The sequence below is a fragment of the Pimephales promelas genome, chromosome 20 (genome assembly GCF_988280905.1).
Source record: "Pimephales promelas chromosome 20, fPimPro1.hap1.1, whole genome shotgun sequence".
NCBI lineage: Eukaryota > Metazoa > Chordata > Actinopteri > Cypriniformes > Leuciscidae > Pimephales > Pimephales promelas.
This window is the reverse complement of record NC_142788.1, coordinates 3,977,099-4,049,187: the sequence shown is the minus strand read 5'-3', so window position 1 is coordinate 4,049,187 and position 72,089 is coordinate 3,977,099. Positions and strand designations below refer to the sequence as shown.

Genomic DNA, 72,089 nt, shown 5'->3' with positions numbered 1-72,089 from the left:
TTGGGAACCAAACGGTTCAAGGTCCAAAAGACAGTTTCAGTGCAAACTGTTCAAAGGGCTTTAAATGACACCAGACGATGAATAAGGGTCTTATCAAGTAAAACGATCGCTCATTTAATAAATAAATAACAAAGTTTATAAGCTAAAGTGGTCGCCTAAAACGGTCGCCGTGATGCGCGTTCGTGACTCTCCTGTTCGAACTCATTCATCAAAATGAACAAATCTTTTTTTGTGTCATTTGGTTCATTCAATGAACGAAATGAACGAGTTGACTCTGGAAAAGATTTGTTCATTTTGATGAATGAGTTTCAACAGGAGAGTCACGAATAGGGTTGGGTATCGAGAATCGAGTATCGATTGGAATCGGGACTTTTTGTTTTTCCCGGAATCGTTCAAAAGTTAAAATTTCGATTCCTAGTTTCGATATTCACAGTCCGCCGAGCGGAAGAAGAAACCGCTGAACAACACCAACGAAGAAACGTCTTCCGGAAGTGTTGGCATAACCCCGCGATTCGAACATGAGTAGCTTATGTCGGCGATCCAAAGGTGTGGCTTCACTTTTTTAAAAATAACAAAATCTCGGCAAAATGCAAAATTTGTGACTAAAGGAGTATTTGTGACAGAAGGAGTATTTCCTTCAGAAAGACCGTTGGTTAGCAAGGTTAGCTAAACTTTTTTGACCCTGCCTATGAAAAGAATCGGAATCGAGAATCGTCAGGAACCGGAATCGAAACAAGGAATCGGAATCAGAATCGTTCAAATTCAAACGATACCCAACCCTAGTCACGAACGCGCATCAAAGAAACAGAGCAAGGCGACCATTTTAGCTTGTAAAACTTAAACTTTGTTATTTATTTATTAAATGAGTGATCGTTTCGCTTGATAAGACCCTTATTCATCGTCTGGTGTCGTTTAAAGCCCTTTGAACAGTTTGCAGTTTGTCTTTTGGACCTTGAACCGTTTGGTTCCCATGGAAGTCCATTATATGGAGAAAAATCCTGGAATGTTTTCATCAAAAACCTTAATTTCTTTTCGACTGAAGAAAGAAAGACATGGACATCTTGGATGACATGGGGGTGAGTAAATTATCAGCAAAAGTTTTTTTTTTTTTTTTTTTTTTTTTTTAAGTGAACTACTGCTTTAACTTAAATTTACAGTAAATCACGTTTTTCATAATCTAATATAATGTTAATTATTGAAGTATTGAATATATTGAAGAATCAATATCTTTTTGTACTGTCGTAATACACCGAAAACAACCAACCACAGAGATGATGAGTCACATGATGAATCAAAGCTCATCACAAGCAGCGTTTCCACAAGAAAGTTAAATCACATATAGAAGCTGCACATGTGATTCACACAAACACTAAATACCATCATGGCAACACACAAATTGAACTTTGACATTTTAAAAATGCAATAAACACTAATTGAACAACATTAAATGTAACATAAAAGCATAATGTGCTCTCCCAGAAAAAAGGTACAAAAGCCGTCACTGGGGCTGTACCTTTTCAAAAGGTACACTTTTGTACCCAAAGGCTGCATATTGGTACCTTAGTGGTACATATTAGAACCTAAAATGTACATAATAACACCTAAAATGTACATATTAGCACCTAAAATGTACATATTACGACCTAAAATGGACATATTAGCGCCCAAAAAGTACATATTAACACTTAAAATGTACTTATTAGCACCTAAAATGGACAAAAGTTTACCTTTCGAAAAGTTACAGCCTCAGTGACAGCTTTTGTACCTTTTTTGAGAGTGTGTGTAACTGATTAGAAAAAAAAAAGAAAAACTATGAAGAAAGTTATTCATCAAATATACATTTAATGTGAAGCGTCACGTAGGGAATTGTGGGATTATCAATTTACGTTTTCAATAACTTATTGTTTTTCACTTCCAAAAACTGTATTTTACTGTAAAATTACATTAAAGGTATGGTCTATCACAGTTATTTACCATGTATTTCAGAAATTTTCAGGTTTTTTTTTTTTTTTTCGCACCACCCCTCAAAATACGTTGCCACGTGGAGCATCTGAGCAGGAAGAACAAGCGTTAGACGTTTCTGATTATGATTGGTGTTTGCTGCTCTGCACTTTGATTAAATCCCACAGTGTGAGAATAAGGAAGGAGAGACTGAATCTGGTTAAATTGGACAGCAGGAGGTGTGTGTGTGTGTGTGTGTCTAATGGGGGGTTGGCTTGTACTCCACCTATTACTGAAAACCGTCGCCCTCATAAAACACGTTTGTCTCGAAATTGCCAAACCATTTTAACGTCATCAAAACAGGTTTAATCAATTACCTCAATCCTCACGCTCTCTCATCTTAATTATGCTGTAGAGACAGCAGTCAGGTTCTGAAGGTTAATACTGGGACTGAGATAACAATCTCTCCAGCTCCTTCACTGATTGATGGGTAGCAGCGCTCGGGAAGAGAGTGAACATGGCGTGGAGGACGAGTCCGTTAGCGGAGAACAATAGCTCTTAAATTAATGTCTGCGCCCGTAAATCAGGGAAAAGGAGAGACCAAATTGGCCCTGTGATTGTTGAGATATGGAACGTGAAATCCAACTACGGCAGGACGGTTTATCAAAGCGCCCATGCAAATGCTTCAACAAAAAGAACTATTGCACGGGAAATGGACCATCTGACAGCTGTGTGGAATGACAGAAATAAAGATAACTTTGTTGCTCTTTCACAATAGACAGAGTTGAAAACAATGAGTTTCTTCGTTGAGCATCTCTACTTTAGTTTATTCGATTTCTCTTTTAAATTAACATCATCATGAACACAAAATTAGCCCCGTTTTTCTGGTCTTTCATTTTTCAACGTGCAATCTTTTGAAAAGTGTAGAAATGCATGTTGTTATTAGTAAGCAGTTGTATTATTACTATTTTCAATTCATTATTTGATTGTTTGCAGATTTATCTTTCCCACAAAGCTCATTGAAGATCTCTTCTCTTGGCTGTGGCTACGTCCACATTAATCCGGATAAGTTTGAAAACAGGGTTTTTGTTTAAAAACGCTCTCCGTCCACACTAGCGTTTTCAGGTGTTTTCCGACGTTTCAGTGTGGATGAGAAACTTCTAAATTCACTTTACTGCGTATGCGTGAAACTTCACAAAAGCTCACGGAGAAGATACAGATGGGAAAATAAATAATAATGTCATCGCACAATAACAGGATAATTTTATTTAGCAAAATATCTCACCATCACTGATGCGTCCAGGTCGCATTCAGTCACCATATGTTTGGTCTAAAACGCAACTGCTCTCCTGTTTTGACGCAGAACAGCAAATGTGAGTAGACTACATTATCTGTCATCTTTGCAGTACTGTGCTATGAAGAATAGCACATATTAAGTAACATAGAAAGTAACATATTTTAGCAATAGTGTAAAAATGAATAACACATAACAGACACAATACCGATAAACATGAATATCTATTGGTACAACATGGATCACATGACTAAACTTACGTCATCGTTTTGAAATACCTCCGGTTTCACTGTCCACACTACAACGCGAAAACGGCGTTTTCAAATTTATCCACTTTGGAGAGCGTTTTCCAAACGATACGTTTTTGTTGACTTAAAACGCCGTCTCAGTGTGGACGGAAGGCCAAAACGGAGAGAAAAATATACGTTTTCAAACGAAAACGTATTAGTGTGGACATGGCCTGTGTCTCCCAGGGATCTGCAAAAAGACAGTGGAGTGTATTAGCATGCCAAAAGTGTAAAAGATGCGATTAGAAATGTAAAAAAAACAAACAAAAAAAACAACATTTGACATAAGTATTGAGTTTAACCCTCAGGAGCATACACACAGCATCGTCATCTTCATCCTCTTCCGTTCCTCACCGGTGGAATGATCTTCCTAACGCCCAAAACTCATGTTTTCCTTTTCCACTTTATCCTGTTTGAAACTTTGTATTGTTAACACTTCTAATCGTATCGTTAGGATGAATCACTTTGTTGGTTTTCTCATTTGTACTCTGCTTTGAATAAAAGCATCTGCAAAAATGAGTGATAAGTGATGTGGCCCCTCTCAACACATGTGACTGTTGTGTTAGTCATGCACTTGTTGAGATTTAGGCCTGAGAGTGACCGGTAACAATCTGGAAGTCTTACATGATAACCTCAAAGGTTAAACCAGTCTAGTTTGGCACTCTAAGGTTTAAACTAATCTTGCTGGCTCCCAGTCTGGCCAGTTTATAAAATCCTCTCGAAACGCTCTATAACTGACCTGAGCTGCGTTTCCCGAATGCATTGTGAGACTTCGTAGATCATACAAGCCATTGCTGCCATTAGCTTACGTTTCTGGAACACAGTCCAGACTGGGAAACCAGCAGGCCAGCCCTAAATCGCACTGAATGTATTGTACTTTAAGCCTTAAAAGTAATGTCTCTCCAAATAATATACATTTAATGCAATAAAGGTCTTATAAAAAGTGTAGTCACATAAAAAGTGTATTTCAAAAAAAATAAAAAATAAAAATCTAACGATTATACACGATTGATTATCGTCACGTTTGTGGTTATGCTTGTGGTTAGGCTTTTTACGAGAGCGTTAACGTTAGGGTTAAGTAAACTTAGCATCAGCCTGACATCATAAAGTTATAAGTTCAATTATGTATGGTAGTAGTAGCTAGCTGTGTGTGTGTGTGTGGGTGTCATATTTGCGTTAAAGGTGGTTTTTGATGAAAACATTCCAGGATTTTTCTCCATATAATGGACTTCAATGGGAACCAAATGGTTCAATATCCAAAAGAAACTTTCAGTGCAGCTTCAAAGGGCTTTAAACAACACCAGACGATGAATAAGGGTCTTATCAAGCGAAACGATAATTTAAAAATAAATAAAGTTTAAGTTTTATAAGCTCAAATGCTCGCATTGCTCTGTTCTGTGATGAGCGTTCATGACTCTCCTGTTCAAACTCGTTCATCAAAATTAACAAATCTTTTTTCGAGTCATGACTCGAAGGGTCGTAGATAAGACCCTTATTCATCGTCTGGTGTCGTTTAAAGCCCTTTGAAGCTGCACTGAAACTCTCTTTTGGACCTTGAACCGTTTGGTTCCCAATGAAGTCCATTATATGGAGAAAATGCTGGAATGTTTTCATCAAAAACCTCAATTTATCGACTGAAGAAAGAAAGACATGGACATCTTGGATGACATGGGGGTGAGTAAATTATCAGGAAAAGTTTTTTTCAAAGTGAACTACTCCTTTAACCCTTGTGCTGCATTCGATTTTTAACACCGTTGAGTGCATTAAGGACCAAAAATGGCCACATATTAAACATTGCCTAAAATAGTATATATTATTATTATTTTCCACTTTTACCAAGTTAAATCTTTTAACCAGCATCAGTCCTCATCATAACTACCAAAAATGTATTCAATTTCAGGATTTTAACCCTTTAATTACCAGTTTTGTTTGCGAAACCATCGATTTGTATAAGAGGAAAAAACACAAAAATTCAATTATTTTCAATAAACTAAATGCAAAGAGAAAACTTTAGATTTGGATTATCACAGTCCCACTTAGCAAAAAATCCCACTTATCGCGTTAGAGACCAAAAATGGCCACCTATTAAACATTGCCTATTGCCTAAAATAAGGTGCATTTCCACCCATAGGGAATAAATATGCAGTGACGTCATCTGGTGGAATACACTTTATAATGCAAATATAATGCTTTTGCTTCAAAATGAAAGGATGTTTGTGCAAAAATCATGTTTCATGTATTACTGACAGCCTCAGATTTAAACAACGTTTTAATGGGTTTCAATGGGCCATTTTTGGTCTTTATGGTGCTGAGTGTTACTATTTGATCTACACAGTGTGTGTTATACATATTTTGCAAAATGGGATCACATTTTTTTACATGTATCCAAAAAGTCACAATTTTTACCCAATTTCATACCATTTGCATTAAAACAGCCAAAATGGTCAAAGAAATTAAACTGCAAAAGACCAAAAATGTCCCTAATGCAGCATAAGGGTTAATGACATTTTTCCAGAGACGAAAACGAGGCGATAACTAACTAAAAACTTTTTATTTCCTGTCCTGGACTCGGTCTTGTCTTGGACTCGACTAGTCCTGGTCTGGACTTGACAAAGGTGGTCTTGACTAGAGCCCTAGTTGTAGGTCTATCCAATTGACTGCAGGTTTTGTTTGTTTGTTTGTTTGTTTGTTTTTCCTGGTTTGGTTAAGACACGCCTCATAATCAAAGCCCCATGGAGCAGTATCAGACTCAGTGAAGTCAGGCTAGTCATACACTATCGTCACAGTGGATGCAGGAAGACAAACACAGACGAAGATAAGAAATCCAAAATGACAGGTTAAAGTTGAAAGTTTTGGCAACCACAGCTTCCGTTTTTTTACCGTAAAAATTACGATTTTATTTTTTGATTTTTTAGCCGCGTACCCTACTCTTTTTAAACTTTTACTACAACACAGCTGAGCTTAGGCCAACCATCTCATAAATGTGAGTGTTTGTCTTTCTGAAACTTATTTTTCCTCATATCTTAAAAATGGACTCTTAATGGCTAAACAGGGTTGCCACTTAGAGGGAGTGTGTGTGGAATTGTAGAATGACATCATAATGATTTTTAGCAGTGTTAATTGAAAGTCTCTCGTCTGCCTTGACTTGCTGACACAGACAAACACTCAATGACAGCAGTCAAACCTCCAGCACATCATTAGCCTGTCTGGAGTCTGCGTGTGTGTGTGTGTGTGTGTGTGAGCTGTCTGCAGGTATACCTAACACCACATATACTTACCTGATGAGTATTCGCACTTTGCACATTTGTGTGTGAGCCAGAAGAAGTGTGTGTGTGGCTCCAGGTTCACCATAATGAGGTGTAATTCTCTGATAACTGGAGCTATTAGGCTGTCATGGCCTGAAGCTTCACATATAAACACACACACACACACTAAATGTCAAGTGATCCTTACTACCTTGGATAAGATCCTACATTAAAGGTGACAAAAAGGTGCACAGAATTAAAAATGTGTAAAATTGTTTACATTACACCGTTTTCAACTAAAAATGGCCGTCGGTTTACACAACAACAGCGTTTTTGAAGCGTGAAAACACAAACTTCTGAAAACAGGTTTGAAAGTGCAAGTTTCTGAAGACGGCCGCGAGTCTCTGAAGACGGTGACGTCATGCACAAGCGTATAACGTGTACAGTCTATAGTGTTTCATCGCCATCTAGTGGCCCGGCTGCAGAATACAACGTTTTTTTGTCGTTTCCGCGGATCCATTTTGACAATGTTGTCGAAACAAACTTCTCAGTTTTAGGCACATCGTTGTCTTGTAAACGCACTCTTAGATATAGAGTCAGGTCTTGCGGTTTGGCCTGTCATTTACACGAAACACGGAATTTATCATAGAAAACGATTATTTCTAAAAACTCCGGCCAAAGTGGAGATTTCTGATAATGCCGGTTATGTGTTGCCGTGTCGCAACCACACACACACACACATACACACACAGCCTTGGCAATGATAAAGAGTGTAATCTGTGTCTTTCTGCATCATGCTGCTCTGTTTACCTTTAATTACACACCCTTTAACACACCTCTCCAAACCTCCATAATCACTGCGTTTCACTCCAACACTTACATGCAATCTCTTTCTTTTCTGTCTGTCTCTCTCATAATGTGTGTATTCATGTGATTACCTGCTGTTGCAATCTCACAATTGCATATGTCTATTGATGAGACAGCAGAAGTAAGCCCTGAGCTCCCTGCCTGTCTCTCTCACACACACACACACACACACACACACTCAGGAGATGAAGAGCCCAGAAGTGACAAGCATTCAGCCTGTGCATGCGCAGGAACATTATCACATGACCGCCCGCATGCACACGTCAACGACAGTTACCCTGCGCGGCGCGTCCCCCGGGGCGGAGAAAAGCCGCTTAATGCTGGCCAGAAACTCTTATGAGGCGCGTCAAGACCAGAGCCCAACGCCTTCAACTCAACTCAACTCAACTCATATAGGAATTCAACGAGAACATGTATTCTACTGAATAATAGAAACAAATTCATTAGACTGATTATCCAACACGAAAAAAAACAAACAAATCTGTAATTCTGAGTCTGTGAAGTTAATTTGACAAAAATGTGAACATTATTAATGGAAACTAAAAGAAATGCAAATCCGATTCAAAATAATAACATTTAAAACCTACTAGTGGTAGTGAATAAATCATCAAAAACTGTGGGAATATCTGGAGATCTGCTATGAAGTAAAGTTTAAGGCCACGTTAACACAAAGCCGGGTATTTAGAGAAACGGGTATCCCCCCCACCTCCGTTTTCATTAATAACATTGTGCGCACACCCGCATAAATACGCTGTCGAGCGCCATCATAACCATGCCAAACCTATGGGCGGCAGTGTAGGGAGAAGGATAAAGCCATGCAAGCCAATCAGAATCCTCAGAATCGACAAGAGAGAACCTAAAACACAACAACACCGGAATTTTCAGAAATCTCCACTTTTGCCAGAGTTTTTAGAAATAATCGTTTTCCGTGAATGGGGTTTTCGTGTAAATGACGGGCCAAACCGCAGGGAAATATCTGCGTTTTCTTTTCGTGTAAACGGGGCCTAAATGCTCTTTAGGATATCTCGGTAGACGCCACCTCACGACCATTTTAACGTCTTCGTACGAGGTGGCTAATTCGTTCGACAAGTCTAAACCCCAGTGATGGTGGGTTTAGGGGCGGAGTCAGGGGAAGGTCATTCATATGAATGAGTTTGTACATGTGAGGTTGTGGGAATTCGTTCGAATTACACCGTGTCTTAACTACACGCGACGCCGCGACTCGCGATAAAAGGTATCTTTTCCATGTTAATCAGAGTTTTTGTCCTAACCAGATGCGGCGGCGACACGCAAAGTTTCTAATTTAGAAACGGTTCCTATTTCTGCGACGCCGCGGCTGACAGAATGAATAAATTACACTGGTTATGAGTACATTTTATTTATTTTTAGTTAAAAATAGGTCACTGTGCCACAAGCGATAACGGATAATTTACCTCAGATTTTGAAAGCGTGTAATATAACGTTCAAAATGAATTCTATGCAAACATACAACTGTACTTCATAACAAAATTAGTCAATGAGTACATTTTGTTAATGTTTTGATTTTTAATAATGCTATTTCTTGATTTGATTATGTCCTTACACATTTCCAATGCAAGTGCGGGCCAACAGTGCGCTTTTACAGAGAAGGCCACGTTAACACAAAGCTGGGTATTTAGAGAAACGGGTATCCCCACCTCCGTTTTCAATAATAACATTGTGCGCATACCCGCATAAATACGCCGTCGAGCGCCATCATAACTATGCCAAACCTATGGGCGGCAGTGTAGGGAGAAGGATAAAGCCATGCAAGCCAATCAGAATCCTCAGAATCGACAAGAGAGAACCTAAAACACGACAGGTTTTGACATGACAACACCGGCATTTTCAGAAATCTCCACTTTTGATAATCGTTTTCCCGTGAATGAGGTTTTCGTGTAAATGACGGGCCAAACCGCAGGGAAATATCTGCGTTTTCTTTTCGTGTAAACAGGGCCTAAATGCTCTTTAGGATATCTCGGTAGACGCCACCTCACGACCATTTTAACGTCTTCGTACGAGGTGGCTAATTCGTATGACAAGTCTAAACCCCAGTGATGGTGGGTTTAGGGGCGGAGTCAGGGGAAGGTCATTTGTACGAATTCATACGAAAAATGAGTTTGAACATGTGAGGTTGTGGGAATTCGTACGAATTACACCGTGTCCTAACTACACGCGACGCCGCGACTCGCGATAAAAGGTATCTTTTCCATGTTAATCAGAGTTTTTGTCCTAACCAGACGCGGCGGCGACACGCAAAGTTTCTAAATTAGAAACGGTTCCTATTTCTGCGACGCCGCGGCTGACAGAATGAAGAAATTACACTGGTTATGAGTACATTTTATTTATTTTTAGTTAAAAATAGGTCACTCTCCCACAAGTGATAACGGATAATTTACCTCAGATTTTGAAAGCATATAATACAGTGTTCAAAATGAATTCTATGCAAACATACAACTGTACTTAGTAACAAAATTAGTCAATGAGTATATATTGATTTTTAATAATGTTATTTCTTGAACTGATTGTGTCCTTATCCATTTCAGCCCGTTCTCATCCTTTAACGTCATATAGAACGCTATATGCAAAAACGGCGCTATACTACGCACATGGCACCCTTTATCGTTAATATAACACGCGAACCCAAGACGTTATAAATCCTTTAGCGTGAATATGACACGCACACCCTACCCCACACCTAAACTTAGCCCTCACAGCACGTGTTATATTAACGATAACGGGTGCCATGTGCGTAGTATAGCGCCGTTTTGTCATATAGCGTTCTATATGACGTTAAAGGATGAGAATGCGTTGTCCATTTCCAATGCGAGTGCGGGCCAGCAGTGCGCTTTCACACTGTTCTGAATGGCTTTGATTTTTGATTGACGTGTTTGCGTCTCACAGTCGCGTCGTGTCTAGTGTGGACAGACACACTTGCTGTCACTGGAATTTTATCGGGTCGCGTGTAGTTAGGACACGGTGTTCGCCACCTCGTAAAATACATAAAATTGTGGTGAGATCTGGTTGGTAGATTTACACATGCAGAGTTTAGTACAGGGATGCAGAATGCAAATTGTAAAATGTCACTTGTCCTGACTTTAAGTCTATGTGAACCGAGTAAAACCGAATATTCAATGTGAAGAAAAAAACAGAGGACGAGGCTTGATTTTAGTGCACGTTGTTCTAGCAAAGCCTTCAAACGGACATCATTGAAGAAGGAACACAGGAGGAAACACATTTTATAGGGTTAAATCTGTAAACATGATCAATTTTGATTTCATGTGGACTTTAAAAACCAATGTCGGCCCAGATCCTTGACACATGTGGATTCCACCCGTACCGGATGTGGGCCGGATCTGGGCCGACACTGTGTTGCTGTATGAAAAAAAAGCAAAAAAGCCTGTTGAGTTCTAAAACTAAATTTAGCACAAACTGTTTGGCTCAAATTGTAAACGGGAAGGTTTTGAAAGCGTCTGAAATGTTTTGGGTTTGAGCCGAGAGAAACCACCCTTACGCTCGTGAACATGACTCTTATCCCGAGGTGACCGCTGTGGATTCGACCCTGTCATCTGAGAGTGTACGAGCAAACTCTCTCTGAATCTCTCGACACAGAATCTGCACTTCACTAGACGTCACGAGAGCTCTCAGTGTTCAAACACACCAGACAATCACTGCGGTCCCTAGTGGAAATACATCGACCAAAATCTAAGTACACTACAAATACATTTATGTGCTCGATGTTAATACCATGCAATTGTACTAGATTGGTTTACTTAAAGTCTGCTAAATTGTAACAGCTCGTTAGTGCTGAGGTCCAACTAAAGATATACTTAAGTGCATTTGATTGTGCTAAAGTGGAACTATTGCAAGTATACTTCAGGGACAATTTAAAGACTGATATTATACAGAGATCATATACACTCTCAAAAATGATGGGTTGTTTCAACCCAATTTGGGTCAAATATGGACAAACCCAGCCGTTGGGTTACATTTTCAAATTGCATTTTTAATCCAACGTTTGGGTTCGGCCATATTTGACCCAAAATTGAGTTAAAACAACCCAGCGTTTTTTAGAGTGTATGGGGACATTTCACATTTTAATATTCAATATTCAACAATATTATTGATCTGGCTGCATTGACACCATTATATGAGAAGCGACCTGAGCTGGACGATGATGTCACGGTTTTCTTCAGAGCCTCTCTCTCTCTATGTGTGTGTGTGTGTGTGTGTGTGTGTCAGAAGTGAGGGATGAATAGAGAGAGGTCTGTGAGAGAGGGAAAGGGAAGACAGTGACATCCAGTAAGCGCTAAACTCAGTGTGTGTGAGATGCCTGTGCATGTGTAACATTCAGAGTGTGTGTGTGAGCCTGTAACGTGGGAGTGACCACACAGATGTCAAGAGAAGACAGGAAACATGACGGACGGGACACTTTACAGACAGTGTGAAGTAACACACACAAACCGAGAGTGTCTCACTTTTTCATAGACTCGTTTTTGCATATTTGGAATGGATGCATTAACTCTCTCTCTCTCTCTCTCTCTCTCTCTCTCTCTCTCTCTCTCTCTCTCTCTCTCTCTGTGTGTGTGTGTGTGTGTGTGTGTCTGAATGTTTATTGGGTTTTAGTTTTCTGTTAGGGTTAGGATATGGTTTGGGCTATCATTATAAATACATTTGTAAAAAAAAAAAAAAAAAAAAACAGTCCATGGAACGTGGTTTTGATAGACAAGTGTGTGTATAACAGTGTTCGATTCAAAAACAAAATCAGCATAAAAAGTAATAAAGAGTGTTTAACTTTAAATAATGCGAGGTGTAAAGTAAAATAATGTCTTATGTTCACTTCATTTTAGAATTCACACTGATATTTGAGACGATATATGCTGTATTAGAAATATGATTAATTAAGTGTATTACAGGATGATGTACAGTATTGGGCATTTGAGGGATGATGTGGTATTACTGGTATTATGACATCATAATGCTGACGCGTGTCATCACGGAGACAGATGGACGAGGTGGAGGGTGTCATTACTGAACAGACAGAGTAATTTAACGTTGGAGAGGAAGAGAGAAGTGTGTGGGAGTGTGTGTGTGTGTGTGTGTGTGTGTGTGTGTGTGTGTGTGTGTGTATCACTTCTTTATATTTCATTACAACATTTGAATTTATTAATATTTCTTCAGCATGTGATGCTGAATGGGTGACAAAGGACAGAGAAAATGATTTTACATTACAGAACACTTTATATACTAATTTCTTGTTTCTTTCTATTGACTTGAAAATCCACATATTAATTATATCAAAATGTGTATATATATATATATATATATATATATATATATATATATATATATATATATCACTTTTTTTATTTGAATTGATACTTTACATTTTTCAGTGTAAGTTATTCATAAACATGACATCATACATACACTCTCTCCGCTAGACTCCCAATTGTGCCACATTTTGGTTTAAATATATGTTTGTAAACCATAAATTGTGGTAGCATGAATATAAATCTGTTCAGACTCACATATCAGAGAATAAATAGGCATTATTTTTATGGTGAATGCATGTGACCATGTTGAATTTCTTTGATCTGCAACTCTGTGAATTCCTCTTCCTGTCATTCCAATTCTACATCCTGTGCTGTGTGGCCAATTCAGTTCAGTTCAATTCAGTTCAGTTCAATTCAGTTCAATTCAGTTCAGTTCAAATCAATTCAGTTCACTTCAGTTCAATTCAGTTCAGTTCAATTCAGTTCAGTTCAATTCAGTTCAAATCAATTCAGTTCAGTTCAGTTTAGTTCAGTTCAGTTCTATTCAGTTCAGTTCAGTTCAAATCAATTCAGTTCAGTTCAATTCAGTTCACTTCAGTTCAATTCAGTTCACTTCAGTTCAGTTCAATTCAGTTTAGTTCGGGTTAGTTCTATTCAGTTCAGTTCAATTCAGTTCAGTTCAGTTCAGTTAATTTCAAATCAATTCAGTTCAGTTCAATTCAGTTCACTTCAGTTCGATTTAGTTCAGTTCAGTTCAAATCAATTCAGTTCAGTTCAATTCAGTTTAGTTCAGTTCAGTTCAGTTCAATTCACTTCAGTTCAATTCACTTCAGTTGAATTCAGTTCAATTCAGTTTAGTTCAACTCACTTCAGTTCAATTCAGTTCAATTCAGTTCAGTTCAATTCAGTTCAATTTGATTCAGTTAAGTTAAGTTCAATTCAGTGCAGTTCAATTCAGTTCAAATCAATTCAGTTCAGTTAATTTCAGTTCACTTCAATTCAATTCAGTTCAATTCAGTTCAGTTCATTTCAAACTCCAGCTCATGAACTGAAGGGAAGCCACATGTTACATTATAGTGAGTTTTAAGAAAGTTTCCTTTTCTCTGTTTATTTCTCTCTATCTCTCTGAAACACACACACACACACACACACTTTGGGTTATATCTATATACAAATACTACAATCATATTCCTCCAGTATGATCTGACTCACAGACGATTACCACAGCGATTAGCCAACTCTGAAGAAGTGTGTGTGTGTGTGTGTGTGTCTAAGAGAGTGAGAGAGAGAGAGAGTGTATGTGTGTGTGTGTGTGAGAGAGAGAGAGTGTATGAGAGAGAGAGAGAGAGAGTGTATGAGAGAGAGAGAGAGAGAGAGAGAGAGAGAGAGAGAGAGAGTGTGTATGAGAGAGAGAGAGAGAGAGAGCGGGAGGAGGGGACGGGCAATCCGTGTGTTTTCATTGCCCATTGAACCAGAACCAGAGTTTTTGTGAGGAGGGTTAATGTGCACACACACTCTCTCTTTCTCTCTCTCTCTCTCTGTTTTCCTTTCATTTTTCCCTCTCTCTTAAAGAGGAAGTGCTGGGAATGATCAAGCGGAAGAGCCGAGTGTGGAAACATCTGGCCAGAGATCCTGCGAGACCAACTCTCTCCTGCTAGAGCTCCTCATTTCAACTTTCCATTTCTCTCCATCAATAAAACACTCTCTACAACACTTCATATCATAGAACAAACACGCGTCTCCTGTAAAGGCATGCGTTTCAAAGGCAATTAAAGGAATAGTCCCCATAAACCAAAACCATATATTCAGCCTTAAGAGCTGCGAGACTTGTGTGTTTCCAATAAACACGACAGAGACATTTCCAGTCTGAGCTCAACATGAAGATAAAAACACATAGACATCATTCAAACTATATCGCAAACACATCATATATAAAATCTATATTTTCATGATTTGTAATCACAACCTTTTTTTCTTTTGTCAAATCAACTTGAATAATTTATGTGGTTCGGATAACATAATATTTTGAGTTTCTGATGATTAAATCAATCTCCTTTGTATTAACTCAATTTTTCCATTTCAATGAACCTACAATTTTAAGTTAAACCAACAGTATTTTTTTACAGTGATGTTGGTGGCAGAATCCGATGCCATGTCCATTTTAAATCATGTTCAATTTCAGTGATGTTTTAGATCCTGTAATACATAGATACATGTTTGATCCGTCAGGATGTGAGATCGAGCGGTCTGTTATAATTCTATCATCATTTTATTATAATTTCATCTCTTTCTTTGATTCATTTTGAAAGGACAGATTTCTACTTATGATTTTACATTATAAAGTAAACATTTTAAAAAGTGAACATGTAATTCATAAGTTTTAACCTCTCTCTCTCTCTCTCTCTCGCTATAAAAACAGGTGAGATGTTGACAATGGGGCAGGAAGTCCCATAAAGGCGAACAGGAAACAGGATGCTGTGAGGATGTGCATTCTCTCTTTCCCTTTCATTCTCCCGCTCTCTCTTTCTCTCGCTGTGCATTTAGTGTCTCTATCCCTGAAAAAACAACGAGCACGAACACTTCCAGGAAAAAGAGAGAGAAGGTACAAAAGATGAGGATGAGGTTATGTCTTTAACTGTGGGCACAAGAAACACTAAACACACACTCGCCTGTTTCATTTCTCCATTAATAATGTCCAGTGGTTTTTTTTTTTTCTTAGCTTCATTACCTGTTCCACCACACCTCAAATCATTGTTATATTATTTTATAATATAGTATGTTATGTTATATTATTATTGTTAAACACTAATGCCATAAAATGACCTTATAATAGCTGGCATTTATGTAAATTTTTACCTTGACTCTTTGTTATCTTCACACATCATGATGGTGAGCTCATTTGTGTGAAGAGTTGTATGAATGATTTAGTTTATTAAGTTTGTATATTTCATTAAATAATTCAGTTCAGTTCAATTCACTTCAGTTCAGTTCAATTCAGTTCAGTTCAGTTCAAATCAATTCAGTTCACTTCAGTTCAGTTCAGTTCAAATCAATTCAGTTCAGTTCAATTCAGTTCTCTTCAGTTCAGTTCAATTCAGTTTAGTTCAGTTCAATTCAGTTCAGTTCAATTCAGTTCAGTTCATTTCAATTCAGTTCAGTTCAATTCAGATCAGTTCAATTCAGTTCAGTTCAGTTCAGTTCAAATCAATTCAGTTCACTTCAGTTCAATTCAGTTCAGTTCAGTTCAATTCAGTTCAGTTCAATTCAGTTCAGTTCACTGCAGTTCAATTCAGTTCAGTTCAGTTCAAATCAATTCAGTTCAGTTCAATTCAGTTCACTTCAGTTCAATTCAGTTCAGTTCAGTTCAGTTCAATTCAGTTCAGTTCAATTCAGTTCAGTTCAGTTCAGTTCAATTCAGTTAAGTTCATTTCAAATCAATTCAGTTCAGTTCAATTCAGTTCACTTTAGTTCAATTTCAGTTCAGTTCAGTTCAGTTCAATTCAGTTTAGTTCAGTTCAATTCAGTTTAGTTCAGTTCAGTTCAATTCAGTTCAGTTTAATTCACTTCAGTTCAATTCAGTTCAATTCAATTCAGTTAAATTTAATTCAGTTAAGCTAAGTTAAGCTCAATTCAGTTCAGTTCAATTCAGTTCAGTTAAAATCAATTCAGTTCAGTTCAATTCAGTTCAATTCAGTTCAGTTCAAATCAATTCAGTTCACTTCAGTTCAATTCAGTTCAGTTCAATTCAGTTCAGTTCAATTCAGTTTAGTTCAGTTCAGTTCAATTCAGTTCAGTTCAGTTCAATTCAGTTCAGTTCAATTCAGTTCAGTTCAGTTCAGTTCAATTCAGTTAAGTTCATTTCAAATCAATTCAGTTCAGTTCAATTCAGTTCACTTTAGTTCAATTTCAGTTCAGTTCAGTTCAAATCAATTCAGTTCAGTTCAATTCAGTTTATTTCAATTCAGTTCAATTCAGTTCAGTTCAGTTCAGTTCAATTCAGTTCAGTTCAGTTCAATTCAGTTCAATTCAGTTCAGTTCAGTTCAATTCAGTTAAGTTCATTTCAAATCAATTCAGTTCAGTTCAATTCAGTTCACTTTAGTTCAATTTCAGTTCAGTTCAGTTCAAATCAATTCAGTTCAGTTCAATTCAGTTTAGTTTAGTTCAATTCAGTTTAGTTCAGTTCAGTTCAATTCAGTTCAGTTTAATTCACTTCAGTTCAATTCAGTTCAATTCAATTCAATTCAGTTAAATTTAATTCAGTTAAGCTAAGTTAAGCTCAATTCAGTTCAGTTCAGTTCAATTCAGTTCAGTTCAAATCAGTTCAGTTCAGTTCAATTCAGTTCAGTTCAAATCAATTCAGTTCACTTCAGTTCAATTCAGTTCAGTTCAGTTCAATTCAGTTTAGTTCAGTTCAATTCAGTTCAGTTCAGTTCAATTCAGTTCAGTTCAGTTCAGTTCAATTCAGTTCAGTTCAATTCAGTTCAATTCAGTTCAGTTCAGTTCAATTCAGTTAAGTTCATTTCAAATCAATTCAGTTCAGTTCAATTCAGTTCACTTTAGTTCAATTTCAGTTCAGTTCAGTTCAAATCAATTCAGTTCAGTTCAATTCAGTTTATTTCAGTTCAATTCAGTTCAGTTCAATTCAGTTCAGTTCAGTTCAATTCAGTTCAGTTCAATTCAGTTCAGTTCAATTCACTTCAGTTCAATTCAGTTCAGCTAAGTTAAGTTCAATTCAGTTCAGTTCAATTCGGTTTGAATCAATTCAGTTCAGTTCATTTCAAACTCCAGCTCATGAACTGAAGAGAAGCCAATTGAAGCCAGCTTAATTGTTAGATAAGATAAAATGGTGAAAGACATTTAAAAAGCTGCAAAAATAAATGGCCAAAGTTTTAAGACAAGTTGAGAATATGAAGGAAAGTGAATATGTTTGACAGAAAAAGTTTCGAGAATCACGGCAGAATAAGCTGAAGATGGTCGAGTGAGTGAAGATATACATGCATTCTCAGAGGAGAGAGAGAGAGAGAGAGATGATCCTGTAACTGGTGTTGTGCAGTCAGTCAGGTCAAAGTCAGAGCTGAGATTTGAAATTGAGATGAAGTGTGTTTCTGGCCTCATGCCTGAGAACGAGAGGGACGTCCTCTCAGCAGACCATGAAGACTCACCACTACACCTCGAGAGTCAACTACTGTACACACACAGAGCACATGTGATCGTGTTTGTGGCAGGTTTCCATCTGGATCCAAAGCCGATCACTCTATGCTAATCCCACAAGTGATGTGTCATGAATATGGAGTTTAGCAGCTGAAATCCCCAGGGAAGACGTCAGCTAATAATAGATACGAGAGAGACAAAGAAACCATGAGATAAAAGCAAATAAAACATGATTACAGGATCACCAGAGAAGAGTCGTGGAAATGAAGGAAAAAGGAACACCGTTTCTTTAACAAGGGAAGGGAACAAGTTTGTTTAACAAAAGTTCTCCAAAGCTGCCAAATAAGGAAATCACGCGGTGACCAAAATAACACACTAGTTTAGGGTCAAATGTTCACTAACTAGTTGTTTATTAGCATGCATATTACTAGGATGTTGGCTGTTTATTAAAGAATATGTTAATGCCTAATTCTGATCACATTCCCTTATTCTACACCTAAACTAGCTATTAATAATCAGTAGGGGTGTCACAATAAATCGCAACACAAAAACGCAACATGTCGTGTATCGTCGAATGTGACAATATGCATTGTACACGGTTCACCCTGAAAACAATGACTGTGTGAGAAAAGGTTTTAGTGTCAGAAATACATTAAACTGACTGTAATGTATAATCGTGCAATGTGGGAATATGTGCACTCTAAAATTGCTAAAAAAGCTAAAACTCTAAAACCAAACTCCGTTTGGTTCCCATTGAAGTCCATTATATGGAGAAAATCCTGGAATGTTTTCATCAAAAACCTTCATTTCTTTTCGACTGAAGAAAGAAAGACATGGACATTTTGGATGACATGGGGGTGAGGAAATTATCAGCAAAAGTTTTTTTCAAAAGTGAACTACTCCTTCTAGAGGCTAAAAGCAGGTTTAGAACATGCCTCATTGAAGTCAACGGTGTGAATTTTAATAAGACGATAACGATTTTTGTCGTTTTTGTTTCAGCACTCCAAATGTACCAAAAATGAGCTCAATGATAAAACTGAGCAGAGTTCTCTTATAAATGTATAATTACACTGTAACAATGACACCTTAAAATAAAGTGTCATTTCTCTCGCCTATTCCCTCAATCCTCTGCTGGGGAAACCACGTTTCGTTGGCCTTTGGATTACAGCGATGCATATCCTCATGATCTCTCTTTATTTCTTTATTGTCCTTCTCTCCTGGATCTCTAAGCACCGCGTGCTCAGTATGAACGAGTGCATGCGTCAGCCGCGAACAGGTCGGACGGGTTATTGAGGAGAGATGCGCCCGCAGGGGAGGCACACGGAGATACGGGGGTAATGGAAAGGAAAAACAGAATCAAAATGAACGGATGGGAGACGAATAAACATCACGGAGGGAAAGGGAAAGAAGGCATAGGATGCAGGTGTTGAAGAGGGTGAAGAAGTGACGGCCCAAACGTTTGTGAACACACTACAGTCTGATCTCGCTTTATCCTGCAGTGAACATGTTGTCATTACCGGGTCATTAAGATCAAGCTTTTACTGTCTTAATAGCCAAATAATGAGTGTTGTTGAACACTGACAGATGTTGCAGACAGATGTCTTTATTTTCTTAGCTATCACTAACACCTCGGTTTAAGTGTATCTGAAACTCAAGTTCAGCCTAGATTTGCTGAAGGGATCGTTGGGGGCAAAAGAAGTTAAAGTTCTGTCATCGTTTACTCACTCTCGTGTTGCTCCACACCCATATGACTTTCTTTCGTGAATGACAGCTGTTTCATAAAATATGACAATAATAATACACTTGTTAGGTGCTATATTAACCCTTGTGCTGCATTAGATTTTTAACACCGTTGAGTGCATTAAGGACCAAAAATGGCCACATATTAAACATTGCCTAAAATATTATATATTATTATTATTTTCCACTTTTACCAAGTTAAATCTTTTAACCAGCATCAGTCCTCATCATAACTACCAAAAATGTATTCAATTTCAGGATTTTAACCCTTTAATTACCAGTTTTGTTTGCGAAACCATCGATTTGTATAAGAGGAAAAAACACAAAAATTCAATTATTTTCAATAAACAAAATGCAAAGAGAAAACTTTAGATTTGGATTATCACAGTCCCACTTTGCAAAAAATCCCACTTAGCGCGTTAGAGACCAAAAATGGCCACCTATTAAACATTGCCTATTGCCTAAAATAAGGTGCATTTCCACCCATAGGGAATAAATATGCAGTGACGTCATCTGGTGGAATACACTATATAATGCAAATATAATGCTTTTGCTTCAAAATGAAAGGATGTTTGTGCAAAAATCATGTTTCATGTATTACTGACAGCCTCAGATTTAAACAACGTTTTAATGGGTTTCAATGGGCCATTTTTGGTCTTTATGGTGCTGAGTGTTACTATTTGATCTACACAGTGTGTGTTATACATATTTTGCAAAATGGGATCACATTTTTTACATGTATCCAAAAAGTCACAATTTTGCCAAATTTCATACCATTTGCATTAAAACAGCCAAAATGGTCAAAGAAATTAAACTGCAAAAGACCAAAAATGTCCCTAATGCAGCATAAGGGTTAAAGTCTTTTAGAGTCCTCTCGACTGAAACCCGCAATCTCATTTAACTAAAAAAATGGCGCAAAATCAACGTCTAACATCAACGAGAAAGAAAGCCATGCAGGTTTGGGGAAAGTTTCGCTTTTGTATGAACTTTTCCTTCAAATGAAGTATTTTTGAAGGTTAAAGACAAGACGGCTAGTGCAAGATTATGAGTCACCCCGAATAATTCCCTCTCTGACTGCTTTCGTCGTGTTCATTCTTGTCCACTTAACCCATTAAAACTTGTATTGCAATGTGTGTCCTGCACACATGCTATTAAAATCATCTTCAGGTACAGCAGAAGCGTGTGTCCCTGCCGCCCGAGGCCTGTGGGAGAAGCCTGGGCCTGGATTTGGAGCCAGGCTGAGTTTGGAGCACTGGGTTGGGTTCAGCGCCCCGGAGGCCCTGGTGGAGAGGGGACAGAGACTACGCTACCTCAGATCACCTTCATAAAGCTTCAGCTCTCCAAGGAGAGAGAGAGAGAGAGAACCGTGTGTGCACTCGCTCCCTCCCTCCCGCCTCTGGCATGCGATCAGCACTAGCATGCATGCACTTGCCCTTCCTAAAGTGTAGCACGGTGAAATGATTTGTGGGCCGCAACAGGGATCCACAGTGCAGACGACACAAAGGCGTTCTTGTGTTTCCTGTAGACGCTCTGGAAGGGGATGATTCAACGCAACAGCACTAATAATTCTCTCAGATATCAAAGGAACCAACTCTGGATCTGCATTTGTGCATGAAAACAGAAATGCATCCGCAGCCTGTATGCATGCACACGTATGCACCGAGTGTATGATAGGGCCCATGAACTATGACCAGCATCTGCATTTGTTCGTGAACATGCATATGTTCAAATATGCGTTCGACTGCATGCATTAGTGTTCAAATCCAATTTTCCAACTATGCAGAGGGCATGTAGGTCAGCAATTGGGTTTTCGCACGCACATTTATTCATTATCGCGTTTGCATGGTGACACGTGTTGGAGCACGTGTGCATATGTTCATATAGTGAAAAACTGTGGTCCTGCAGGCCTGCGTCTGCTTTTGTGCATGCACATTTAAGTGTTGCTGTAGGAATGTGCAGGAATGGATGTGCATGATGGTGCATGTGCATGTGTTTATGTGTGTGTAGGACCTTGAGCTGTGCTCTAGGTCAGCAGTTTGTTTAGCTTCAATTAGAGGCTCTGTCTTCGTCAAGGCAAGCGTGAAAGAAGAATTAACATGCAACGGCAGATTCCCACCAGTGTGTCGTTACACACGCCATCTCATCTGCAACAACTCCACGGTGAGTGTGCGGACGATTTACAGTACTTGTGTGTGGGTGCATGTCTATTGTGTAGAAAGTTTCCCCTTCTCTTGCTGGTTTTGTTTTGTTTGTTTAAATGCACTTTTGGGTAGAAAAATGCACTCTTTCTGATTTTAGAGGTGATGCGTGTATTTTTATATGAATAAAATGTATGTCATTGTTTTATGTATGTCATTTCACTGAAAATAAAAAATAAAAAATGTAAGCTCTGGAAACTTGTTTTTTGCTGTCGCTAGAGGTGCAGAAATTGCACTCCATCGTTAATTCAATGACACATTTTGCTCACAGTCTCTGTGCTGTCAATCATGCTTGGTGAAATGTTATTTTATGATAAACAACTTATTACACATAGAGCTGAATCCTGATAACCTGTAAATCTAAGCTCTAGAGACCGCAGTTTGGAAAAGGAGAAGGATATGCATTCAAACACACCTTCATTATCTAACAGGGACTCTCTCTCTCTCTCTCTCTCTCTCTCTCTCTCTCTGTTGCATGCTGGGAGTGCAGTGAACGGAGCTTGGCGTGGGGGTGAGGGTTTGTTTGACCTGGAGTTTGTTTGGTTTTTTTATTTTCCTTTTTTCCTTTCCTTGAATTTAGTTTAAGTGGTAGGATTTTCTTGGCTGACTTCGGTCAGCGAGTGGGGGAAATGGGGACTAATGTGGGTGATTTCTCGCAACTGACTATTAGACATGGTTGTAAATGCATGCCTGATGCGTCTGTGTCAGTGGAGGATTGCCTGGTTGCCGTGAGTGCTGCAGTCGGCGGCGTTAACATCAGGTCTGCCTCTCGCATGAATAAGGCCATAGTCATTTTTTTGAGTCAAAGCCAAATGGTTAATGACCTAGAGAGCGGATTAACAATAAATGAAATGTTTGTGCCCGTTTTGCCTCTGTCGAGTCCATCAAAAAAGATTGTTCTGTCAAACGTACCTCCATTTGTCAAAAATGAGAAGCTAGAGGAAATACTTTTGAGATATGGTAAATTAGTGAGTCCCATTAAGATGATCACGCTTGGATGCAAAAATCCACAACTTAACCCTTGTGTTATGTTGGATTTCTGTGTACACCCCTTATGGTTCGGGTCAAATTGACCCTAATTGGATTCAATACAATTCCTCAAAAATCACACTATGAAAACCAACAAAGATTCAGGTTCAAACTGTAAACTTTTAATTTCAACATTTTTCAAATATTCCAAAAAATATATATCTGAAGATATGATTTAATGAACATGTGTTTTAACAACACTATCTCACGACCAATTCGTACGAATTCGACGCATGATTAAAAAGTGTCTAATTCGTACTAATTCGTACGACCTCACTCGTACTAATTCGTACGATTTGTCTAAACCCACGTGATGGTTAAGTTTAGGGGCGGGGTAAGGGGTAGGTCATTCGTATGAATTCATACGAATTGGCTAATTCGTAAAATATGTACGATTTAGCAAAATCGTATTAATTCGTACGAGTGAGGTCGTATGAATTGTTACGAATTAGCCACTTTTTAATCATTCGTCGAATTCGTACGACTTGGTCGTGAGATCGGGTTGGTTTTAACCATTTTTTAGAAACATTTTTCAGAACTGTTTTGTTTTGACAAAATTTGAAAATGAACAGAAACTAGACATAACAAAAACATACATCAAATAAATGTTTTTTATTTATTTTTTGGGGGTCTGTGAAGCTGCCTTTGAAATACCTAGCTTTTAACCAAACCTTATATGTAGGATTTTCAGACACCAAGAGAGCTTAAAAATGAGAGCTTATTTTACTATCTGTGTCTGTCAAAGATTTTCATTTGTAATTTGCAATTAATTCTGAACACCATTATTTAGCTTTTTTCAAGTTTGGTTAGGGTTAGAGCACTTTTAGATACACTTACACTTTAGAACTGGAGTTGATGCCCTGACATACATAAAATAAATGTTTTTATTTTGTGTCTGTACAGTTGCTTTTGAATAGCTGCCTATGAGGGTCAAACTGACCCGTGAACATCACAAACGTAATAGTAATTTAGTTTGTACATGTCAAAAAACACCAGCATGTTGAAACTTTGCATGCATGTTCATGATGATAAATGAGAAAAAGTCACAAAAATATCAAGAAAACAAAAAAAAACAAAGGGTTAATATTATTTCAGGTAGCTTGAAAATATAAATGAAAGGTAATTTTTACCATCTGTGGCTGACACAATATTTTTCTGTATTGAAATAAGTGTGGAAAAGCAATTTTTTTAGCTTCATAAGGTAGTAAAAAAATAAAATAACAACATATAACCACTAAATGTTATTATTTTGGGTCGGTACAGTTGCATTAGAGCGTTAAAATATGCGGGTCAAATTGACCCGCAACATAACACAAGGGTTAAGCATGTGATGTCTTTTCGGCGCCAGGTTTTCATGATTTTGAATTCTCAGAGCGATCCTTTGAACTTGTCGGCGAAACTAACCATTGAAGGGAAGGATTACACTATTTTTATAAGTTCCGAGTCCATGAAATGCTTTATTTGTGGCGAATTCGGACACGTTCGACAGACTTGCCCGAATCGTGATAAAAATAGCGTTAATGAAGTTTTGCCCGAAAATATGGTTGTTGGTGGGGCGCGGGGTTCTGACGTTGCGGACGCTGCGCCGTTACTTCTCCCTCAAGCCGTCACAGAGACAGCGCCGATGCCGGCGCCGAATGACTCGCTCGAGGAAAACGGGGAAAGTTTCCTGTCGACTAATTCCAACAATAGTGCCGTAGAGATAGCTCAGGTTGCCCAGGTAGCTGATGTTAAAGCCTTTGTCACGCAGCCAGAGTTGAGTTCGGATCATGAGGATGAATCAATTGAGAATGAACAACAAATACAACCCGAAGTAAGTGATGTTAAAACAAGCACTGATGAATCGATTGATCAGAGTCAAGGAGATTATGTTTCGCAAGAAGTGGACTTCGAGAACGAGAAGGATGACGATGAACTATACGACGGGAACGATATGATGGACATGGAGAATATTTCAGGTAGGACGAAACTTTACTCTTTACAGCAGATAAATACCTTCCTTGACAATACAAAGGGGCTTCGCAAGCCCAGTATTGAATCGCACTTTCCGGATTTGAAACTTTTCCTGATGTCTTGTACTGTAGCTATGCGGAAGGCAACTTTTGATGAGCTCGACAGACCAAAACGGTATACCGCCTTAAAAAGATCCTTTGTACTGTAAGAGGTATACTGAATTTATCTGGCAAAAAGTGATATGGCTAGCATGTATTTTTGGGGGTATCTCTCTTTATTTTTCCTTATGGCATCCATGAGATTTGGTACTTTAAATATTAATGGGTGTCGTGATGCTGTTAAAAGATTTAGACTTTTTGACTATATTATGATGAAGAGGGGTAGTATAGTTTTTCTTCAAGAGACTCATACAGATTTAAATAATCAAGTACAATGGCAGAGTGATTGGAAGGGACAAGTTATTTTAAGTCATGGTTCTAGTGTTAGCGCAGGGGTTGCGATTCTCTTTGGGCCAGAGTATAAGGAGCATCCTGTGAGTGTTTTTGAATTGGTTCCTGGTCGAATGTTGCGGGTTGATATAACGGTTCTCAGACTCAATTTTTCGCTATTTAATGTGTACGCTCCAAACATTGGTTCAGATCGAATTCTTTTCTTTAAAAAACTGAAAACCGCTTTAAGTGATGTTTTGCAGGATAGAATGGTTGTTCTGGCTGGGGATTTTAATTGCACCATAAATCATACCTTAGACAGGAACCATGAAGAACCACATAAGCAGTCATCAGAAGAACTTAAAACTGTGTTAACATATCATGGTCTTGTAGATGTTTGGAGAGAAGCTTTCCCTCAGACTAAACAATATACTTGGTTGAAAGTAAAGGCTAATATGATATCTGGAGCCAGACTTGACAGAATCTACGTATAGAAAAGTGTTAGGGGTAGGTTCTTTAAAAGTTGTATTATGCCCACTGCCTTATCGGATCACCAATACATGTCTGTTGAAGTTTCTTCTGCACAGAGCACTTTTAAACACTCTCTTTGGAAGTTTAACAGTAGACTGTTGCAAGATCACAACTTTGCACAATCTTTCACCTTTTTTTGGGAGATGTGGAGAGAGAGTAAAATGCTATATAAGTCCCTAAGTCAATGGTGGGACATTGGCAAAACACAAATTAAACTTTTTTGTCAAAACTATGCTGCCTATGATAGAAGCATTTTGGAAAATACAGTGAAACAGCTTGAACAAGACATCCTTTATACTGATGATAAAGCGGATGAAGTGGACACTGCTGAAATCCTTGAACGGAATACTTTTCTCTTACGGAATCTTTTAGAAGAAAGGGCCCAAGAGACACTTGTACGAGCAAGGTTTACCAACTCTAACAATATGGACGCTTCGACATCATTCTTTTTTAATCTGGAGAAGAAGACTGTAAATAAGAAGATTTTATGTCATTTAAAACTTCCAGGGGGGGGAAGTGACTGATGAACGTGGAATCATGTCACACGCTTTGTCTTTTTATGAGGATCTTTACAAGGCTGAACCCTGTGATGAGGAAATGGCTGATATTCTTCTTAAAGATTTACCTCAACTTACGGAAGAGGAGAAATCTAGACTTGATCAACCCTTGACTTTTGCCGAACTGACTGCAGCTGTTCAGGAACTCTCTTCGGGCAAAGTTCCAGGACTCGATGGATTGAATGCAGAATTTTACAAACAGTTTTGGTCGGTGATAGGAAAGGACTTGTTTTCTGTCTTCTTGGAGTGTCTGGAAAGAGGCACATTACCTGTGAGCCTTCGGAGGGCCGTGATTACTTTACTGCCAAAGAAAGGTGATCTTGGAGACATTAAAAATTGGCGCCCTGTGTCATTGCTTGGAGTGGATTACAAAATATTTTCCAAAGCTTTGACTAATAGACTTAAATGTTGTATATCTTCAGTGATTCATGTAGATCAAGCTTATTGTATTCCGAATCGATCTATTTTTGACAATCTTTTTTTTGGTTCGTGACTTGATTACTTTTGCTAAAGTGCATAAACTCGATGTAGGTTTGGTATCTTTGGACCAAGAGAAAGCCTTCGATCAAGTTAATCATGGCTTTCTTTTTAAAAGTCTTAATGCCTTTGGTTTTGGTTCATCATTCATTTCTTATGTGAAGCTGCTGTACACAGATGTTTATAGCATATTAAAAGTAAATGGCACCCTTTTAAGACCATTTTTAGTTGGTAGAGGGATACGTCAAGGGTGTGGCCTATCAGGTATTTTATGGCTTGTTTCCACTGAGGGGTACGGTACGGTTCGGTACAGTACAGTACGGGTCGGGTCGGGTACACCATGATCAGGCTTGCGTTTCCACCGCCAACAGTACCCTTACTTGATAGGCGTGGTATGCTGGAAAGAAGCGATCGACGTCATTTTCGCACGAAGAAAGCGACATAGTAAACAACAATGGATGGCAGACAGCAGATCTTGTTCTTGCTTCTCGGCATGTTTGTCACTAGAAACAAGCGCTGGCATTAGGCGTTTCCAAGAAGCCAACGCAAAGTCCGACTCAGGAGAATGATCCCGAGGACGCGAGTCCAGTAATTCTGTTAATGGAAGAGAGTTCTTGTACGCGACACTCTGCTCGCTCTGGCTCTGCGACTCCAGTTATCTCTGTATGTTCATTTTAGGCTACAATAAAACGAAATATGTTATAAAACACCACTCTGCTTCTTTTCGATTTCATTTTAATACATTTTAAACATTCTAAAGCAAACAAATGTGGTTCAGGCAACGCATAGCCTATTGATTATGTTCTGCATGTAGCCTATAACATTATATATTTATAACAAAATTAAATATAAAACAACCCTGCCTCTTTTTCGTTTAAATTTAAAAAATATTTATATTTATTTATATTTATATTAAAAACATATTCCAGGCAATATGTAATGTAATGTATTGCATATCGCAGTACAAATGTTGCAATAAACATACAGATGATCTTGTAGTAAAATAAAAAAATGACAAAACTATCTCTTTTTTGTTGAATTTCAGTTTTATCAATAATAGCCATTATAAAAGTATAAGTAAAAAGTACAAAAAGATATACAGTAAAGCCTAAATATAACATCAAGAAACAATTCAGTCAGTCAAATAAACTCAGCGCTCAAAGATATGAAACTTCACGTAGCCTTCTGCCAAAACTATTGGCCAGGGAACGAATTATAGATTCACGAGACCAAAGATCACCTGTTAGGTTTATACAAGACGAACTATATCTCATGTTTAACCACTACAAAGAAATCCGAGTCAGCGGCAAACATCAGAACGACTAGCCGAGGAAAGGCTGTTCCAGGCGGGGGACACGAGCGCGAGCGTCCGGTGATCGATTGGAATGGATCTCAGTCAAATTATCATAAATCTATAAATAAACCACAGATTTGAGCTTTAAAAAACTACTTTCTCACCTGAAAAACACTTAAAACTACATTTCGTGACACAATAACAGTAGAATTATATTTCAACTGCATATACTTCTAATGCCCTTGTAGCACGCGCGAGTGACGATACTCTGTCCACCAATCACCGTTCTGAGTCTAGCTCCACCTTTTAGTACCCTTTCACTGCGCTAGGTACCCCAACGGAAGGGTACCCAAAAAGTGGTACGGTACGGTTCGGCTTTTTGGTACCATTCACAAGTTTTGACAGTGGAAACGCAAATAATTGCGCACCGAACCGAACCGAACTGTACCGTACCGTACCACTCAGTGGAAACGAGCCATTATATGCTATTGGTATTGAACCACTTTTGACAGTGTTGAGACGTCAGTTAAGTGGGATCTCTATACTGTGTCCTTATAACACAGATTTAGTAACGGCTAGATTAAGTGCTTATGCTGACGATGTTACAGTGGTAATAAGGTCAGACGAGGATGTTAAGAATTTGATAGCATCTCTGGATGTATATCAAAGAGCATCTTCCTCAAGAATAAATTGGCGGAAAAGTGCATCATTTTTGCTAGGCAACTGGGAGAACGGAGGCCCTCCAGTACTTCCTCAGCTCTGTTCTTGGAGCTTTGAAGGGTTCAAAGTGCTTGGGGTTTTTATGGGGACAGATCAATATATGGAGAAAAATTGGGAAGGCGTATTTGATAAAGTGTCTGGCCGTCTACGAAGGTGGAGATGGATTCTCCCTAGTTTGTCATACAGGGGTAGAGTACTTATAGTTAATAATCTAGCTGCATCTATGTTGTGGCATCGTTTATATGTACTTGATCCACCAAAGTTTCTCTTGCAACGTTTGCAGAACATTTTTGTCGATTTTTTTTGGGACGGTCACCATTGGCTCCCCCCTGCAGTTCTTTATTTGCCAGTTAGTGAAGGAGGTCAAGGTTTAATTGATGTGACTGCTAAAGTTAAAGCTATGAGGCTGAAAGCTGCTCAGATTTTGCTTTATTATTCTCTCTCACTCCTCCCTCCAAAACTCCTCTCCTCTTTTTTTTTACTCTTTTTTTCCACACTCTTTCACTCTGACCACAGTCCTGCCACAAATATTTCCCTTGTTCGTCCTCTGTGACTTTCGTCCAGCACCGGAAAAGGCAGCACAGACACACACTCAAAGCCCTGTGCGTTTGTATAAAGAAACAGCATGTGTTTATGTCCATGAACCTTATAGCTTGCTCAGAGAATGCATTTTGAGTTGATGTAAAATAAATAAAAAGTCTTAAAAAACCTTTTTGTCAACTACGGCTGCCAAACAAAAAAACGTAACAATAAAGTCAAATATCCTAATTGAAATAAAGTGGGGGAAAAAAACTTTTTTTTAGAAATGATCCTTAAATCCTAATGTGCATAAAGTGCCAAAGACTTTAGCAGAAATTGTCATAAAAACTTTAATTGTAACACAGTTATTTCACATGTTTCCACAAACGCATTCACTGAAAAAAAGTGAATCTCTTTCAGTGAACCGAATGCATGATTTACTGGGACTATACGTCACTGCATCAGCAACTACACAGTTATTAAATAAAGCAACACACAGCATATCATCAGTGTTTCTCTTCTCATCCTGGACTCAAGCACAGGCTTTACTCTTCAACACAAAACACCATACAGAAACACCACCAGATCTCTCAATATCTCAACATCTTCACTCATTACAATCCAGACTGTATTGCTTTCATACTGACATTCTTATTGAGAATTAACTGAGGTTTAGAAATGAAAATAATAAAGTTTAATGTCACCATTGTGGTGATCAGTGTTTGCTTTAGTTGGGCTCTTGACCCTTCAGTTATTAACATTATTATTTTTTTCCATGTCATCCAAGATGTCCATGTCTTTCTTTCTTCAGTCGAAAAGAAATTAAGGTTTTTGATGAAAACATTCCAGTATTTTTCTCCATATAATGGACTTCAATGGGAACCAAATGGTTCAAGGTCCAAAAGAGAGTTTCAGTGCAGCTTTAAAGGGCTTTAAACGACACCAGACGATGAATAAGGGTCTTATCTAGGACCCTTCAAGTCATGACTCATTTTCATGAACACACGAACGCTCATCACAGAACAGAGCAAGGCGAGCATTTGAGCTTATAAAACTTAAACTTTTTTAATTTATTTTCGAAAGGACTGATAGTTTCACTTGATAAGACCCTTATTCATCGTCTGGAATCATTTAAAGCCCTTTGAACAGTTTGCACTGAAACTCTCATTTGGACCTTGAACCGTTTGGTTCCCATTGAAGTCCATTATACGGAGAAAATCCTGGAATGTTTTCATCAAAAACCTTCATTTCTTTTCGACTGAAGAAAGAAAGACGTGGACATCTTGAATGACATGGGGGTGAGTAAATTATCAGCAAAGGTTTTTTTTAAAAAGTGAACTACTCCTTTAATGCATTAACTAATGTTAACTATTGTAACCTTATTGGAAAGTGTTACCAAAGTTCACAGGGTTCACAAGAGTTAATATCATGATTGCAGCTGTTTACACGTGCAAAAGAGTCGTTTCTGACCAACGAAGAATGAGGAAGACAGTCTCAACAGGAACAGAAGAGAGCATGATATCCTATTATTAAGGATTCTGACATGATGGCGTAACTGAAAGGTTCACTTGAGCACAACTGTCCTGAGGCTGATCGGGCTCATAGTGTAGCAGTGTTGCGTCTTTCCAAATTCGAGGGGGGAGCCCTTCCTGACTGCGTATAAATAGGCGGATATTTTTACCCCATGGTTTTTGCGCTGTTTGATTAGAGCTCTGCTGGCCTCTGGCAGACACACTTTTTCTTGAGTCTGTTCCTTCCCCGTCCTCCTCCCCGGAGAGATACTGGGTGAGAGAGTATAGGACATCGTTCCTCTTTATCAGACCTCCTAACACAACACATTCAGATGCAGTCCAAGGTTTCCAGGCTGCAACAAATTCAGTGTTTTTGTCTTGATTCCCAGTATCTAAACACCTTTAAAGGGACAGGTCACCCAAAAATGAAAATCCTGTCATCATTTGCTCACCCTTTAAAGTTGTTCCAAACCTGTATGAGTTGCTTTCTTCTGCTGAACATAAAAGGGGATGTTGATAGATTTTTTTTTTGTCATACTTTTTGGTTTCCATCATTTATCAAAAAAAAAAAAAAATCATAATTGGAACAACTTGAGGGTGAGAAAATGAGGACAGTTTTCATTTTTCTGTGAACTATCCCTTAAAAATAGGATACATTTACTTGAAATCACAGTTGTGTACGATAATAAGAAATCATATTTAACATTATATATCTTACCACAGCTAGGTTCGCTAGTTTATGAGTAAGAAATAAGCACATAATAATTTATTTTAATACTTTTTAATCATTGGGCAAAGGCATTATCGACTATATTTCAATGACTAAACACAAAATGTTGGAGTTGATAAAATATTAATTTTTGAAGTCTTTTAATTTATTTGATTAAAATACTGTAGCAACGATGATATCGTAAAATGTTATTACAATTTCAAAAGTTCTATTTTCAGTCTTCAGTGTCACATGATCCTTCAGAAATCATTCTAATATGATGATTTGATGCTCAAGAAACATTCCTGATTATTAGCGTCAATGTTAAAAACACTTCATATGTTTGTGGAAACCGATACTCTAATTCAGGATTTTTTGGTTAAATATAAAATTCAAAATGAATATTCAAATCATTTCATATTTATATTTGACAGTAAAACCAGCTAAAATGATGAGTGAGAAAACCAAATGAAGCACACATCTGATATTCAGTCTGGAATTTCGCATGAGGACGAAAGATTTCCCCACAGCGGTTTCGCAACGGGCTGACCAACACGTGACCGAAAGCTTCTTGATTTGGAAGTCACTTCTCTAAGCTGTGCTTAACACATTTCTACATTATTGACAATAGACAATGGACCTTTTTGCCAGCAAAATGTTGCTAAAGTGACGACACCTGTAGTCTTTATACAGCTTTATTCAACGGCTTCGGTGTTTCCTCTTGACACTGTCGATCTGCATCAAAAGACGGATTACTAGTCACGGCTCATTTGCATAAAGACCAACTCTGCTTGGAAATATAATTATTTCCATTGTCCTTGAAATTTGGTTAAAATGTACTGACAAGCATGCGGTAAACTAATGCTTTAATGACTTTTCTATTAAAACTTGTGTGTAATGTTTTGGTTGTGCTATATTTCACAGTATGTGCACTTAACAGTGTACTTGCCCTAGAACGCACTGATTATATAAGGTAACTACATGGGTTAGGTCTAGGAGTACAGTAGGTTCAGGGTTATTACCTAGTTATTACCCAGTTATTATAATAACTATAATTACACAGTATGTGCATGGGGAACATGACTGTAAAATAAAGTGCTATCAATGCTTTATCAAATATATTTGTAATAAAAAAGTTGCAATTCAGTATATTTCAAATATATTACTTTAAATGTTGTAATCAAGTACTTTGCATGTGCTTTAGTATGTTAGCAAACACATCAAAATAAGTGCACTTCTACAAAGCATGCCAATGATAAAGTAAAGCTTTTTAACATTAACAAAAAGTGCACTTGAGTGTGTGAAGAAACAGTAATGAAAGTGTGCTCTCTTTAAGAAATATCATTAATATATTATCTGCGAGTAAATTCTTTAGAAATACTTGTGAAGATTTGAGACTACAAGTGCGCATTCATGAGGGGCGTGTGTTTCTGACACCTGTCATCTGTCTCCTCATCTGTTTGAGACCAGTGTTGTGGGTGGGCCGTCCGACTGATTAGTTAGAAAAAAAAAATCTACTTTCATAATCCTTCAAAATAGCATAATCTCTTTAATCTTTTCCCCTGTGTAATCACAATCTGCCCAAACTTCATGCACAATCCAGGTCAATCACGCCACACGAGGCATCCGTCCCCGGTATCGAGCTCGGCTCATGACCGTTTACACACGGATCCGTGATCGTGGAACTTGCTCTGCTGTAAGTGTCGGTAAATTTCAGCTCAGATTAGCCAAACTAAATGCCAAACGCTAGGGTGAGATAACGCCAAGAGCTCCAAATGTTTTCATACACTGACGGATGACAAACAGTGACACAAAGTGCCATCACAGCACAAAACAAACCAAACTGAAACAAAATAATAATGCCAAAGAAACAAAGGTAAAGGGGAACACCAGTTCACCTATTGGCAGTCTGCTATCTTTCTGCAGGCTCCACCGTTACATACACTGTTAGACCGTACCAGGTTTTTTACAGTAAAATACTGGCAACACTGTTGCCAGTAATTTACTGTAAAAATGCACTAAAACTAATAAGTTGTATTTTTTAGTTAACTTGAGTTTTAGTGCATTTTTACAGTAAATTACTGGCAACAGTGTTGTGAAAATGCACTAAAACTAATAAGTTGTATTTTTTAGTTAACTTGAGTTTTAGTGCATTTTTACAGTAAATTACTGGCAACAGTGTTGTGAAAATGCACTAAAACTAATAAGTTGTATTTTTTAGTTAACTTGAGTTTTAGTTCATTTTTACAGTAAATTACTGGCAACAGTGTTGTGAAAATGCACTAAAACTAATAAGTTGTATTTTTTAGTTAACTTGAGTTTTAGTGCATTTTTACAGTAAATTACTGGCAACAGTGTTGTAAAAATGCACTAAAACTAATAAGTTGTATTTTTTGGTTAACTTGAGTTTTAGTGCATTTTTACAGTAAATTACTGGCAACAGTGTTGTAAAAATGCACTAAAACTAATAAGTTGTATTTTTTAGTTAACTTGAGTTTTAGTGCATTTTTACAGTAAATTACTGGCAACAGTGTTGTAAAAATGCACTAAAACTAATAAGTTGTATTTTTTAGTTAACTTGAGTTTTAGTGCATTTTTACAGTAAATTACTGGCAACAGTGTTGTAAAAATGCACTAAAACTAATAAGTTGTATTTTTTAGTTAACTTGAGTTTTAGTGCATTTTTACAGTAAATTACTGGCAACAGTGTTGTAAAAATGCACTAAAACTAATAAGTTGTATTTTTTAGTTAACTTGAGTTTTAGTGCATTTTTACAGTAAGTTACTGGCAACAGTGTTGTGAAAATGCACTAAAACTAATAAGTTGTATTTTTTAGTTAACTTGAGTTTTAGTGCATTTTTACAGTAAATTACTGGCAACAGTGTTGTAAAAATGCACTAAAACTAATAAGTTGTATTTTTTAGTTAACTTGAGTTTTAGTGCATTTTTACAGTAAATTACTGGCAACAGTGTTGTGAAAATGCACTAAAACTAATAAGTTGTATTTTTTAGTTAACTTGAGTTTTAGTGCATTTTTACAGTAAATTACTGGCAACAGTGTTGTAAAAATGCACTAAAACTAATAAGTTGTATTTTTTAGTTAACTTGAGTTTTAGTGCATTTTTACAGTAAATTACTGGCAACAGTGTTGTAAAAATGCACTAAAACTAATAAGTTGTATTTTTTAGTTAACTTGAGTTTTAGTGCATTTTTACAGTAAATTACTGGCAACAGTGTTGCCAGTGTTTTACTGCAAAAAACCTGGTAAGGTCTAACAGTGTATGTAACTGTTCCAACACATTCCCATCCTTTGGCGTCATATACGTGACGCCATATGACATTTTGTCGAAATACTAGACACATGGCTCCCTTTAGCGTCAATATAACACGCACTGTAATGGGTAGGTTTAGGTCTGGGGTAGTGTCTGACGCTAAAGGATGCCACTCACCTGTATGACGCCTTGGGTTCTGCATGTTATATTGAAGCTAAAGGGTGTCATGTGCGTAGTATTTCGACAAAATGTCATACGGCGTCACCTATATGACGCTAAAGGATGAGAAGTCGTTGAATCGCTCACTCCACCCGTTTGTTGGACACACCACCACGAGACGGACGCAGCTTTGGCTTTCGCAATAACAGACTAAGTCTCTGATGTATTATGTCTAAAGTTACTCTATATTAACTTCTTCAGCTCATCCAATCAGAACGTATGTTTCATATTTATCATTTAAATGTAGAGGTTTAAGAACAAACGGAAAACTTCATATGGCGAGTGAAGCTCGCTCTTGTAGATCAGTGTGTTTATGTGTTGTTTTCTCTTTCTTTAATTGGTCTTGAAGCTTTGCACTTCCAAAACACTTTGCAGATGTTGATGACGGTGGCCGTGGTTAGAGCACGCTTCCTTGTTACTGAGCCTAAAACACCAACACATGCAACAAACTATTGCGGAGAGAGAGAGAGAGAGTGAAATGAATTACATAACGAATTAATGGATGCATGGATCAGCCAATAAATCAATCATTTTAAAAATTCAAACAATTACTCAAAAGTTGAAACTTAAAGGATAATTCCGGTATTTAACACCTTGAGTCTATTTTGTAGTTTGTTTTGAATGAAATAGAGTGGTGGAATTAGAAATTTCGACAATGGGTCCTGTCTCGACTTTTTGACTATTTTAGAATCGCCTGTGACAGCGTTAGACACAAACATGTCCTTAAAACAACCCTTAACGTTCATTTTCAAAACTGTGCAACTCACCGAGTGGTTGGTGGGGTTCCTTGATGTTCCGAAACAAGTAGCGTAGCGAAATACCGTTTCTGTCGTGTTTTGTTTGTCATTTTTTTTAAATCGCATTGATGTCTGCTGGAGGACACAGTGCTCGTTGATATTACTGCGCTAGGCTAGCTAACGGAAAGGGGTCTATTTACATTTGGTTGTAGGTCTTTTTGCTCAGTTCTCCATGTCTGTGACTTTTTTTACGGTGCGCTAGACACCGTGATCTGTACAGCGTCCTGGTTGTCGCCATCAAGTGGTCGGGAGTGTGCTAACGCTTCAGACTCAATAAATATCGAGCGGATGTTTATGTGAGGTGTCTGAAAAAATAGTTCCACTATAGCAAACAACACGGATTGAAAGCATACATAGCATATATTTGTTTTTAATCATCAACGAACACCACCAACCACTCGGTGAGTTGCACAGTTTTGAAAATGAACGTTAAGGGTTGTTTTAAGGACATGTTTGTGCATGCCCATAGACACCCAGTCTAACGCTGTCACAGGCGATTCTAAAACAGTCAAAAAGTCGAGACAGGACCCATTGTTGAAATTTCTAAGTCCACCACTCTATTTCATTCAAAACTAACTACAAAATAGACTCAAGGTGTTAAATACCGGAATTATCCTTTAATAAAATTTATTGATTTAATTACATTACATTTTCAAATGTATGGCGGCTTAAACTACAAAGGTCTCACTAATCTGTATGTGTTTGCAAAGATTCAGTTTGATTTGTCCGTTTGCATGGTTCATATCATTGTGTCATAATAAAAAGGAGGCCTGGCTCCTGTCCTAAAGTTTGGCTCTACACTCATCTAGCAAAACTGTATATTCACTCTATTTTGAGTTACAGTTATCTCAGAAATAATTGGTACTTATTACTTCTGGAAAATAAATTCTGACCAAAGTCAACACACAGTTTCCTCTGATTTCTTCAGTTGTCTGCAGAACTCATCACTGTGCTGTACTTATAACTGCAATATGAACTTCACAAAATTCGTCAAAACTGTCAATAGTGACATCAATGACCAGATTTAAAGGACAAAATGGTCTTAATTGGTTACACAAATGGACAATTACGGAAATGCATTAAATAAAAACGATGATAGTGTTTTACTATCAACTTCTTTAATCTACTTCAAGTTGTACCCACATCATAAACACCTCTCTTCACACTGGTACCTTTCCCACAGCTTTTAAGCAGACTCAGGTAACCCCACTGCTTAAGAAACCCAATCTAAATCCAGCACATCTAGAAAGTTACAGACCGGTATCTCGTCTTCCATTCATCACAAAAACACTTGAACTAGTTGTTTTCAACCAGATCCTTTCTTACACAGAACAACCTCTTGGACAAGAATCAGTCTGGTTTCAAAAGCGGACTGCCCTGCTCTCGGTAATTGAAACTCTGAGACTGGCAAGAGCAGTTTCCAAATCCTCAGTCCTCATCCTGCTGGATTTGACACAGTTAACCACCAGATCCTCCTGTCAATCCTAAAGATGAAAGGAACTGCACTCCAATGGTTCGAGTCTTACCTCTCAGGTAGGTCCTTTAGGGTGTCGTGGACAGGTGTGGCATCTAAGACCCAACATCTAGCTACTGGTGTGCCTCAGGGCTCAGTGCTTGGACCATTGCTCTTCTCCATCTACATGACATCACTAGGATCTGTGATTCAGAAACATGGCTTTTCCTATCATTGATGACACGCAACTCTACCTCTCACTCCAGCCTGACGATCCGACGGTATCTGCTCGTATCTCAACCTGTCTGAATGACATTTCTGGCTGGATGAAGGACCACCACCTTCAACTAAACCTTGCGAAGACAGAGCTACTTGTGATCCCGGCCAACCCAGCACTTCATCACAACTTCTCCATTATGCTATCATCCATAACTCCATCAAGGTCAGCTAGGAACCTTGGGGTTGTAATTGATGAGCAATTGAACTTCACAGACCACATTACTAGAACTGCCCGGTCCTGCAGATTTGTCTTGCACAATATTATGAAGATCAGGCCCTTCCTAACAGAGCTACACAACTCTTGTCCAAGCACTTCTATCCAGACTGGACTATAGAGGGTATGCGCGTGACGTCAGCGTCGGCCTGAAGTTCCTCACAGTGAGTGGCAAAAAGACTGAGCGGCTGTATTTGTTTTCAGCGTGAATGCCGCGAAAAACAAACACAACACTTATAAAGTGGGAAAGAGCTTTGAGATTGACTGTACAACTAGATTTGAGGTATATTTTTACAGACTGCTATGGAAAGAGGAGCAAATGGATCGCTGCAATTCACGGAAACAACTGGACTCCAGTCAGCCAAAGCTGGATCTGCAGTTATCATTGTGTGTCAATATGCTGAATTTAGGTGTAAAACCATACCCGAACATTTTGTATTGTTATATATATTAACAACTCATCAATTAAATATTTATCATTGCATATTCTGCATTATTGGATGTTTTTTAATAAACACTGACCAAAAAAATAAATAAATAAATTGTCTGCACACTTGAGTCCTTAAAGCAAAATTTAATGCCAAGCTTTTGGTAATAGGCAAGGCCTAAAGTTTATTTATATAGCACATTTCATACACAATGGAAATTCAAAGTGCTTTACATGGAAGAAATTGAAAGAAAGAAAGCTTGGCATTAAATTTTGCTTTAAGGACTCAAGTGTGCAGACAATTTATTTATTTTTTGGGTTGTCTAGTGGTATCTGTCTGGCACCTTGTTTGCCGTGAGTGCGGTGAAACTCTTTCAAATTAATAAACACTGACCAAAAAAAAAAAACTGTAAAGTTTTAGGGCAGAATGATATGATGATATATTGGCTATACCAACCCGACCTCACGGGAATTCGTACGAATTTTACGAGGTGGCTAATTCGTAACAATTTGTATGACCTCACTCGTACGAATTAGTACGATTTAGCTAAATCGTACATATTTTACGAATTAGCCAATTCGTATGAATTCGTACGAATGACCTACCCCTGACCCCACCCCTAAACATAACCGTCACGTGGGTTTAGACAAATCGTACAAATTTGTACGAGTGAGGTCGTATGAATGAGTACGAATTAGCCACTTTTGAATCATTCGTACGAATTCGTACGAATTGGTCGTGAGATAGGGTAGGCTATACTGTATATAACACTGATATAAGTGATCACCAGGATTTAGACCTTTTATATAAAGCGTTCACAGGCAAATTTGCTTTATGTTTAGGTCTATATTGCTTTTATTTCCCCGGGGTCGAAATCAGGCAAACATAAATGTTAGGCAACACGATTCCTGGCTGCATGTCAATATCCATGGATCACTGGATCTTTAGTAAGTTGTGAGGAACACTATATTGAGTCCAACATTTAGTTTAAATTGATAAAATTGTTTGTTTTAGTCGCAGTTTCCCCTATTAAATCCAGTCACGCAGCAGATCTTTTGCCACTCAAGTCAGGCTGAGGGTGGTTGTTCCGGCGGGAAAGTGACGTCAATGCATTCCCTCTATTGTAATGCTCTCCTGGCTGCTCTTCCAGCTTGCTCTGTCAAACCTCTCCAGAATGCTGCAGCCAGAGTAGTCTTCAATGAGCCAGAGCACACGTCACTCCTCTCCTCAGAATACTCTACTGGTTACCCAGTTGCCGCTCGAATTAAATTCAAGTCACTGACGTTCGCCTACAGAACAACCACTGGCTCAACTCACTACTTTAGACTCATGTGCCATCCAGAAACAAGCGAATGTCGTCTTGTGCCATCTCAAAGAGGTAAAAAATCTCTTTCTCGGACCTTTTCCATGACTGTTCCCTGCTGGTGGAATGATCTGCCTAACTCAACCAGAGCTTCTAAGTCAGTAGCCACTTTCAAGAAACTGCTGAAGACGCATCTTTTTCGGCAGCACTTGATCTAGTAATACCAACACTTTCTCTTTTCTCTTCTATTCTATTCTTTAAAAAAAAAAAAACTGTGTTAAATTTAACTTAGAGGAGTCATAGCGCTTGCCTTTGTTGTCCTACTGTCTATTGTTCTCATTTGGATAAAAGCGTCTTCTAAATGAATAAATGTAATGTAATGTTTACTGAAGATGTTTGGCGGCTTAAGACCTGGAAGTCCAGTCCGCTGGCATCGCTCATGCTTATATGCCAGAGAGAAACTTTCTCCTGGAATTGTTGAGTGAGGAAAATGTGTTTTCCTGTAATGAATGTCTGGCCTTCCTGTAAAAGTAACTCCCCTGGAAATACGCTAGAGTCATGGCTTTACATACGGGAAGTTTGAACGTACTTAATGCAAACGTCACTTCATAAACTTTGATGCTTGCCTGTGTTAGACTGTTCATGTTGCGATAGTAAACCAAATCGTTTTAAATGTGTCAATAGTAAGTGGTTTATTTTTTTAAATGCCTCTTTCTAAATGTCCATGAAAGTCTACAAATTATGAAATGAGGGGGAAGCGTAATCACAATCTGCGGATGAAATGATATTAGACCAGGGCCGTGTGTAGATATTACAGTTAGTGTAGAATATACAAGTCTAAGATACCACCAACAATTCTACATCCAGCTCAATTAAAACTCTTTTTCGGGAATTTGCTTTTTTAATTTGTTTTATGATTCGATAAAATAATAGTTATAAATGGGTCGACACTATTTGCACAAAATGTGATTGTGTTTTATGATATGATCTTCGCTGCGGCTCTAATGAAGAGGCCAAATCTGCAAATACTGAGAGACAATTAGCGTTGTAACTGTATTCATATTTTTCAATTTTCAAGCCAAATTAAATGTATGGATTTATTGTGTCTGTTTTTTTCCCACCTCTGTGAACTGACATTGCATTAAGCCTATTAAATATTTGCTGCCTTTAAATAATTTCTAGAGGTTAAGTTGGGAGATCAGAAGTGAGGCAATAGTTTTAGGAAGAGCAAACACACATGATGAACCACTGAACTGAAACCAGAACAGCCATTCATTGACTAATACACATACACACCCACGTGATTATCCCAAACTGGCCAAAAGAAGACAATCCGAATACGACATTTCCGTGTAAATCTGTTTTGCAACAAATCTAATCGTTTTATTACACATTACATTGTCATTATACTGTTATAACATTGTAATAACACTGACACATCAGCGGTTGCCTTAAATAATCACTGCTAAACAACTGAAAACGTTGCAGTTTCATGCACACACCTGTTCTACGCAAGAACTCGGACAACGCTCAGCTCTCAGGGCTTTCAAGTGCGCCGGGGTCAATACATCAATGCGCTTCCCGTTCTCTCAATCTCATCCCCTTTTACTCATTCCTTCTTTACCCTCTCTCAACCGCCTGTCTTTGCATAGAGTACCTTTGCACGGAGACAGAGGAATACATAATAACAACAACAACAACAAAAAAATCAAGAAACAGCATCCCACTCTGCAATGTACAGAAGACGCTAACGATAAGAATCAATAGCAATTTGCGAGCTTATTGAACAAAAGCAACAGTGAGTGTAATTGATTTTTTTTTCTTTTGACACTAAAATTTCATAATAATTGAACATTTAATCCTAAAGAGAATGTAAAAGGGTCGTCCTACGCGCGCTCCATCTTTTAGTGCGCGATTATCTCTGTCGATATTTACAACGGTGAAATAGAATCGCAGCACGTTTTAATTGATATTCTCATAATCGTACACCGTCACGCGTTCCAGCACAGAGACCAATGTCCGATGGGAAATAATGTCTGACATCTGCATAAATGTACACAAAAGTGATATAAAAGAAATGAGTATTTTTACTAGGCAATAATGTGTTGTTTGGCTTAGGAGTTGTGCTCTTGGCTCAGGCCTCGGTTCTTTCGCCCTGCCCTTGAGATTGTGCAGACACATGGCAGATAATGTTCTGACACCAGAAACTAAAAACCGTCAGGAAATCCTAACAACACCCGGCCTCGTCCTTCTCTCATGCTCTGGAGAAGAGCGGCAAAGCTCTCACAACACGCTTAACTTACTGTGAAGTCTGTGAGAGAGTCGCCCTGACCGCTCATACGATACTGATGATAGTTGAGAAATCAGTGTCTAATCGGATATGAGTTGTTGTTGTTTTTTTTTGGTGGACGCATTTATTTTAAACACTAATTTCAACGTCCATACTGCGTTTGCACGTTCAATCAGGCTGGTTGTCAAATCTCAAGAACCACTTTTGAGTCTTTTTTGCATGTCGACACTTGGCCTGTTTTAAATGAGAATTATTTGTGTAAATTCTGCCATCCAGCCTAAAATTACAATTTTATATTTTGTAAAAAGCAGTGGTGCAACAAGCAAAGACAATAAAACTGCAGTGGCAGTGTGAAAGGCAATACGATGGAGACGTTCAATAGCTTTTCCGCAGTTATGACTTTCAGGTGTGTTGCTTTTCAGAAATTGATATTAAAATAAACTGCAAGTGTGACAACTGCATAGTTTTTTTAGTATTACACACACGCGAAATAGGCCTATAAATCCTCGTGGTGTCACACTGGGCTAATTGCACCTTTTTTATTATGAATCGTATAGTGTTCAAAAAATATCAACACTAGTCGTTAAATTGGTTGTTAATATGAAAAAGTGTGTTGTGTTGAGTGGCGGAAGGGTTAATTGTCCTGTTCCCACAGTCTGGGCTTTGAGCGCAAGGTCAAAGATCTCATTTTACCGAGCGCACGTGCGCGCTGGATTCTGCTCGAGTCAGCACGCGAGGCGCTGCAAATCCTGCAGGTCGCAACACAAGCGAAGGCCTTCACACACACCGAGAGAAAGAGAGAGACTTAGCACGCATTCTGATTTTAGCTTGCTTTCTTTTTTACAAATGATATAAAAACGCCCCTTCATGTTTGATGTAGCTTAGCCTACTAAAATAACGCGCTCTAGCCAAAAGCATTTCAAACTTTGAGAAAGAAGGCGTGCCTCGGATATTTTATCGTATCAAGCAAAATATATTTAAACAAAAGAAAGTTTAATCCTTCCCGTTGTAAATAGTAAGAGCGCATAATTCCTGCATGTGGTTCGCTCGAGCTCAAAGTTCAGCGAGAGACAAACAACAACAACAAAAAATATAGATATCGTTCCTCCATCGTATTTTCAATAAGCGTGATCGATGACTAACCGATACCACTGGATTGAAGTGAGACATGATAACAGTGCGGCGAAATCTGGACACACACACATAGACGCATACAAATGAGTTGCTACCAAATCAATGTCGTTTCACTGACTTTAATAAGCAAAATAGGAAACCATTTCTTCCAAAAACAGCAAAAACGAAACAGAAACCAGCCTGAATGGAACAGTCCGAATTGAACTTATTCTTTTTTTTTTCCATTTATATAAACAGATTTGAAAATTGATCCCCTCATAATAGCATGAAATTAACAAACAGAACAACAACCCGCTGCTGCAGTTTACATTTGATTTCAACACAGTTGAATCAGTAACAAACCAAAAAGATTGTTAAATGCATGACTTTTTAACAATATTTCTTAGATGCAAGCACCATGCTTATTCAAATATGATCTGACAAGTTTGTTAATTTAAATCATTAAAATAAAAACTATGCATCTGGCCAGCAGAACCAGAATCTCGACATAATAATAAAACAAACAGGAAGAAGAAAAAAAACAAAAACATAACATGAGACATATAATTTTTCATTTTGAGATTATGCAGAACCTGAATCCCTTATTTTTTACTGACCGGCAGAAAAAAAAAATAAAGGAAAACATTAAACATTGATCATTGAAACTCTCCATTGAAATACATGCGTAGTTTTCATGTTAGGCAATAATACACAAACCCCTGATTTAGGAAGCCTGACACCCTCGAGCTGGATTATAATAACTACATTTTGAAATGTTGGTTTATAAAACTGGCAGCTCATATAGCTCAACAACAACAAAAATATAAAATAATAAAAATGATGATGAAAGGGTGCCAATATCCATCAAAAAGATACGACCTATAAGAATTACTTATATTATAGAATAGCGATAGATTATGCAACAGCCTGCATGAAAGGGAAAAACACGCGCGCGCACTTTTGTGTCTCGCTACAATCAGATATGACTGTCAAGATAACGTCACCTGTGTAATGTCTGCTCTTATAAGATGACGGACAAAAAAAAAAAAAAATGCCAATCCCAAAAATCCCATAGCCCCCCCATAAACAAAAGTGCGCTTCTTTTAAAAAAGTTTAAATGCAACCGCAAAAATGCCCATTACTGGAAATCAATTCCCAAAACATGAAACAAATCATAAACGATGGAAAACAATCAGCTCTTCGATGTCGGTTTGTAGGTTTGCTGTTGCATATATTTACAAGTCCAAAATGAACCCAGTCTCATATCCCCAAAAAAGAGCTAAAGATCAAAAACATGCTCTTTATGATACATAATGAACAGAAAGAAAGAAAGACAGAAAGAAAGAATGTATAAAATAGAAATTATTACCATACATGTCCAGCATGCAGGATTAATATCTTAATGCAGATTTATGTGTTTGTCGTTTTTTTTTTTTTTTTTTAATATATATATATATATAATATCTATATATAACCAAGCAGGCAATAAACCAATGAGATGTTGCATAAGTCCCCCTGTCGGGTCGCACAGGAGAAGTAAGGGAGGTTTTGCATATTGTGGCGCTCTCAACTCTTCTGGCCAAGTTTGGGGGGGAAAGTCCAAAGTTTCTCTTTTTCGCTTAGCACAGACTCTTTTCTTTTTTTTTCTTTTTCGTGAACAAACGAGAACAAAACCATGTGGAAAGAAGGTCTTATCCTAAACACACACACAAAAAAGCCAGTTCTTCACTTTTCTTTTCTCGTCAGATCTCTAAGAAAACGGGTAAAACTACAAGCAACTAATCTACATTTCCCAGAAAAAAAAACATTCTAACATGTTCTTAGTTGCCGAGGTCGGTGGCGATGGTTACACATATGCGGTTATTATTTCTCGTGGTTATTCTTCTAATAGGAGCAGTACTGTGTCTGTATAATGTCTCGGTCTCACTCACATGAAGAACTCCGGAGAGGACGGGTTGTCGCTCGTGGATCCTGCCTCGCGGAACCCGTTCGCTCCGCTCAGTTTCTCGCACTTGAGTTTGTAGGCGTCTCTCTCTCGGGCCAGCCGGTTGATCTCTTGCTTGAGCTGCTCTACCTGGTTGATGAGCTGGGTCTTCTCGTTCTCCAGCACGTGCTTCTGCTGCACGCGCTTGTAGCGGCACGACTGCGCGTAGCCGCGGTTCTTCAGGGTCCGCCGTTTCTGCTTCAGGCGGATCACCTCGTCCTTGGTGAAGCCCCGCAGGTGTCGGTTCAGCTCCCGCACGGACATGGACACCAGCTGGTCGTCGGAGAAGCGGTCCTCCACGTTCAGGCCGTGGTGACCCTGCTGGCCCGGGTGTCCGTGCGGGTGGTGGTGGTGGTGGCGGTGGTGGAGCTGCTGGGGTGAGCTGGGAGAGGGGCTGTCGGGGTCCTGGCTGTGGTGGTGGTGGTGGTGATGGTGTTGATGCTGGTGGTGGCCGGGGTGAACTGGCAGGTCGTCGGGGTGATGCGGGATCGCGCCGTATTGGTGGTGGTGCTGCGGCTGTTGTTGCTGCTGCTGCTGTTGCTGCGCGTGGCCGTGGTGGTGGTGATGCGCACCCCTGTATCCCTCAAAAGCTCCCGCTTGCAGCTGCTGCTGCACATGAGGGGGCGGAGGGTGCCCGTGGGCCGTGGCACCGATCAAAGCCTCCACCGCGTCTTCGGGCGTCAGGCTCAGCGTCTGCGGGTCGATCTGCTGTGGATACGCGCCGCTTGGCATCCAGTACAGCTCCTCCAGATGGTTCTTCTGCTCCGTGGGGCTGAAGCTCGGGGAGGACGGCACGGAGCTGCACGGGGTGCTGATCGGAGTAGAGGACACGGAGCCCTGCGGCTGGAGGCGGTTGCACGGCCGTATATTGGAGCGGTCGAGCCCCGCCAATGCCTCTTTCTTCACCTCGAATTTCATTAAATCAAAGTCATTGACATATTCCAACGCCAGCGGGCTGGTGGGCAGCTCGGGCCCCATGGCGAGATCTGCGCTCATCGTGCCCCTGTTCTTCAGCAAAGTGTTTACCAACGTCGCAAAATCCGACTTTCGCCTTTGCGCATGCAATATTTCTGGATGGGTTTCCGAACGCGACGCGCTCGAGCGCATTCAGAGTCACTCGGAAATTGTTCAAACAGCAAAAGAAAAAAAAAGAGAGAGAGAAAACTTTCAGGACTAATGCACTGCAAAAGACATTTGCCTCATATGGACGAACAGACCTCGACTTTCAGCTGCAGTCTTTTGGAGTCTCTACTCGCAGGACTAGAGGAAGGGGGAAAAAAGTCAAGTTTCTCTCTCGCGTCCCGTCGCCGCACTTGAACTCAGAGCATAAATAAAAGACACAAATGAGTACCGGAGAAGGGCTCCCGTCCCGATCCCGGATACTCCAGAAATATGTCCTTAAGCCAGCGACGTGTGCTGTGTTTCTCCAGCTCTGCACCGCAGAGAGTTCAGCTCGCTCTCACTCCTGAGTATTCAGACTGTAGCAGGACGCCAGAGCTCTCCGCGCTGTTATACTGTGCGCGCGCGTGACGTCAGAGCGCCCGGCGACCAGTGAGAGCGGCGGGATTAGCATAATGATCGTTGTTTGTGTGTTTGTCAGCTGACGGGATGAAGAAAGGGACAGTGGTATTTCGCGTATTGACTGATTGGATATGGGAAAAGAAAAAGCACGACATGTACTGAGTTATATCTTATGAAAACAGGCACTTCTAATTAGTTTAAGTGAACCTTTAAATTAAAGACAACACGTTGAGATGATGCACTACTGTTTTGTTTTAAATAGATAGCCCATTAGTCTGAAACAATATTCAACACAATTGTTATTTAGTTGCAATAACGGTAGTCGAAAGCTTGTGTGCATTGTGGCAAAATTACTCACTCAAACAAACATGTTTGGAGTAATCTCAACTCAACAAGTTTTCATGTGATTTGCAAGGAAGATGGGTGATTTTGTTATTAGTGACTTGAATTTTCAAAAGGTGAACGGCTGGTCTTGCGCTGCGCGTGACGGTGGATTGACGAAAACTCACCCAACGCTGCCCTCATGTGGCGCGCATGATCACTGCCGCGCGCTCACCTCGCGCGCAGCTGCAGCCCTGTATTATCTATTCGACTGTAAGATCAGAGACTTTATCTGTGAAACTGACAATGAGAATAAATAAATCATTTGTAAATCTCTGAACTTAGAAGACCTAAAACGTTAGTGCGTAAAAGACGCAATGTGCTTTAGTGTTTTGGTCATCTTTCATGACAGGCATGGTTAGCGTCGTTTAAGCCTATTGATTATTAGTGTTAGGCACACAAACACATTATTTATTCATTAAAATGCTTACAATATTTCAATAAGTATAATGCCAGTAATAAAAAAAACGCAATAAAAGACCTAGCCTATTGCTTTTATCGTTTTTCCAGCGTCTGTCTTGATCTTCTAGGCCTATATATTTGTTGTTAATTATTCAATAACAATTCCTCCTTCCCTTCTCCACCCAAAACCACCTTTTTTAACTTTAGACGCATTTTAAAAAATTGTACGATTTTTCATATTGCATTTTTTTGCTAACTATGATGTCTTTGCTCAGATATTAATAGAATTGACTTTAAGAAACAGGCGCAGAAATTCAATTTCAGCAATCCAATCAGTCCGGGCTGTGTATTTAGTCAAATAAAAACCGCACAGAAAAGGCTATCGCCTATATTGTATTACTGTCTTTATTATTTAAGCGACACTCACTTGCGCACTCCGCATTTAGGCTAAATGTAGGCTCTTGATTATTTTAGCATATTTTATAAATAATTATTTAAATTGTAGAATTTTCCCTTTCCCCCACTGCCATAAAAAAGTATTTTTCCTGTTTTCGGTCATTGCGATTTTTACTCACCCGTATCACAAACAATAATGCCACTGCATCGCATCTCCACGTCAACTACAAAGCCAACAGTGAATTCTTTCATCGATATGAAATAATACAAAGCCCTAAAAGTCACATCATATATCGCGTCACACAACTTGGTGGAGGAAACATGTTGAGTCCGCCGGTACCGCGGGCCCGTCTCATCACGCGCGCGGGCCCGTACAGTCACGCGCTCTGATTCCCTCAGACTCGCCTCTACTGGTTCCTCTCTCTCTCTCTCTAATGGAGAGGAGATGCCGAAAAACTCTCCTGTCAGCAGCATATTGCTGGTTAATGATCTATTAAGTGATCCTCTTGCTTATGGACAGCGGAAAAAGTGTTGATGCACGCTTATTTGGCCTAATGAGATTCCCATCCTACGAATTTTAGGAATGAATAAGAGAAATAAAATCAGCTCAGAGATGTTTCTAAGAGCAGTTGTCAAAGCGAGAGAATGTGGAGCGTGTGTCGGTGAAAGCATCAGGCCTGAGACATTAGGCTTGGGAAGAATGCTGGTATTTTTTTATCGCTCATAAGGACATGTAGGACTTTCAGCTGTGGACAACACGATAAGTAAGAAATATCGATAACTATATTTCTATCTGCATTACTGGAAGTGTGAAGACAAGTGGATTTTGCTGTATTTTTGTTTAAAACATTGCAGAAGTCTTTAGAAGAAAAAGCAAAGGCACGTTTAATATTGAATGATTTCATCAGATCAATGCGCGTGCGCGCGCGAGACAGACAGATAGACAGAAAGTATTCTCTTGTTTCCTCGTCATCTTCCTCACGGGACACACACAGGCGGCTGCGAAAGACTTGTGCTCTGCTTTCTAGAAGAGTAAAGTGGGAAACAGAATACATCATCTATTAGGAGAGAAGGTATCAATATGTAGCCTAACAGACATGGCCAAACGAACTTGAACCAATTTGGCACCACTGATAATATATAATATCAATTACAGATCCAGTTCTTATTCTTATTTAAAGTCAACGTTATTTCGTGAATTTCATCTGTAAAAAGACCCTTCTCATAGGCCTGTTTATATTCATCATAGTATATAGCCTAGGGTTTTCTTATTAATTCTTGTATTATAGCAACTGCTTATCAACAGCTTTAAAAGTAAAATGTACAAAATGTATGTCGTAAACAGTATTAAATCGTATGCAACCTAGGCAATAGCAACGGCGTTTAAAAACAATGTTTAAGTGAACGTTTCGAAGCATGTGTTTAAAACATGTGTTTAAAAAATATAATCTGAAATCTCTTAAAAGCAGGCAACGCTTTCAAATATGAAAAAAAAGAAGAAAACAACGAAAATGACTAGCACTTTATAAAACGATACAGATATTAGCGGTATTTAGCTACACTTACAGGCTATCTGAGTAGAAAGAGTGCGCTTGATCTGATATAAAATGTCTCGAACTGTGATGCTGATGAAATCGGAGAGAGATCCACTTTTACCAACCGAGTAGCCTAACTTTATAACGAGTAGCCGAGACATTTCCAAGAGTGCGACGCCCCTAGTGGAGACAGCCTGATACACACAGCGAAATCACGCCTGCTACTTCTCTTTCTCTCTTTATTCTAACGCAGAAGCATATAAACAAATAACAGATTGATAGATAGATAAATGGATAGATAGATAAATAAATAAATAAATAAATAAATAAATAAATTTCAAGTTTTAGCCCATGAAAACAAAGTGACTCATTGGTTCTGTTAGAAAAATGACATGTAACATTAGATATCCATGAATGAGACAAATTCACTACAGACCCAAAGCAATGGCGTATTTGTGATTGCAATTATTTTATTAGTGCATGCATTGGTGTTTCTGACATCAGTGTGTATATTGGTCGTTTTGTTAATACTGCCTCATGTAAATAATGATTTGAAAATGCATGTCTAATATTATAAATGAATAGATTGTCACCTCAGTTGTTAGTAAATATAGTTGAGTGCATGTGTTTAACGCGCCTTTATAAAACATGATGCCGTCAATCAAAGAAGGCTGTGAATTAAGCGATACTATATTATATATGACTGATGACGGGAAAAGTTAAGGATATAGCTATTAGACATGGAATTATGGTTTATCTTTGGTTTAAGGATTCTGTCTGACCTACATGATAATCACCACCTCATTATCATCAATCATCGTAATAAACTGCCTTTATTATTAATATCCATCATTTACTATATGAATACACGTAAAAGAGACCTAAAATACAAGGGTATAGCTATTTAAAAACAGGCTATAAATAATTGACGGGAGGGGAAAAAATATATATTTCAGAATAGCCCATGTGGTATTGTGCCAAATGAAGCGGTCATTGTTATTATATATATATATATATATATGTGTGTGTTATTCGTATGATCAGATGCACTTTATTTCCTTTCGTTGCGATTTTACATTTAGGCCATGCCTAAATTTATTTCACAAAACGTCTAAAAAGCGGTAAAACATACAATATTTATATTCTTTACATCATTTCAAGAGCTTTGTATTATTCGAGATATTTAGCAAACAGCACAAAATAGCGTCAGTTATGAAAACAAGGTTTTAAAAAATGTAAGTATGTAAGTAATAGGCTACATTAAAAAATGTAAGTAATAATTAATGTAAGTGAAAGTAATATGGTTTTAAAAAATAAAGCACACGTTAAATGTCATGCAAAAACAGTTTTTATAAATTATGTAGGCCTACTTAAGATTTTGCGCTGAATCCAAAATGTGTGGCTGCGTAATGAGTAACAGAAGACGCTATTTTAGGTTATTTTTAATGTTATAAAAAGATCAGTATTGTAAATAGAAAAGCAAGAGGTGCATGCTCAGATTTTACGCATTAAGCGCACTGATCTCACTAGGCTATATCCGTGAATTTAGCGTATTCAACAGTTTACCATAGCTCTCAACGAAAACCATACGCGATTTTATAGGCTATAAACAACCCAGACTTGCTATGTGTCCCACATTACACAGTGTCCCAAATTCCCCGAATACTGGTAGAGTTTTGACAGAGCATAAAAAGCGATCTGAAACGAGACGAAAGCGCGCGCACTCTCCAAGAGCGCGAATAAATCTGGGTTTGGAGACAGAGAGCGCGCGCGGTGACGAAGGCGGATGAGCAGAAAAGAGAGGTGAGAGAGAAAAAAATAGAAAAAGAAATGCTTGCTAAAAATCATTAATCTTGCCGGGATCTGTCACGGCACGCCGGCGACACAAAGAGGGTCCAGAGAGTCGGAGCAGTGAAGTCAGTGACCCGCTGCCAATTGCTTGTGAAAAGCCCACCAGCCTTTAATAGACTTTTGCTGATCCGACACTTGTTTGCGGGCCGGCACAAAGGGCCGATGTGAGCACCTGACAGCAGCCCGCAGGCCCCGGGCTCCACTCCTGCCCCGTGATGAATGACCCTGAGCCCGGAGGAAGAGGAGGCGGGGGTCTAAACAGCTCTGGACGGACGGGGGTTCGCAAGTTTGATGCTTGAAAACAAGAGTGGACAGAGACGAGGATTAATGGTGAACTAATATGAAAGATCTAGTGTTATATATTCATTCATTCGTTCGTCCGTTCAGTTAGTCCGTTTTTTTTTTTTTTTTTTTTGTGGGTTGCTTTCATTTCTGCTTGTGTATTTATGTATGCGAGGATCGTTTTCTCAAAATTAGGTTCTTAGTCTGCGATGTCATCTCACCCATGATCAGATTCAGAGAAAACTGTGGAAATTAATATCACAATAATCAAAAACTAAGAACAAAAAAAAAATAAATAAATAAATAAATAAATTTAAAAAATTTTATTTGCTTTGCTTAGTTCCAGTGTTATGTGTTTTACATTTTTATGTTGTTCTTTAATTTAAATGGTTTTAACCTGCTTGCTGATTTTTTATGGAACCCATTTGAACTACAAGATTACAGATATTTCCTCTCAGATAATGGCAGAGAGAGAGAGAGGAAGAGAGAGATTTTCTCACCCCTTACTCAGACAAGCCCATTTAGCCTCTTGATATATTGGAGTCATAATACACTCCATTCTCACCCCACACATTCAAATGGTTTATTCCAGTCCTCACCTCAACACATTAATATGGACGGTTCCATTTCATCGATATATTTCACTCTTTTTCCACGATGGAAACGTTTGACGATTCATTTTAAAAGTTCACGCTTATGGTTCATTTCTCAACAAACTCCTCCGTTTAAATGCCAGAGGATAAATCCCATCTCTCATTCTCTGATTTCATGTGTTTATAAAAACTTCAAGACTCTCGTAGCGCATCTGTGCCAACTTGATAGAAGATGTCATATTGTCGTTTTGGAAGGGGCGGGGATAGCGTGAGGATATGCAAACACACACACACACACACACACACACACACACACACACACACACACACACACACACACACACACACACACACACACACACACACACACACACACACACACACACACACACCTATGAATGAATGAATGAGTGAGTGAGTGATGTGTTCAAGCCCTCATCCTCCATTTCTGATCAGTGTATAATTGTAATTGTTAAATATATGTTTAGTTTAAGGTCAGAGAGGCAGTGGTGTGAATATAGTTTGATATCTCTGTATAACGCAAAATCATTAGTCATACACACATGTGCTTTTCCCACACACTATATTCAGATGTATAGACCATAAAAGCATTCTTTATGTGCTGTGTTTTCAGAAACAGTTTTCCACATAAATAACCCTTCCAGTCCTCTGACACGCAGGACATCGTCTCGTTCTGAACCACACCACACACACACACACACTTAGACCAACTCAGATATAGTCCTTCTGTCAGACAGGTCAACACACACACAGTCCGTTCAGACCGGCGCACGATCGAGAGTGAGGAGATGAAAAAAAGAGATGCAAACAAGGGGAGGAGGAGGAGGAGGAGGAGGAGGGAGGGGGGCTGGTTGAATATAGCTTGTAAATAAATCTGTTTGGGAATTGGGGGTGTAAGGATGAAATATGGAGCCCGGGATGTAGAGCAATGTGAAAAACTAGGGAACGCCAGGGAATAACAAATCTTCCCACGTAGCTCCCCGGAAAAATAAATACGCGGCCCTGTAAGAGCCATCCATCTGGGATACGAATCACAACAAAGACGTTCCCCGAGCACCTCCTCTCTCCCCAGCCTCCTCGTCCTACACCTCCTCTTACTTCTGCTCATCTCCATCCCGCTTTGTTTATTTGTTTGTTTGTGGAATCAAATGGAAACTGCCGGTGGGGAAGTCAGGGGGTTGTTTATTGGTTTTATAAATGAAATGTGATTTTTCTCTCTCTTACAGTAAATGGTTGCTGTGTGTGTGTGTGTGTGTGTGTGTGTGTAGCTCTAAGTAATGACTGCACACCAGGGATTTTATAAACAAATACCACCGGTGACCATTTAAAAGTCTTGCTGGTGAACTAGTGCGAATGAAAAAGATGCTTCATAAAGCCTTAGCCCGACGCACATTCATTTCGTCCGTCGCAGAGTGCATTAAAACCTGCCGTAAATTTGAGGGATATTAAAGATCTGATAGGGAAAGCACGGCCTTTAATGCCTATCCAGATATATATGTTTTCAGTTTTTTAGCACTGCAGCCTCTTATGCACAAAACTAGACTCAACTGTCAACTCTTTTTCATAAACACTTTACTAAACACAATGAATCTTAAAGGGATAGTTCACTTTGAAATTAATTTTTTGGATGTTTTATCTTACCTCAAGGGCATCCAAGATGTAGGTGTCTTTGTTTCCACAGTATTTTGATATTTTTAGGTCAAACCGTTCTTGTCTGTCAGTCATATAATGGAGGTCTATGGTCACCACCTCAAAGAGCATGCACAGAGAAGTCCAAATTAAACTAGATTTAATGACTCGTAAATTGTAAGTGCATATTGATGGCCTAAGACACGAAATGAGCGGTTTGTGTGAGAAAACAAACAGTATTTATATCGTTTTTACCTCTAAACATATTTCAATATACAGGATCTAAATTTTACAGTACAATTAATTAATTTTAAAGTACATTTACGAGTCATTAAATCATGTTTAATTTGGACTTCTCTGTGCATACTCTTTGAGGTGGTGACCATAGACCTCCATTATAAGACTGACAGACAAGAACGGTTTGACCTAAAAATATCAAAATTGAAAATACTGTGGAAACAAAGACATCTACATCTTGGATGCCCTTGAGGTAAGATAAAACATATCAAAAATTAATTTCAAAGTGAACTATCCCTTTAAGTAAGATTAAGCACATAAAAAGAAAGGAGATCATATGATGAATACTTATACTGTGGATAGATAAAATTTTATATTGAAAAGGATTAAATAAATTTGCATTGAGTTAAAAAGTGAAAAAAGTAAATAAAAGTGAAAAATGTGGTGTTTTATTATTCGTTTGGTTTCAGAGTGAATCAGAAGGTTGTTGGTGCTAGTTTTTCATGCAAAGTGAAATATCAAAAGATGATTATTGTTTGTAAAATTGAGCTGTCGATAAGGATCATTTTATGTTGAGCGTACAGGTTTATGATCCTGGAGAGAAGAGAGTTGGAGAATGAACGAGTTTGACTGAGGTGATGTCTTTATTATTTCAGGTTTGAATCCACAGGCATTATCTGTATCCGTTTCTCTTCTTCTTTCTTATAATCAGGCAGAACTACACTGTAAAATGAATACGCTTTATCAAATCAATAAAATTGTGGTAACAGATTACAAGCAATATTAGATGTCAAAGATTAATTAAGAACTCTTTATTTTATATTGCCAACATTGAAGACACCTGATGTTAACAAGCAGAATCACTGAAGGAGAAAACCGTCATTTTCAAACAAACCCAAAACAAACACTGATCACCATAATGGTGACTTAAAATACGTTTTTTTGGTTGTTGTATAGTTTTACTCATTTTAAATGGTTAACTTCTAAGAAATGAATTTCCTTAATTATTACTCAGTTCTAATTTGTTAAATTTAATGAATAATATTGCTTGTAATCTGTTGTTTTGATTAGATAAAGCATATTCATTTTTACAGCGTAGACACCTGGACCCGTGTCCCGAGAAGCAAAAGTCAATGCCGTTGAAACATCCACTGGAAATAAGTGAGTTTGAAATGATGAAGATTGAACTTTATTTTGATGCACCCCAACAGACATGCTAAAACTTTCCAGCATATTCTATTGAACAGTCTACTAATGCAGACATTAAATGAAATAAAGTGGACCATCAAAATAAAGACGTAACAATAATTCTCATAAATATCAATATGGACACTATCCTGTCCTCAGTGGTGGATCTTTTGGAGTGGAATTATGAGTGGCCTAATTGAATAGTTTTTGCCTTTAATTCACCAATTAAAAGTTGTTCACAATCGCTTCCAATGTTTGGTCACTGAATCACATGCAATGGATGTGTAATGGCCATTTATGTTGGTAAATAGTTGATGTATTGCACCCGTATCTGCTTTAGTGACCGTTTCCAAGTTATTTCCTCTCCTTTTCAATCGCTGAATCCAACCATGTATCACTGCCACCCCAGCCCACGTGCCACATAAATTAAACCAGTTTCTCTTTGTGCTCTCAACAGCGCGACGTCATCGCTGTTTCCATGGCTTTGGAATATCATCACTATCAAGAGCGTTAAGGTACTCTTGTATTGTACGCTGAAAAAAAATTGGAGTTGGATTTACTTGAAAAAAGCTAGGCAACTTTTTTCACTCAGAAAATGCTAGTAAATTTACAAAGATTTGCCAAGTAAAAACCTAAACATATTTATCAGTAGCTTTAATTAGAAATCTTTAAGTTAAATTTACTTGGAATATGGAATTAAGTAAACTTTACAAAAAATAAGTAATTTTAACTTGGCTAGTGAAAGATTGATTAATATCGATTTAGTTGAAATTTCCTTTGCCTTTGCTTTACATTTCACTAAAACTATAATATTGAATTTTATTAGTCATTTTAAAGTATCTGCTTTACTTAGATCATTGAAGTAATTTATGCACAATACACAATGGTGGAAACATTTGATGGGTTCGTTTTTGAGTTTGAATGTGTCAAAAAATGTACTCGAAAAAATGGCAAGTTACTAATACTGACAAATAAAAGGCCATGATAAAACAGTGTAAATAGAGCTGTAAAATGGTGAAAAATGAACCTCATTAATTATTCAAGGTCCAGTGCATGATGGGAACCCCAGTATCAGAAAAGTTGAGTACTTTTTACTTCATTTTATTAAGTTGATATTTACACTTTCATTTCTACTCGCTTGAATTAAGTACTGATATGGAACTACTTTTTATGGACTAACTTTTTCATGTAAATTACATTGTTGTTGTTTTTCTCAGTAGTATTACTTCACCAAAAAAAAATCATTTTTTTACAGTGTATGACCGTGGCGCTTCAACCATGTCTGTGATTTCACAGTTTGTGTCCTGTGAAATATTCCTTACATTGACCCCCTCTTTTCTCTTCCCCATATAGCGAATCTCACTAAGCCTGTCAAGAACATGGTCATATTTGACCCCAAAATCAATAATAATAACATTTTGCTTAAAAATCTGTTACATTGTTTAGTCTATGATCCGATCACACTATAGCATTCTCTCCCGGTCTCTTTATCAGACTGTAACAGAAGTGGTTTTGCCGTATATGGTTTCTGCAGTTTATCGCTGTATAAAGTATATACAGGAATAAAGTGAGAGAAAGAGAAACAGATGTTGAGAAAGATATGGAGTTAATGTGGGACTTATCTCTTGGTTTGGTAATTACAGAGTAGAGTTTCCTGCTCTGATTTCCTGTGCAAATCTTGCCCAAAGTCTACGAATGGGAAGTACACACACACACACATGCAGTGTTTTTGGTTGTGAGCTTCACTGTCTGAAACTCTGAACCAAATCTGTCATGAAGCTCGGCGATTGAAAGAGACTATAATGGAAATAGAGAGAGAGGGCAGAAGCTTTTAGAGCCGATCACTCCACCGCCCTCTGGAAGTCACTTCCTGTGGTAATGGACTGTCCTGGTGGGAGTATATGTGAAATAATGTGAAGCCCACACATCACCTGTTGCTCACTTTACTCAACAGTTCAACACACACACTAACCTGTAAAAAAATGAGCGTGATTTTAAAGGGATAGTTCACTTTCAAATTAATTTTTGGTTTGTTTTAGTTTACCTCAAGGGCATCCAAGATGTAGACGTCTTTGTTTCCGCAGTAGTTTCAATTTTGATATTTTTAGGTCAAACCGTTCTTGTCTGTCAGTCATATAATGGAGGTCTATGGTCACCACCTCAAAGAGCATGCACAGAGAAGTCCAAATTAAACATGATTTAATGACTCGTAAATGTAAGTACACATTGATGGCCTAAGACACGAAACGAGCGGTTTGTGTGAGAAAACGAACACTATTTATATCGTTTTTACCTCTTGTAACCACAGCCACGTCCAAGAGATCTGATCTGTGGCTGTGAAAAACTGCTAATTGGTTAAAGGAGTATAAGAATAAGTTTTCAGAGAATAAGTTTTATGAGCTCAAATGCTGGCCTTGCTCTGTTCTGCGATGCGCGTTTGTGACTCTCCTGTTCAAACTCGTTCATCAAAATGAACGAATATTTTTTCAAGTCATGACTCGTCCCAGATTCATCGTCTGGTGTCGTTTAAAGCCCTTTGAAGCTGCACTGAAACTCTCATTTGGACCTTGAACCGTTTGGTTCCCGTTGAAGTCCATTATGTGGAGAAAATCCTGGAAAGTTTTCATCAAAAACCTTAATTTCTTTTCGACTGAAGAAAGAAAGACATGGACATCTTGGATGACATGGGGGTGAGTAAATTATCAGCAAAAGTTTTTTTTTTAAAAGTGAACTACTCCTTTAACAGAAAGTTTCCGTACTATATACGATGAATAACTAACCGTTCTAACCGCACGTTTAATGTTAGTTATGCATTTAATGTAATACCGTTAAATTGAAATGTGTTTGGAAGTGAAAAAACAAAACAGGTCATTTTATAATTTACAGTAAAACAACTCGACAAAATTCAGTTATTTTTTGTAATCAGTTATGTGAATTAGGGTTTTATATTACAATTAATGTTGTTAAATTAATGTTCACTGCATTTTTTTTAATTCCATGTGTCTTGACATGATGGTAGACCACAGCTGCCATTTTTTTAGCGTTTTATTTTTTATTTGTTTTACAGTGTAACTGTCTACATATACTCTAATAAGAGCTAGTTGACATGTAGTTGCTAAGTTACTTATAGTTAGTAGAATGTCTAAAGTGGACTATCTGAACTACATTTTTTTTACTTGTAAAAGACAGGATTTGCTTGTTGTTATCAACTGTCTGTTAGCATGTTTTAGTCTTGTAACAAGTAACAAATGTTGTAAACTTTATATAAAAATGTCAAGCTACTGTTCACCGTAATAACCCTGTGTAAATGTAACATTAAAGTGCTAAATGCAAGAGGTGAAAATGTTGGTCGTTTGAGGCCCCTGCTGTAGTAGAACATCAAGTCCTGCAGCTTTAACTTTGCAATTACAACATTGAGTCTATTCCCAGTGAACAAATTTATCCAGCACGTTTCCAGCACAAGTCGAGAGAAGATCGACTGAGTCTGTTTGGGTCATATTTACATCTCACACAAGTGAATGTGAGAGTGCATGAACAATCGGAGGTAAATACGGGCCCGACAGCCGATTTGTTTTTTAGCCGATGGTGATGCATGTTTGTGCAGCATGTAGCACATTTGTCCAACAGCAGGCCAGGAAAGGGAGGTGAGTAATGAAGCAGTGCTTCCTGTCCACTCTCAATGCTATTTTTATTAGTGTGTTTCTTATGCTTTCCATTTTTCATATAGCGTGGGCTGGTTGACAGGATGGACATTGCGCTGCTCTTGAGAGCACGGGAGACACCGGGAGAGGTGATCGTGGCTCAGCATGTTTGGGTTTATTCCCTAATGTCATCATCGGTCTTGTGTCTCGGCCTGACTGGTGGTAGCCACCCAAAATGCACGTGTACATCCCTGAGACATCCGTGTAAGAAAATGGTGGAAAAAGCTATTCATATATCCCATACATCTCAATGGCCCTGCATGGAAGTCTTTGACCGTGCTGTTATCTTTGCTCAATGGCAATCAATTCCAAGGAAAAAAATGTGGCCTTTTAAGATCACGGCTGCGAATAATTTTTTATTAAAAATATGGCACTGTGTGCATCCATGTTGTGCAATTTGCAATGCCAAAATGCCTCTTCCAACATTTTTGCAAAATTCAAAACATGTATCAATACATACCCTGTACAAATCACTGCAGTTTCCAGCCGAAATTAATTTACGAGCCACACTCAATCAAGTGTAGAGTTAGTTCTGGCAGGTCATGAGTCAAGATTGCATGAGCTGACTCTCAACTGATTCACGTCTACCTATAGGAATATGACACCTATCATATAAGGTCCATCAGTATTATCAGGAGCAAATTACCCTCCACCATTACCAGCTCCTCCTCTCATCAAGTCAGGACTTGACCTTCTGAATGCCCTTCGAATCAGAACAATTCTCGAGTTATATTTATGTTGGTTCTGTTCTGGTTACCATAAGGGGGGTTGTCGCTGCTCTCCCCCTGCTCTTATCCATGGATGCGCAGGGAGTTCTTCCCCATAACAGAACCAATCCAAACTGTATGCTAATTGTCAATCATCCTTGATGATAGTGGTCAAGGGAGTCCCGTGAATCCGCAAGGATGATAGTCCCAGGAGAAGCCAAGGGAGGGAGGGGCCAAGGTGGAGTGACGAGCTCTGTGGAGACACAGGAGACTTGGATCTCCAGCGGCGACAGGAGATTAAAGAGAATATTATTTTCCAAATCCTCATAATAATAATTCACGGAGGACAGATCTAGCTCACAATCAGTGTTGGCCAAGCTTCCTTCCATGCCCTTGCACTCCATGAACATCCACACTAACAAGCATGGTGTTGCTGGCTCACTCTCAGAAAAAAGGGTACAAAAGCTGTCACTGGGGCGGTACTTTTGAAAAGGTACCACCCCAGTGACAGCTTTTGTACCTTTTTTTCTGAGAGTGCTCATGCACCCCTTTATAGGGCACGGGCTCCGGGGCGCTGGTCAGTTCTTGGATTGCGGTAGGCTTTGGCTCTTTTTCTGCGGTGGGCTGGCGTAGTCTTCTTCCACTGGGCAGATGGTGAAAGGCGATCCACAACTTGGTGAAGTTTTCCAGAGGACCATCATTTTGTTACTATATTATGTTTGGGCAAATTGGTGGCTAATTCGTATACAATTTCATTCTTACTTTTTTGAATGTGTAATGGCAATTAGGTTTAGGAGTGGACCTTCATATTTACTTTTTTTTAAAATTACGAAATTGTCTCTTCATTAAATAATTACATTTTTATTCCTATTTCATTTCCATTTGATTGGGTTTGCTAAAACAGGTCCAATTAGGTGTATCGTTAAAAAAATAAAGTTGCTTGTGTATATGTGAGAGTATATTTGTGTGTGAAGCTATGTATAAGGGAGGTTTGAGAAAGATGACATGTACTGTAAATACGTAGTTTTGTTCAAGCTGTGCTAAAGCAACTCAAAATAAACCGATTCCCAAGATGATTCACAAAGTCGTTTAGATTATATGCTCTTTCATGACCCGGGGATCCTCAGTGTTTCACATCCTTTAATTTAGCACAGGCTTTGAAACAGGCAGATCTAATAGGGGCTCTTAATTCGGATGACAGGTTTAGCATCAGTGAGTTACACCGTGTTTACTTGTTAAGACCCAGTGAGGCCTCACAATGGGTCAGTCCTCCACCTCTTCTCCTTGTTCTTCTCCACCAAAATTGTTTGCTTCAGTTTCATTCACACTGAAATAAAATCACAGAGGGATTGCATAATTGTCACAGGACAGAATCAGGTTACAGAAGTCTGAATATGCCAATAGAAAATCACTTCCACTTTGCTAAGGTGTTGTGGTTGGTATCAAGAATCGCTATGTCGAGGTCAGAGCAAAATCAGTAAAGGCTGGAATACACCAAATTATCATTTGTTCTCTGATTTTTGCCCCAATTTGCAGTCAGTCAACACTAGTTGCCAAAAGTCCTAGGTAGTTGGAGTTGAACGATTTCCCAGATCAAAATCTTGTTCGATGGGCAAAGACTACGAGTTTTTAGCTTCAGACTTTGATTCCATATCCTATTTTGGTCACATGGTTCTGCATGTGTTTGTAGTATAGCAATGACTCTCTGGATGACAAACTCTAGTGTATGATGCACTATGATGCCTGATGTTTTAATATATCTGGTAATGCAGAGTATGGGGTTTGTTCAAATGCCTCACCCTAAGTATGAGAAACACTAATAGCAATGCTGGCTTTAGCAAACACCATTAATAATTTGACGCTGTAATTAATTGTTTGGACTGAAATTATGTTAATGGTTAGCATGCATCTACACAGCATTCATTTTGAAGTAAATCAGAGAAAACTTAGGTAAAACGTTGCATTCAAATAAATCTTGTTGTGATTTTAGTTGGTTTTTTTTTGCCTTCTTTAGCTACATCCTTCCTATTTTTCCTCTCACTTTCTCACTCTTTCCCTCTTTTTGGAGACTCTAGTGGTCTGGTCAAGCGTGGTGATCCATCTCTGTCAGCACGCTAAAATGATAATGCCAATTAAATGAGACGGGTAATTGCCCTGGATCCCAGCAGAGCCTCAAAAGAGCAGCGGGTGTGGAGCAGGAATGAGAGGCCGACCCGTGGGACCCGTGGAGCCAGTCACGGAGCAGGGGAGAGACCAATGGGTGCAGAGATGTGATGTGTAATTCTTAACCTTTACTGATCACCATTGGCCTCCACTGGGAGAACTAGAGACACACAGTAGCACATGCACACTGCATACTCAGACGTGGACGTTTACCCAATCTAGTTACAGGCTTTTGCAGAACTAACCACAATGGAAAATAGGTCCCCATTAATTAGGTTTCCATGCTATAATTAGAAATTCTTGTTGACAAGACGAATAGTTGTGTTTATTCACTGTAATTATTTTTTCTACTTTATGCTATTATCTGTGAGCAGTACAGTCAAAATTGGAGTATGAACAAAGTTCAGAGCACAATGCACGAAAGTTGAATGCCATATGAGAAACTAGTAAACAATCAAAACATGTGGAAGGGCATACTTGCACAACTATACACACACATAATGCAAATGTAGTCCAAAATAATAGAGTGTGCCATGAAACATACCCTGTACATATGTGTGTCCATTAACTTATAATGAATGCATTTAGTCATTAGTCATTAGTAAGAATTGTGCATGTGAACAATTGTGTTGTCAGTTCAGTTCAGTTTCTTGTACTAATCCGATGGTTCACTACTTCCATGTAGTGTCTCTGAATAATGATGTATGTCACTGTTTTTTGGAACCCCACAAATCCACCAAAAATGCGTTTTTATTTCTAATTTTCAAGCAAATGATGACAGGATTCACATTCTTATTTTGTATGTCCAATTGAGATTGGACCAATGTATTCTGAATTGAAGAAATGCATTTTTGTAAGAAAAATATCCATATTTATACCTTTATAAACTATAATCGCTGGCTTCTGGAAACGGCCGTACACATGTCTAGTTTTGGCAGTCATCTGTTGGCTCAGAGGTCACTCTTGGTCACAGCCTAGACTTGCGGAAGCCAGTGAATATAGTTCTATGTTATTATTAATGTTATAAATATGGATACGTTTCTTATGGGATTGCTTCATTTTAGAAGGCCTTTATTTACCCTTCTGGAGCCATATGGATTGCTATTATGATCTTTTTAAAATCGCAGGTACTATTCACTCCTATTATAAATGCTTGGAAGAGCGAGGATATTTTTGGATGATAGAAGATGGGGTCCATTTAATACTTGTAGCCCAGTGGTAAACTTGGGTATTATAGTGCACTGGGAGTCGGTGGGTTATTATGAATCTCTCTTATTCTCAAAAGTGAATTAAAAAAAAAAGTAAACGATTATTTACTTGGAAAATAATAATGAGACACCTGACTTCTAAATAAGCAAATATCAGTTAATTTTACGTAATTAAAAGGAGAGTGATATTTGGTTGTTTTTATTTTGTGAGTAATTAAAACAAAAGTTTATATTATTTAGTTAAATAATATTTGGCAAATGTTTTAGGCCGTTTAACTTTTTATTACTTTATTTTTTACTGTTTTTATGTTACTAATTGTATTGGTAATTTGAGTATATTTGAGTATTCAATTTGAGTATTCACGCTGTATAGCCAATAGTGTTTGGCGGAAGAGGTGCACGTGACCTGGTGAGAGAAAGTGCTGGAAGTTTAGTTTTTCCGCGCTTCCAACTGTACCCGTGTGGAGCGAGAGACGCAGGCACGGGAGAAGAAAACATAAGACGCAAAGAAGTGCGGGTAACTCATGAATCGGGAGGACCGCGACTCAGAGAAGTGGACCGCGGACTCGAGATGTTTGTGAACCGAGAGACAGAGTGAGAAACGACGCTGAAGACCCGTTTGACGGAGCGCGAGAGACAGAGCACGAGCTGTAATCTGAGGTAACTGTTTAGTCGAGATCGCTAGCCACCGCGGTGTTTTGCTGGGCGGAACTGACAGTTAATCGCACCGTACATGAACAGCTGGACCGAAGTTTTCGACGCTCTCAATGTTTTTTCAAGTGTTTGTTCACCGCACTCAATGTTTTGCGAGACCCAAACAGGCCTGCAACATGTTTTTCCCTGTTCAGTAAAACGGGACCGTGAGTAAACTGAAACCCGTGTGAATGTGTGTGTGAGTGGGCCCATCACTACATTTGCTATCTGTTTTAGGACACTTGACGGTATTGTTTTGTTTATTTTCAAGCTTTCTGTGTGTTTTCCCGTGTGGAAAGAGATTTAGTCCAAACTTTTATACCACTTATATTGTCTCAAATATGTGAGTGAAACTATTGTAGCTAGCTAAATAGCTTAAAGGGGCTATTGGAGAAGATTTTGATCATTTATTTTGTTTATTGGTCAATATTGAGATAAGGGAAAAGCTTGTATATCTCTTTTTTCAATTTCTGTGAGCTAATTAAACCGGGGTTTTACCCTATTCTTTTTGTTAAAATATAAACCATCTTTGGGTCTCCTTATTTCTAAAATATTTTATTATTAACAGTTGTGTAGCTCAAATACACTTATTAGGTGCACCTTCGTGGTATCCACCTGACTACGTCCAACCCAAGCACCCTCCATTCTTAAGTAATTCACAGAGTGGTTGTACGGGTGCTACATACTTGTATACCAAGATTGGGGGAAACTAATGTGGCACCCATTTGTAGTGTGGTGTGGAGTGCACTAGAGTAATCAATCAGTGTTGACTCCACATGGTCTGGGACAGGGGTGTCCAGTCCTGTTCCTGGAAAGCCACCTTCCAGTCGAGTTTAGCTTCAGCCTAATTAACACACCTGAGCCAGCTAATTAAGGTCTTAGGGATTCTACAATTCCAGGCTGGTGTGGTGGAGCCAATCTCTGCAGGGAAGCAGTCCCTCAGGAGGAGGATTGGACACCCTGGGACGAGAGGCTGGAGATGTGTCCAGAACCATCCCCTCGAAAGATTTCATAATGTCTGATGTGAGGGCAAACTTGTCCATAAGGTTAATGGGATGTTCCATCTTTAGGATCAGGACAATGCATAAAATCATGCAAAGCTAGAGAAACTTCTACTGCAGGGGTGTTCAAGCCTGCTCATGAAGAGTTCAGTTCTCCAACACACCAGCCTTCTCTACCACACCTGCCTGGGCATTTGTAGTAATCCTGAACTCTGCAGGAAGGTGACCGTACAGTAGCAGGATTGGATCTTACTGTTGAAGAGTGCATGTCCTCAACAACATGGACTGATCCTATTAGGCCTTGTGGAAACTCAGTAGCCCTAAATAGTCTAGGACTCACAGAGAAGTAAAAAAAGGACTGATTATAAAACTGGTTGTCATCTCATTAACCTTCCTGTTTTACCAATTTACCTGCTCATTAGAGCCAGTCATGCTCCATATTTTAGCATTGATGTTTATGCTTTATATTATCCAAGTAAAACCCTAGAAAAAAACTGTAGGTGTTCCTTGTCTCCATACTAGTAGGCCCTCTTCTTCTTGTTTAGCCGTTTCTTCCTGTTATTTTTTGTGATCCACCACTCTTGTTGCTGAACCGGCAAATTCGGTTTATGTAACTTATTCATCCACAAGTTGATTTCAGTCCTTCAGCGTCCTCACTATCAAACAGAGCCGGACAGTAACGGAGTACATTTATTTTAGTACAGTACTTAAGTACAATTTTGAGGGATCTGTACTTTACTCGAGTACCATTTTTGGGGAGCACTCATGACTTTACTCAAGTACATTTGAGAGGGAAATATTGTACTCTTTACTACACTACATTTCTATCCATAACCGTGAGTACCGTTAATACTTCTAAAAAAAAACATTTAAAAATGTAAAAAAGAAAAATCTCGGAAACCCTCAATTTGTGGTTTCCCTCTCAAACGTGATTGGATTGTGTAGGCGCCACTGATTGGGACAGCCTATCAGCAATCACCTTCAGCTTTCTGCCAAAGTCAGCTCCATGGTTCGATTTAGATAAGAGACGAAACCATGGATGACCAACCATGGCCCCACCTCGCCAGAATATTTCAATTTTCAAACATTTCTGAAATTTTCTTAAATGTTAAATTAAGCAACATGGTAAAAAGATGACTTTTGAAATGACTTGATTTTACTTTCAAATCATTTTTAGATTCTCCAAGGGATTAACATTAACATTTTTCATAAGTGTAGGACATTTCTGTACATAAATGTGGCAGTAGTAGTAATGCAATATTTAAAAAATGTAAAGTACTTCAGTACTTTACTTAAGTAGACATCTGACTGTAGTACTCCCAGATAGCAAACTGACATTGAATCAACGTGGAAATATGACATCGAAACAGCGTTGATCTGACATTGTTTTGCTCATCGAATTAACGTTGAACCAACGTCAGACGCGTCATTCTTTCAAAAGTAACGGAAAATCAACTTGAAATCAACGCGTCGTTTCAACGTTATGAAAGCAAACCAATTTTCGATTTTTATTTAGCTTTGAAGAATGCCGCGTCTGACGTTGGTACAACGTTAATTCGATGAGCAAAATCAACGTTGTTTCAAATTCATGAGAGACGTCGTTTCCACGTTGATTCAATGTCAGTTTGCTGTCTGGGCTTTTACTTGTACTTGAGTAAAGTTTATCAAGGGGTATCTGTACTTTAACTCAAGTAATAAAGCTGTGTACTCTGTCTGCCTCTGCTATCAAAGAACCCTAAAAAGTTGGTCTTCATCAGTCAAAGTTTGCATCCTTTGTCCAGCTGCTCATGCAAACCCAACTCAAGGCCTAACTAGCAGGCAGTGATCCATTTCCTAAGTAGCTCCTTAACCGTTATCAAACCAGCCACTAAAACGAGGAGTTGGGCAACAAATGCTGTTAACGAGATTTATTGCACGGGTGAGACAAAATGCCTATGCACATTCTGTATCACAATGTGTCCTCCTGCTGCTAAAAAATAATAACAACAATAATAGCACTAATAAAAGCGAGTCATTGATCCTCCGTTTTAACCCCCCTAGTCGTTTTCTAGCACTGCTCGCTGTTGACTTATTGTGAAGTAGCAGCGTGCCAAATCCATAATTAGACTCTTTTGTTGCCCCCATTGTTGTTGGAAATGTAATTATGAAAGATGAAACACAGCTTTCAATGAGATTGCTGTAAAATAGCATAATTAATATGGGGTTTTGTGTGAACAATTCCACTTTATGGCGGTCCCTGCGTTGCCAGTGAAATTAATTAAGTGTGCCAGGATTTATGAGAGAGGTGCCAGAATGAAAAGAATTAATCGGAGTTGGAAGATGGATGGGTACTAGAAAATGATGACGCCCAAGCGCAGGCTAAGAGCTAACTGCTTTAGGGGCGAGCTTCAGGGGATGGCCAGGACGCCTCTGACGCAATTACACTCCTCTCACCAACAGCTGCACCAGGCCTGGAATTGGCTAATTTTTTTGGCTGTGGCTCTTCTTTATTAATCCAACCATCAGAATCCACTATTTCCCAGCCCCTCTACTCTAAATAACCCAAACTAGACAATCACTCTTGCATGTCTCTGATGTGCCACAATGTATGATTATTTATGTTTTTATTACACTAGTTGCAGTCATTTTTTAAAACCAATTATTTCTTCACCGTACACTCTTTTTAATCACAGATTACAATGCTCTACATCCCGTTGTAATTATTTCCTGAAGACGAATATGCAAACGGCACAAAATACATTTTAAGTAAATCAGTGTAATTACTCAACTAATCATGGACTACATTAAGACAAACTTCACCTCAAATCAGTTTTTAGCGTAATGCCCTGGGGTGCGTTTCCCGAAAGCATCGTTAGCCGACTATTGTCGCATCTTCCGTCGCTACCAATAGAGTTCAGTGGAAATCGCGTCCAACTTGCGGCCATTGTTGGCTAACGATGCTTTCGGGAAACACACCTCAAAACGGGACTCAAATCTAGGCCCTAGCCCGGCCTGTGTCCAACAGCTGATCAGAATTCTCGTTCCAAGAGTTAGACAAATGAAAAACGTCCAATCCTAAACGTAAAAGCGAGACAGCTTCCTAACATGGCTACAGCCAGAAGAACAGTATCTTACAGAGCATCCTGAGAGAAAAAATTCAGCATCCACAGTGGAAGATTTTAATCCAGTCTTCTATGGGCCTTTTTTCACCTAGTCATGTTATGCCTTGTCTCTGATCATGAAAGGACCAGGTGTAAATGCCTTCCGAATATAAATTCAATCACTCAAACCACTTCAGACTTCAGGAGGTGGTCTGAGACGCATTTCAAATGAAACTGGATACCACAAATGTTCATTTTATCTCCCAAAAAAGTAGAAAATAAATAAACATTTGAGAGCGTTATAGACTTTATAATAGCCAGAAATGACAGTCCTACTGCAATACGCATCGCCACAGATGAAGAGCTGTATCTCTTCAGCAAGTCAATGCACAAACTACCGCAAATGAAACTGGGCCGACACTGTTGCTGTCTGGGTATGCCTCTCTCTACTACACTCTCTCTCTACTAAACCCTCTCTCTACTGATATTTAGCTGATCATAAATGAAATGCAGCTCATATCTGTTGACGTGAATTCTGCTATATTTGCATGTAGTGCGGGGGCATTGAAGATCGGATTTATATTCATTCTGTGGAGACACATTTATGTGGCAAATCAAACAGATATCCGATTAGAGAAAACACATGAAGTGACCAGGTGTAAAGTGTGGACTTCTTTCATGTGGAAATCTTTTCGGTTTGACTGTATTTTGATGGTCCCTTTAACACGCTCTGTTGACTATAAGTAGCGTTGCCCCTACATGTCTATTTACTCTCATTAGAGTGTCAGTAGAGTATTAGTTGACTCGTAGGGTTAGGATTAGAATAAGTTGACATCTAGTTGTAAAGTTACTTATTTTCCACTACACAGTACCAGCTCGACTCGGCTCGCCTTTGTTTGGTTTTCCACTGTGTAAAAGTTGTACCTGATTTCAGGTACTTTTTTTTGTATCACCTCCGGCGAGGTTATAAACGAGCTAAGGCGAGCTGAAAACAATGCTGACTGCTGATTGGCCAGGGAGAATTGTCACCATTCACTGCGTCATCATTGCACGTGCCAGATTGAGTATTCAGAATATCCCCGCCATTTTTAAATAGTTTGGCCAGAGATAGTTACTAAACTTACTACTATTATCATGGCAACTCGGAAGAATACGGCGTGGTCAAACGAGGAGGCGCAGACTTACCTTTGTTTGTGAGCTTGATAGGGCAATGAGGAACAGGCATCGCTATGAAGACCGGGTACTAGTTGTGGCGGTATCGTCTGCAATGGAAAACGGAGCGAAAAGCGAGCTGAGTCGAGTCGAGCTGGTACTGGTAATGGAAAAGCGCCATTATAGTCAGTAGGATGTCTGTTGGAGGACCATCACTATAAAGATTTAGGAGATATTAAAGGAGTCTTAATTTTGTTTTTGGGGTGTACTAGAATATGTGTTCATGCTTGATTGTTAAAAAAGACACATTATTTGTTACATATTTTAAATTATTATAGCACTTCTCTCTCCAGTCTGGCTCAAACACACCGATTTCGAGGAAGCTCCCCCTTCCGAAATACAAAAATGTGTTGTAATTGGTTAGCTTGGCGCGTGTTCAAGAAATGTCCCGCCCCTCCTTAATTGTGAGTTCTTCTCTAATATAAATATTGAGGATGGTGTCAATTTGAAACCAATTCAAGCCCGATTCAGACCCTGACAATGTTATCGAACAAGAGGATCATGCAGAACGGATTTCATGAGCAGACTTTGCAAGCACGGATTTCAGAGTGGTATGTTTTTTGTAATTTCCTTATACTTTATAGGTACTATGTTATCCACCATTTATTGTGATATTTGTCGGAAAACTAAGGAAATACCTTAGTGAATACCTAAGGAGTTTGTTTATGATGGATGGATGCATGTTTTGAGCTTCAATTTGTTGGTTGCAATCCACTGTCAGAAAACTTTGAAGAGCAAGGATATTTTTTAGTATAACTCCGATTTCATTCATCTGAAAGAAGTCAGAAACACATAGGATGGCTTGAGGGTAGGGCTGTAACGGTACATGTATTCGTATTGAACCGTTTCGGTTCGAGGCTTCCGGTTCGGTACGCATACAAACCGAACGGTTGCTTGGATAATTTTTCCTGCCGGCAAAATTCGTGCTGACGCGGCCAACACAATGTTGCGCAACATCAAATGGCAAGCGTAATGAAAGCAGAACGAAACTGCGCTACTCGTTATGTGCTTCACGGATCGTTTATCAGTTCGGACCAGCAACATCTGTGCAGCGCGAGCCGATCTCGATCAAGCAACACTGTTAACACACACCGCGCTAAGAGATCCGGTAAAGAAAACATTTGAATTCGCCACTGAGGTAATAACATCGCTGCGAGATCTAGTCAGTGAGAAGCATTCACATTTCTCCGTTATTTACCGTAGATCTCTATTAGATCAAACAGCGCTGTCATGGAAACCAGGAGAAACATTGTGCCGTGAATGAACTAGTAATACTTTCGTCCACAGACCAGCAACATTCACCATGGATTTAATATAGTAACACTAACTGGAACCAGTTTGGCTGGAATGGTGAAATGCTTTCAAGTACTTCACACATCTTTTTCCAGCACTTCAAAATTCAAATATTATATAAATAAATATATATTTAAATGTTATTTTTAATGCACTCTCAGAAAAAAAGGTACAAAAGCTGTCACTGGGGCTGTACCTTTTCAAAAGGTACACTTTTGTACCCAAAGGCTGCATATTGGTACCTTAGTGGTACATATTAGCACCTAAAATGGACATATTACCACCTGAAAAGGACATATTAGCTCATGAAATTGACATATTAGCACCTAAAATGTACATATTAACACTTAAAATGTACATATTAGTACCTCAAATGTACATATTACCACCTAAAATGGACATATTAGCTCATGAAATTGACATATTACCTCCTGAAATGGACATATTAGCACCTAAAATGTACATATTAACACTTAAATGTACATATTGACACTTAAAATGTACATATTAACACCCAAAATGTACTTATTAGCTCATGAAATAGACAAAAGTTTACCTTTTGAAAAGGTACAGCCCCAGTGACAACTTTTGTACCTTTTTTTTCTGAGTGTGTGATGACCAAAACATTATTTGTTCATCCTTCAAAGATGACCCCCATTTATAAACCTGAAAGTTTCAAGATCTAGGAAAACTCACACTTATTTAAAAATATTTTTTTCTTTAAACAAATAGGAAATTTCTCTGGCATTTCTTTCTTTTTGCTGTATCGAAAACGTACCGAACCGTGACTTTAAAACCGAGGTACGTACCGAACCGTGATTTTTGTGTACCGTTACACCCCTACTTGAGGGTGAGTAAATCATTGGCTTATTTTCATTTTTAAAGTGAACTAATCCTTTAAGCAACCTATTGTAAAAAGTGATGTATTGAACACGTGATGTAACTTGACCAAGAGCTTGACCAAACATACCCACGTTGCTATGCTTTTTTATTAAAAACATGCTTGGTTTTCTTACTTTTGTTATGCGTTTAATTTGTTATTGAGAGGAAAGCATGCAGGACATATTTAGATATGAGCATCGTCGGATCTTCGCTAACAGGGTATCGCTGCTCACGTAATTCGACCTTTTACCCCTTAGCGGATAACGAAAAATAACTTTGCCTTGAGGACATTGTTTCTTTTCATTAATAAATGTCTAAAATATAAAAAGAAGGAGAAGTCTAAAACAGGTCCGATGCCCTAGGGCTGTAAATAAGTCGGGAGATCTTTAACATGTAACCAGTAGTTCCAAACATCATATATAAATACATACAAATCACAATTTTAGCGATGAAGAGAATAGCTATTCACCTTGTGTCTTCAGAGGAGGTGGGAGGGCTCTTTCACTGACCCTTAGCGTTGCAGTTCTTGATACTGTTCATCACAGGCAGTGGAAATATATTTCTTGACCTCTCCTCCTCTTTCAGCCCTCCCCACAGATTAACCGAAGCCACAGACCCATACAGCAGATTATTAGGCCCTTCAGTGCACCGGTGGAGTTGATGGGAGGCTTCCCAGAGAGCTGTGATAGCCTTAATGGAAGACTAATTGGCCAACTCCTCTGTCCCAGACCAGTGCCATGGCGTCTCAGGAAAAAAAAAGACAAGCAATGGGACACTGAGTGTGTGTACGCATGTGGAGGGGTGTTAGCATGGCGGTAATTAGCCCCCCTACACTCAGACAAGATAAATGAAGTGTTGGTAGGCGCTTGGCTGCAAAGCGGTTGATTGGACAGGTACGACGGGAGTGTCTGTGGTCACTAGAGCATGTCCAGCCTTGGTAATTAACTACACCACCCAGCCATGCGTTTGAGACAACACTCCCAGTACGGAGGTGCCCTTACTTACAAATCGGCG

At 38.7% G+C, this 72,089-nt stretch overlaps 1 protein-coding gene across 1 annotated transcript; it reads right to left on the bottom strand.

Moving 5' to 3' along the window:
• Window positions 1–43,239: 43,239 nt before the first annotated feature.
• Window positions 43,240–47,045, bottom strand: mafba (MAF bZIP transcription factor Ba). Its single transcript, XM_039689820.2, has one exon. The coding sequence runs from the start codon at window positions 46,204–46,206 to the stop codon at window positions 45,043–45,045; it is 1,164 nt and encodes a 387-aa protein (XP_039545754.2). The 5' UTR covers window positions 46,207–47,045; the 3' UTR covers window positions 43,240–45,042.
• Between the last annotated feature and the right edge of the window lie 25,044 nt (window positions 47,046–72,089).

What these genes read in the sequence shown, in the direction of transcription:
- mafba (XM_039689820.2), bottom strand. Translation starts at nt 46,206, where the DNA reads ATGCGCTCGAGCGCGTCGCGTTCGGAAACCCATCCAGAAATATTGCAT.